This window comes from Solanum lycopersicum, chromosome 10, assembly GCF_036512215.1.
Source record: "Solanum lycopersicum chromosome 10, SLM_r2.1".
Taxonomy (NCBI): domain Eukaryota; kingdom Viridiplantae; phylum Streptophyta; class Magnoliopsida; order Solanales; family Solanaceae; genus Solanum; species Solanum lycopersicum.
Genome location: NC_090809.1, coordinates 4,665,631 through 4,737,719, shown reverse-complemented (window position 1 = coordinate 4,737,719; position 72,089 = coordinate 4,665,631). Strand labels below are relative to the sequence as shown.

Here is a 72,089-nt window from a genome sequence, read left to right as displayed (position 1 = left end):
TAAATTCAGCAGAGGACATTGGGGATGCTCTAATCCTTAGTGTGAACAGCCCGGTTGAATCATGGATTTTGGATTCAAGTGCATCTTTTTATTTGTCTCCAAGCAAGGAGTTGTTCCAAAATTTCAAATCTGGAAATTTTGAAAAAGTATATCTTGCTGACAATAAAGCCTTAGAGATTGAAGGAAAGGGGGATGTTTGCATAAAGACCACCTCGGGAAACCACTGGACATTGGAGGATGTCAGATATATTCCTGGGATCAAGAAAAATCTGATCTCTGTTGGTCAGTTGGATAACATGGGATATGCAGCAGAGTTTGGGAAAAATTCTTGGAAGATCGTGAAAGGTGCTACGGTAGTAGCTCGTGGCACCAAATCTGGAACCTTGTACACCACTACAGGGTGTATAAACATGGTCGTTGTTGCTGAAGGTGCTTCCGGTTCATGTCTGTGGCACAACAGACTTGGACACATGAGTACTAAAGGAATGAAGATGTTGGTTGCAAAAGGAGCATTAGAGGGTCTGAAGTTTGTTGATATGGGTCTTTGCGAGAGCTGTGTTATGGGCAAACAGAAAAGAGTAAGCTTCAAAAAGACTCATAGAGAGCCAACGAAAGTGCGGTTGGAAATGGTCCATACAGATGTTTGGGGACCATCTCCAGTATCATCACTTGGAGGATCTAGATTCTATGTTACCTTCATTGATGATTTCAGCAGGAAGGTATGGGTTTACTTCTTGAAGCATAAGTCAGATATGTTTGCAACTTTCAAGAAGTGAAAAGCTGAAGCTGAGAATCAGACCGGTTTGAAAGTCAAATGCCTAAGGGCTGACAATGGAGGAGAGTATGACAAATCAAAGTTCAAGGCATTCTGTGCAGCTGAGGGAATCAGATTGATGAGAACAATTCAAGGTAAGGCAAGGCAGAATGGAATTGCTGAGAGGATGAACAGAACATTGAATGAGCGTGCAAGGAGTATGAGGTTACATTGTGGGCTGCCCAAAACACTTTGGGTGTATGCTGTGAGCACAGCTGCATACTTGATCAACAGGGGACCATCAGTTCCTTTAGGGTTAAAGATTCCAGAGGGGGTGTGGACAGGAAAAGAACTCAAGTACTCACACTTGAGGACTTTTGGTTGCACTGCTTATGTTCATGTTGATCCATAAAAGAGAGACAAGCTTGATGCCAAGGCTGTGAAGTGTTACTTCATAGGCTATGCTTCTGATTTGTTTGGTTACAGGTTTTGGGATGACAAGAACAGAAAGATCCTGAGACATTGTGACGTTACATTTGATGAGTCTGTCCTGTACAAGGACAGAGAGCAGAATCTAGAGATTACAAAGCAAGTGGGAGTTGAGGTTGAGTTGGAGAAGAGTAACCCCAGAGATGTCGAAGCAAATACTCAACCAACTCCTACTAAAGAATCTGAAGTGGAGCAAGTTACACCTGAGCAGGTGTTAAGGAGATCATCCAGATCCATCAGGGCACCAGATAGGTATTCACCTTCATTACACTATCTATTGTTGACTGATGAGGGGGAACCAGAGTCTTTTGATGTGGCCCTACAAGTGGAGGATTCGATCAAGTGGGAGCAAGCCATGGATGATGAGATGAGGTCACTTGAGAAGAACGACACATGGGTGTTGACTGAGTTACCTGTAGGGAAGAGAGCTTTGCTGAACAAGTGGGTGTTCAGAATCAAGACTGAACCAGATGGCAAAAGAATGTTCAAGGCTCGTTTAGTGGTTAAAGGATATTCACAAAGGAAATGTATTGATTATGCTGAAATATTCTCTCCTGTTGTGAAGTTAACCTCTATTCGAATTTTGTTGAGTATTGTTACATCTGAAAATTTGCATCTAGAGCAAATGGATGTAAAAACAGCATTTTTACATGGAGATCTGGACAAAGAAATCTATATGCAGCAACCGAAAGGATTTGTGGTTCCAGGCAAGGAACACGTGGTGTGCAAGCTCACCAGGAGCTTGTATGGACTAAATCAAGCACCAAGGCAGTGGTACAAGAAGTTTGACTCCTTCATGACCAAGAGTGGATTCTGCAAAGCTGAAAAGGATCTTTGTTGTTACTTCAAAAAATAACACTGATTCATATGTCTTTCTACTCTTGTATGTGGATGATATGTTGATTGAAGGATCTAGTATGAGGGAGATTAACAATCTGAAGACAAAGTTGTCTGCAGCGTTTGGGATGAAAGATTTGAGTTCAGCAAAACAGATTTTGGGGATGAAGATTTCTCGGGATAGATCTGCTGGCACTTTACATCTATCTCAAGAGTTGTACATTGAGAAGGTGCTGAGCAGATTCAGGGTTAATGATGCTAAACCCAGGACTACTCCATTGGCAAATCACTTTAAATTGTCAAAGGAGCAGTCACCCAAGACTGTCGAGGAGCGTGATCACATGGCACTTGTTCCATATGCTTCAGCATTTGGTAGTTTGATGTATGTTATGGTCTGCACTAGACCTGATATAGCACATGCAATGGGAGTTGTTAGCAGGTACATGGCGAACCCTGGGAAAGAGCATTGGGAAGCTGTGAAGTGGCTTCTGAGATATCTGAGAGGTACATCCAGTACTACACTTTGTTTTGACAAAGGCAAGGTGACTCTACAGGGTTTTGTGGATGCTGATCTTGGTGGGGATGTTGACTCGAGCAAGAGTACATCCGGGTACATTTACACCATAGGTGAACAGCAGTGAGTTGGATGTCCAGGCTTCAGAAGTGTGTTTCTCTTTCATCTACTGAAGCTGAGTATGTGGCAATAGCTGAAGCTGGGAAAGAGATGATATGGCTGGCAGATTATCTTGAGGAATTGGGAAAGAAGCAGAGCGAGAAGATTCTTTACTCAGATATACAGAGTGTCATATAGTTGGTGAAAAATCCAGTCTATCATTCGAAGACAAAGCACATCAGAAGGCGATATCATTTCACTCGCAGGGCAGTGGAGGATGGTGATATGTGCTTGGAGAAGATAGAGGGTGCAAAGAACTCGGCAGACATGTTGAAGAAATGTGTTGATGTTGGGAAACTGAGGTTATGTAAAACCTCGGTTGGTCTTCTGTAGTTGTTGCTACAGATGTTGCGGTGCGGTAAAGATGTTGATGATGAAGAGATTTTTTTTTAGAATGTATTTTTTGGATGACTGAGTCAGTCTCCAAGTGGGAGAATTGTTAGGTAGTGGAGCCTGATTAATTTTAGGTTTTCCTATTTATTCTCTATTTTAGGTTTTCCTATTTATTCTCTATTTTAGGTTTTCCTATTTATTCTCTTTAACCAAAAAAAATACTCTGATTTATTAATATAAATATACCTCACCGCCGTGGAAGTTTACTCACGGGGTGTTACCACGAAATATTGAGTTTTCTCTTTCTCTCTCTAGATCTCTCATCTCTTTCTCTTGAAAGTTCTTGTGTTCTTCATTCATCTAGTGTGTGTGCGTGAATTCGATCCCAACAGCACCTCCACCTGCTGAGGCCGACTGCAAATGGCGCGCAGAGATGGAGGCGGCTGACTTTCTCGTCAGAAGAAGATGAAGGCAGAGATGGAGGCACGTCTGGAGATGGAGAAGATGACGGCGGAGAGAGGAGATAGAGAAGTTTGGCGGAGAGGAACTATGAGAGAGAGAGAGAGAGAGGGACGATGAGAGAGAGAGAGAGAGGAACGATGAGAAAGAGAGAGGGAAGAAAGAGATAGATAAATTTGGCTAGGGTTTTCTTTTGTTTAAGTGACCTCATGAGGTCTCTCATTTTTTAAGTCTTTAATTAAATTAAATTATTATTTTTAATTTAACAAGTACAAACCTCGTGAGGTCTCTAATTTTATGAGAATTAGATTAAAAATTTGAAAATTTGAAATAAGCCAGGTATAGGAAAAAATAAATTCATTAAATTAACCTCACGAGATCTCTCCTACATTAAAAAAATTTTAAAAATATTAATTCAAATAGCGACCTCATGAGGTCTCTTATTATAGACCTATTTCTGAGGTCTCCTTTTCTAGGTCTCTTTTTTGCCTTTTTTTTAGTAGTGTAATAGTAAAAAAGAGTAAGGGAAACAAGGCTCAATTATCTATTTAGGGATTGTTTGGTAGGCGGCATTAGAAGAATTAATCCATGAATTATGTAAGGTATTATTTAGTGTCATGTTAGGCAGGAATTTGGGTCTATGTATAACTAATCCATGGATAGTTATATATTCTACATGATATTATAGGATGTGTTACTAAATACCTCTAAATACCTTTCATTTGAAGGTATTAGTAATACATAGGATATAATACCATGGGATAAGCCTATATAAAGATAAAAATATCCCTCAAATTATTTTATTTTTTTTTATTCTATGAATTATATATGTAATAGTAAATTTATTTAAATAAAGTAGCTTACAAATCATTTAGAGAGAGTTGCTTGTTACTATAAATCTAATACAAATAAATACAAATTTGAAATGTGAGTTGTATCTTTGTACATGAAGTTTGTGATATAGATCTAAAATTGAATATATATATATATATATATATATATATATATGCTTGGTTTTCTAATTCTTTGTATTTTAAACAATTTAAAAAATTTACATACATATTAAAATTACAAATTGCAATTTTATGTATACGTAGACAGCTTATTCTTTGCCATTATTGATCTTTTTTCATTTTTAAAAGTAGATGGTTTATCTTTATTAAATTGAAAAATAACATTTTGTGAGTGATCACTTTATTAAGATGATAATTATTTATCCTCAAATAATTCAAATGAAAAATAACAAATAAGACAACTAAATTATTCTTACCATAGCTAATTAGAAGGTTATAAAAAAAATTAATATTGTCCGATAATCATCTTATAATTCAAACCCAAGATAAAGTGGGAAAAATAAACCAAATACTTAATAAAAATAAATTCTGCATTACTAATTCATACATTACTAATTCCTACATTATTAATCTTTATATTATTAAACCCTTCATAATTAATTTTTGTACCAAATTATCCTTTAATTTCTTATTCTAATATGTATCCTTGATAATCTCTCATATGAGGTTTTGTCTTTGATAATCTGAAGAGTATTTTCTCGTTCATGTTTTGTGATTTTTAGTAAATGGGAAGAGAAATTAAAATGGAAATTTGCTTTCTTTTTGCGTCTTTATATGACTTTTGTTTTTACATGATTTAATAATAAATAAAATATTTCACACTAAAACTTCTTATCACTTTCATCACCTCTTCGATAGTTTGCCCCTCAAAACAGATACTTTTAGGTACTATATACTTCTAAAAACTTATATTTAAAAATTAAAATTAAAATTTAAATCAACAATTCACCTTTAAGAGTTATATTTAAATTGACTTAAAATTCGGTCAAATTTACCTTTAAGTCAGTTTTTTTATTTTTTAAAGTGTTTGAAAATATTAAAAATAAGTTTAAAATGACTTAAAATAAATTATGCAGTGTTCGACAAGGTAAAAAATGACTTAAAATAAGTCAGAAATCAAAAGTAGATCACCCTCTACTTTTTTTTTGACTTAAAAATTATTTTATTTTGACTTTTTAATTTTGACTTAAAAGTTATTTTTTGTTAAGTCAATCCAAACAGGCTCTAATGGCTAATTGTCCCAGACAATTCAACTTCCAATACAAATATGTTAAGATGGTTTACCCATAAATGGATGAACCATAATATTATATTAATTTTTCACGCGAACGAATATATGTACTAAATTGTAAGTAGGATTGCTTAAAATCAAATCGAAACTCATAATTCGAATCAAATTTTTTTTTATTGGTTTATGTCACGATCCAAAACGAGTCGTGAGTGGCATCCACACTTAACCTACTAGGTGAGCGAACCAACAAATCTAAACCCCAACATTTACCAATAGTTCAACTATGAATAACAAAAATAATGCGGAAGATCCAAAACTTATTAATGTAACCAATTAATTAAGCTTCTAAAGTTTAACACTTATTATCCCCAAAATCTGGAAGTCATCACATCAAGAACATCTATCCTCAAATTACCAAGTCTAAGAGTATTTAAGAAACCAAAATAAGTAAAAAGATGGTCTGTGTCCGAAATTCAAAGACATCAAGACGTGAATGAGAGAATCCAACACGAGCTAGAAATAATAGCTCACCCTGAACTCTGATGTGCTGGAGACTGACTAGAGCTGAGGACGAGTCGAAGTCGATGGTACACTTGCTGCACTCCACAAAAGAACAAAGAAAAAAATACAAGTAGGGGTCAGTACAATGAATACGTACTAAGTAGGTATTATCGACCAACTCAAAATAGAAATCATTATACATTGAATAATAATATAAAATCAACTACAATACTTAACAGGTGGCAAACAACAAACACATGAACCATTGACAACAACACCATAATAAGTACACCATCAATCACAACATCAAGCACACCTATGAGGACTCATGCTTCCACACCATACTCATTTGGAAAAATAGGTTTTTTGAGAATGAGTATATTAAGTTAATTCAAGATTCCTTTCCTTTAATGTTATTGTGTCGGAACGTGACACTCCGATCAAATTATCTCATTATTTTATTTCATCAAGCCTTTTTTGTTCAAGGCGTCATTTTAATGGAGAGGTTTTAAGATTAGAAATTCAACAGTCTCATAATTTTAGGTCAACCACAAACCACACAGTCAAAACATACAACCACACAATCAAGTACATAGGAGACTTTACAATATCACTCAATCCATATCAATCGCTATTTAGAGTTTATCTATCACATAGAAATAAACCATAACCTACCTCCACCGAAGAACCGAAGTCAAGAAAACTACTTCTCCAATACTTTTCCTTTCCTCAATGTCTCCGAACCTTTCCAATCTATAAAGTATATATGCATAATTTATAAGTTATCGAATCTATAAACACTCATATTATTTTATATCCAGTCTAAACCCAACAACTCACCTAATCTATAATTACTTTTTCTAACGTTCAAACCTAAAGATAAGCCTTAATTCCTCTAATTAGCATAACTTTAATAGAATTTAAATAACACAATATACCTATATTTAATTACCTATCTTAATATATTAAAATATAATTTATAATGTGAGAAGAAAATATTAACATATAAAAATGCAAGCCACTGATTAGAAAACCAATGAGAGACGAACTAACGACAATCCCACCATATTAATAACAAATTAGTAACCATATAGTCACCGTTCAGTTACATACATATATAATAATATATATAATTAACCCTCATTCCTTTTACTTCCTAACTCCCCACTATTCTTTGTCCACAATAAATAAATAAATAAATAAGTAATCATACATTAACCACGACTATAGACAACCCAATTACATGTACACTATTCATATACAGAAAACGTACTCGCAAAAGAAATATACATGATGCTCTGTTGATGTCGCCGTTTCTTTGTCTCAAATCCTTACTCTTTCCCTAGTTTATTTACTATCCTAATTCTTATATAACCAATTATAAAAAGTAGTAAAAGTGACCTACTATTTATTTTAATATTATTTTCTTAACCAATAGCTAAATAAATTAGTAAAATTATCCTCATTAATTTCATAGTTATAATTATGAATAGTCCAAAACATCTATTTAAAATCTATCAAAAAAAATTATTTATGAAATAAAAAGCTCTAGTACTCAAAACGACCAAAAGAGACGTTACAGTTTATCAGTATTGAATTAGTGGTTTAGCGATTTTGATAACGATTTTGATTTTTTTTCCAGATTATCGATTCTTAACTGTTTAATGTTTTTTCTTAACGGGTTAACCTATAATCCGATAGTAAATTAAATTGTTATATATATTGTTAGGATCGAATTCATGCACACTCATTAGATGAATGAAGATCACAAGAACTTTCAAGAGAAAAGAGATGAGAGATCTAGAGAGAGAAAGAGAAAACCCATTATTTCGTGGTAACACCCCGTGAGTAAACTTCCACGGCGGTGAGGTATAGTTATATTAATAAATCAGAGTATTTTTGGTTATAGAGAATAAATAGAAAAGCCTAAAATTTAGGTTGGGGTGCTGCCCCGAACCCCGCCTTCAGATGGAGGGCTCCCACCCACCATAACCCCCTGGCAACCTCACCGCGGAGGTTAAACCGTGTAAACAGTTATATATATTAATCAGGCTCCACTACCTAACTTATATACCAATTTGTATATAAAGTCGCTTACTTAGAGTTCGATTTTCTACTTTTATTTTTGATTATCTCAAACACGTGGTTATTCTACAATGTAAAAGTGTTTGCTTTTGCAGACGTAACTTAGGGTGTGTTTGGTATAAACGAAAATGTTTTCCTGTAAAATAAGTAGATTTATGACTTATATTCTAATGTTTGATTGGCGAGTAGAAAATATTTTTAGGAAATGATTTTTAGTGTTTGATTTATGAATGAAAATAATTTTTGAGAAATATCTTTTATTTTTACTAGAGTAGAAAATAATTTTTGAAATTTAAAGTTGAAAATATTTTTAAAATTAAAATTATTATTTTTTGGGTGGAGGCCTGGTACGGGGGCTGGCCGGGGAGGGGGGAATAACAAAAAATTTGAAGTTGCAAATATTTTTTAAAAACAAAATGAAAACTTATTTTGAGAGGTGGGGTGGGGGTTGAGGGGTCGAGGTAGGGGTGATAAATAAACATTTGAAGTCGAAAATATTTTTAAAAACAAACTTAAATTGATGTTTATTATTATTATTTTTATTTATTTATTTATTTATTTATTTATTTTGGGGGGGGGGGGGGGGGAGGGGAGGACGGGTTTGAGTGAAAAATAAAAAATTGAAGTTGAAAAATATTTTTTTAAAACAAAATTAATTTTTTTGGTTGAGTGGATTGGGGGTGGGGGTGATGGGGTGGTAGAGGGCTTAGGGGTGGGAGGCTAGGGGTAAACAAATAAAAGTTTGAAATTGAAAATATTTTTTATATACAAAAAAATTGAAATTGAAAATTTATTTTGGGAGGTGGGTTTGGGGAGGTCGAGGGTTGGGGTGAAAAATTAAAATTTGAAGTGGAAATTAGTTTTTAAAATATAATTTTGTTTTGGGGTGGGGGTGGGGTGGGGTGGGGGGGGGGCTTTAGGGGTGGGGTTCGAGGGTAGGGACGAAAAAAATAAAATTTTGAAGTTAAAAATATTTTTTTAAAAATAAACTTAACTTTTTTTTGGGAGGGGGGAGGGGTGGGTCGGGTCGAGGGTAGGGGATAAAGAATTGAATTTTTGAAGTTGAATTTCTTTAAAAAAAATAAAAGAGTTTTTTTTTTTGGGAAGGGGGGAGCATTGCCGGGGTGTGGGTAGTGTGGTGGTCTAGGATCGAGGTGAAAAATAAAATTTTAAACTCGAAAGTATTCTAAAAAAAATAAATTTAATTTTTTTTGGAGGGGGGGTAGAGGGATGATCCGGGTCGGGGGAGGACGGAGTGAAAATATAAAATTTTGAAATTGAAAGTATATTTTAGAAATTGATGTTTTTCAAAAAAAAATGTAGTTTGAAATTGGACGAGAGATTTGGAAAATGTTTTCCTTAACTTTTGAATAAAAGTCATTTTCCTTAATTCTGAGGAAAATAAGTTGATCCAGGAAACATTTTTTAAAATTTTTATTCCAACCAAAAATAAGAAAATTGAAAAGCATTTTTTATACCAATCACACCCTTAATATTTGATCTAATTTTGAAAAAAAAAACTCATTTATACCATTCATTAAAAGCGTGACTCATTTATGTCATTACCTATTTGAGAAAAAAGTCATCCATATCATTAACTCCAATTTTGCAAAATTATTTTTTTACCTCGAAAAAACTCAAACAACTTTTAACATTTTCAATCGAGATTTTTGATCAAATGTACTCTTTTTTGCTTCTTCAATTCTTCAAATCACCTCAAATATTTCCAACCTTTTCAATTCTTTAGGAAATGACCTCAAATTTCAAAAGTAACTTCCAAACTTCCATCGACGAAAAATTACACTGGATATATAGAGTAGATTTTCAGTATATATATATACACACCAATTTTGGATCACCTCAATCAAAGAAGATAGATTATCAAGTGATACTGGATTGTGCAACTTGAGTTGCAATTATATGGATGTCATGGTTCAGTTTGAATCATGTATTGCTTACAACTAAAACCAAATCAATTTAGTCAGTTTTTAAAATTTCTAAAATCAAACCAAACCAAATGAAAAAAAATAATTGACAATTTATTTTGGTTTGATTCGAATTTTTATTTTTTTCAGTTTGCAAGTTATAAATTAAATTTGTTGAAAGTATATATCGATAGACGCATACACCTAATCATGAACAATTCATAAGAAATGTATTCAATTAAGCATGACTAGATTCATTATTAGACAAATAAAGTGATTCAATTGAGAGAAAGTGTGACTATTTAATGTGACGTAAGGTAGGTAAAAATAAAGTAATAGATATTGATTGTCTTGGCCTTAGGGTTTAATAATCAAGTTAAAATTTAAGTGTTTGCGCGACTTGAGAAAATGATAAAGTTAAGACTTAAGTTACTAAAAATTTAAACAAAATATTTATTTTTTATTTATGCATAATTATGAAACTTATATATATATAATTTCTCAATTCAATTTGGCTATTTCTGATTTTTTTAGTAAAACCAAAACCAAGCTAAATAATATCAATTTTCAAAATTTAAAATCAAATCACACTAACTATCTGTTTGGTTAGAATTGTAGTTTGAGTTGATTTATCAACCATAATCATGAGCAACCCTATCTACAAATGATATCCCTAGTTTATAGGGAAAAATCTTGAATCTGACTTGTCTTTATTACTCCCTCAATTTTATAAAGAATGATCTGATTTAACTTGACACGAAGTTTAAATAAAGAAATTTTTTGAATCAAGGGAGTATCTCCATGACCCCTCCTTACTTTGGTCAACTTAGTGTATTTTCTACTCATTTAGCCTAGGGATGCCAACTTCTACTTCTAGAAACATTATATCCTTCCCTTTCATATTCCTATTCATAGTTTGAAAAGTCTATAGCAGCCAACCACGCAGACACGGAAGGCGTTCGATCTCCAGAAATTATATTTTTTTTATCATTCAAACGTTCACAACACGCTCGATCTTGTTTAATTATATCTTTTCTTTTATTATTTTTTTTTAAAAAAAATTAAGTCTCTGCTCCAGCGACAGTTACTCAGTTGTTGTTCCAATGGCTTCATTGGATGCTGAAATGGAGAAAATGAAGTTCCGTCAAAACTATCAGAATCACTGGCATACCGATCTTCTCCGTGCTCCGCAGTCCGATCCTCTCTGTACGTCTCATTTTTAACTGTAAAATTTCATTTTTAACTCAATTTGTTATGCTGATCTGCGTTTTTGGCATTTTTACAGTTTGCTGTTTTTCACTTTGGTGGTGAGTTGATTTATATGCATTATCGAACTTTCATGTTATGCTTTTGAATGCTTTAGCCATTGAAATTGTGAAAATTTGATAAAGTTAGTAGTTTCTGTTTTCAAGTGGAAAATGATAATTGGAGCTGAAGTTCCGTTGTATTTAGATATGAATATCAATTGGAGTAGTTTTTTGAATTTTTCTGATTGATTTCCAGTGAAAATTGTTAATCAATTCTATATTCAAAAAGTTTTTCAAAAGTGCCTTTCTTTTTCTTTTTTTTGGTCAAACAGGCACTTAATCTGAACTGGTAATCTGGATTTTAAGTATTTTGACAAATACTGCTCAATGTGTATTTATTTCTAAACAGGATAGTCTTGTAGTTATTGAGAGGGAGAATTTGGTGAACTGTATCATTGTTGTTCATTTTTTGACGGAGTTTAGGTCTCCTGATCTTCTGTATTTTGTTACTCCATATGCAACGATTTTAAAATGCAAGTGATTAACAGTACTTGTCGTGTCTAGAACTCTTTAATATCATTGGAAGTTAAGCTCGTAACACTATTGTGTATTCAGGTTCTAGGCGTAGATTAACCAAAATGATATGCCTATGTAGATGGTTAGTTTTAGAAATAAATGTTCATCATCTATATAATGTTAGCACGATGTAAAGACTAGTAATTTGAATGCTTCTATGATTCAAGTGCTACTATTCAAAATTGCTTATCAGTTTACCTTCGATTTGATTTAGTGGTCCTTGTGCATCGTACATTCTCAGAAAACGAGCTCTATACAATGATATGTCAAGGTAAACATTCTATTTCTCTGTTTAGCTATACAACCAGCTAAATTTGTTGACGAGTCGATTTAATTTAAAGACATTTTTGTGCTTTTAGGTATACATGTTGTGGAGGCTATATGCCTTGTAGTGGCAGATGTGGAGAAAGTCATTGCCCCGAGTTGTGTCTTTGTACAGAGGTTTGGTGTTTTCTGAATTATGCGTATTCAAGATTTTCATGTTAGTGTAGAAATTATGAGCTTTTTCTTTAGTCCTCTTATTTATTTTTACTCAATTTCGTGCTACTCTTTCAGGTCTTTCTTTGCTTTGCTAATTCAGTTGCCTCAACGCGTTTTATGTTGCAAGACGAGTTCAATCTTCAGACAACAAAATGCGATAATTGCATAATTGTAAGTTCAACTCCTACACATTTTCATTTTCGTTGTTATGTTTTTAGTTAATTAATGTGTTTTGCCTTTGGTTGTAGGGATTCATGTTTTGCCTCCAGCAGGTAGCATGTATATTTAGCTGCATTGCTTGTATTACAGGAAATGACGAACTTCAAGAGGCTTCTCGGGTACTGAATTGTTGCTCGGACATGGTTTATTGCACGTAAGGCTATTATTGAAAACTACGATTTAACTTATATATACTGACAACCATAAAAAAGATGTTTTTATTATATCATCCATCTCTATTAACTTTTCCTTTTTCTTGTTGCAGGGTTTGCAGCTGTATGCAGGTATGTGATAACTTGAACATCTGCATTATATAGCATAGAGATTTACCTTAATAAATATCTATGTCCAAAAAAAAACATCTAAGATGACCTTAACATCATGAGTTTCAAAAAACATTTTTTTATAAATTGAAATGAAGAAAGTAATAAAAACTAAAGTTTTAAGTGAACATTCCAACTTTGATAGTACACATCTAGACACTTTAACTTAGTCTCAACTGACAATTAAACACTTCAACTCGTCTCTATTGTGTCTCATGAAATATCTAACGCGGACGTGACACATAAATTTTGAAAGTGTCTAGATGATCATTTTGTAAGTTAGAGTGTTTAATTGACACATTGAAGACGAGTTTGAGCTGTCTAAATATGTATTCTCGAAATTAAAGTGCTTACTTATTAGTTGAGGTCAAGTTTAACTGTCTTGTTTTGTATTATGTCAATCTAAAATATTGTGGTGTTTCCGAATAAATTTGCAAGACACAACACAAGGTTGAAATGAACAAAAGAGATGGAAAGTTTGGTGCAAGGCCAACAACAGCACCACCTATTCAACACATGTCTCGTTTGGATCAGCCTCTTCCTCCAACCATTGCATATGCACCCCAATCATATCCACCCCCACCCCCACCCCAGCAACCCTATGGATACCCACCACCACCACAACAACCCCCTATATACCCTCCACCCAATTATGCACCAAGTGGTGTTGGATATCCTCCACCTGGTTATCCGCGCTGAAATTCGTAAGGCATAATATATAAACGCGTCATTTTACATGGTTTACTTAGTTATACACAGTGATTTTTTTTCAATTTCATTCTTTCTTTTTGTGGAACCTTAGTTGTTGCATTGTAATCCCAAGTGAGGAAATAAAATTTGTCAAATTTTATTATGGCTACCTCTTATAACATGTATTTGTATTATTATTAATCTATGAGGTAGCAGGGCAGAATTAGAGTCCAGATACGAGTACGATCGAATTTAATAATATTTACTTAAATAATATATTTTAATTATAGATTTAAGCCTAACCCTCGCTAGGAAGGTTACGTGACCATCTGAAAAATCAACTCGAAAATGTTGGAATCTGCAACTGAAATTGATAGAAACAAAATGAAGGTTGGCTGCTAAACTAGATGAACATATGTTAGCAACTTCATGTCTCATCTTCTTTGGTCCACACATAAGAAATTCAACATTCTTTTCTCTCAAACAGAATTCATATCACCAATATATTGATTTTACATTCGTTTCAGTCTATTCCATTTTAGTGAGAAATTATACTTTGCAAAAAGGGTAAAAATACTTCTCTCTATATATTTTTTAGAATTCCATTTTTGGTAAGGAACAGGGACGGCAAAATCATATCCAATTCGTTTAAGTTTGGACAGGTTATTGACTCAATTCATTAAAAATTGGGTTGATATGTAATTTAAATTGGCTCATGAAAAACCTTGTCGAAATATTTTTAAATTTTTTTCTCAATTTGATATGTTGTATATATTCATAACAAAGATTTTTTTTTTAATTAAGTACTAAAATAGTTTAAAAGAACAACACAAAAACAACTTAACTTAGTAAGAATTGGTTGGATTGGGTCTTGACCCGTAATGTAATATTATCTAAATCCATTTTGACTCAAGCAAAGTTGAACTGGGTTGGATCTTAACCTAATTATTGTCTTAACCCATTATGATCCATTCAAATTTGACCCAACCCGCCCAAGCCACTCCTATACTAAGGAATCTTTTGTAGAACTATCATTTTATCGTGAGTTTCATATCTCAATCATCCAATATTCTTTTTTACCAATATAATCAATCACTACTTTGTATTAACCACATATTGATGTTGAGTTGGTCGAGTATTTGTTCTTAATCGACAACGTGTGCATATAGGCACCCCAACATCGAGAAATATTTTAATACAGAGGGAATAATAGTTAAGGTATGAGACTTTCAAAAAGAAAAAAAATTTAAATATACTTTTTTACTATATATAAAACTCAAATAATAACCGATTCTATGTTCATCTTCTAAAGATAAAATCTCAACTTGCATACACTTTGTCACATACAACATTGTTGGTCTAACCACCACATTGTTGAGCTTACCTCTAAATTTTGACGACACGTTCTTAGTACGTATTCCAAATATGAGCCTCTTTTTCGTCCATTCCATTTGATCAATATTTAATACGATGTACAATATCCTCATCAATCTACATGTCTCCTTGAAATATGAATCCAAAATACTTGAAGCTACTTGTGCATCGATCTTCACATTCATCTCATGTGTCACATCACTGAACTTGCACTTTAAGTACTCTATTTCAATCCTACTTAACCTAAAACATTTAGACTTAAAATTTGTCTCTAAATTTCTTATAGTTTATCAACACTATGTCATATACAAATATACAAACTATATATAAGTGTAATTTTGGATCTCTTCTCTATTTTTGTTTCTTATTTTTTATATTAATTTTAGTTGAGTTGACAAATAAGTGTAAATGTGTACATTTTTTAAAAAAGTTATGAGTATATCTAACAGAAAGCTCATGACAAGTTTCAAAATAACCCTAAAATAACTAAAATTGGATAAACTTACATATTTAAAATTATGTAAAAGAAAAAAAAATATTTTGGCAAAATACGTCATATAGATTTTTCTTTTCATAAAAATGAAGTTTTTGAAATCAAGATTGTTGGGATATTGGGGGTATAGTGGGATCGAATAAGTATATGCTTGGACGTATAAATTTCAAACATTGAACAAATCTTTCGATATTTTGTAAAATGAAACTAAGTTTAGCTAAGCAATTTTAACTAATTAAGTCGTATCTAGGAATAATGCATGGACTCTCTACTACAATAATTCATGTAATGGTGTCTATAGATCGATTCGAATCAATTATTAAGTAAAATTAAACTTATATTTATTTAATTAAATTTTAAATTGTTAACATCGAATCAATCAAATATAATATAAATCAATCAATTTGTTATGATTTCAAATTGAATTCATTAGGTTAGTAGGTTATTACTAAGGAATAAAAGTTAACACAATTCATTTAAGAAAATGAATTATATTTTTTGTCTATTTGAGGCTAATAATTTTTACTAGATATCGACCCGTGCCAGTACGGGATCTAATATATATTCTCTAACTATTTAGTTTTTTTATGTGATATATGTGAAATCTGACGTCAATCAATTTTTAGCATGTTTTTATATATTAGAGTCAACCAATTTATTTATATTTTTTTTTTATATAGAAATAGAAGTCGTTAATTATTGTGATTTATAGTATTTTTTACATAATTTTGACATATATATATTACTCTTTTTGTGTTGATTTACGTGATACAAATGAAATTTCAAAAGTTGATCAATTTTGTTAGAGATTTTTTTTGATATTCAAGTTATTAATTGGTGTGATTTATAATAATATGTTTTATGTTTCTATCCCAATTTACGTGGTATTGATTAAATTTGAGAGTTAACAAAAAGATTTTTATATATTTTCAAATATTTTAAGCTATTAATTATTATGATTTATAATATTTTATACATAACTTTTTAATATATATGACATGTTTTTATATATCAGAGTCAATCATTATCATGATTGGTAAATATTGTGATTTTTAATACTTTTTACGTAATTTTCACATAATATATATATCACCTAGTTTGTGTTGATTTATCTGATACAAATGAAATTTCAACAGCCAAACTATTTTTTTTTTATAAATTCTTTTGATATTTAAATTATTTATTATCATGATTTACAATATATTTTATGTATCTTATAGTATAACATATCTCTCTCTTCATCTCAATATATGTGGTATAGATGAAATTTTGAAAGTCAACGATTTTTCTTTTATATATTTTTAGATATTTTAAGCTATTAATTATTATTATTTATATTACCTTTAAGCTATTAAATATTATAGTTTTTACATAAATTTTAAATATATATGGAGTAATAAAAGATAATTTTTTTTTTAAAAAAAACAATTAAAATGACAAAAATACCCCTAGCTACATGTAGACATGTCGACACGTCATGCCAGTTTGTAGCCTCTTCTACTTAGTAAAGTAATAGTAAAGTAAAATGCCAAAAACTCTAATTATATTTAACTTGATTCATATGTCGTAAGAAATTCTTAAAAAAAATTTATACGAAATATGAAAAATATTCTCCTATCAAACACACCCTATAATCTTAAATATAATCTATGTATAATACATAATAAAGGAATAATCCATAACTAATCTCTCAATCTAGAAATCTTATAGATACACTTATGCTAAAGTTTTATTATCCTCCTAAACTTATTTTACTAATAATTTTCTATTCTTTTTTGACATACATGACACTATCTTGTGGGTCCACTGCAGGTTGACTTTTTTTTTCAAACTAGTGCCACGTAGGCCAAAAAGGGATAGAAAATTCCTCATAAAATAATTTCAGAGGGTGATAAGATCTTAGTATAGTATAAGTGTGTTTCTGGAATTTCGATAATATGTTAAGGGGGTACTTGTGCATTTTCCCTGTGATAAACATAAAATTAAATTGTCGGAATTCCCGAAGTCTTTGTGTAGAAAAATAAAACAAATCCAACAAACACGGCCTTAAAGTGAAATGACGTCACCAAAATATAAACGGTCGGATTCTTTCCGTCTACAATCTTCTACACGCTTCCTCACGATAACGCAAATTAGAAAATGTGCATAGTACATACAAACTTGACTAATCCTGGCCGTTCATTTATTTGACGATCGAGAATCCAACGGTCAATATCTCACAGTAACTAAAGCCCTCTCGTCTTCAAAACCTAACCATTTATCATTTCTGCAATTCTACTCGTCTGCATATCCAGTTTTCTAGCGGCGATTTTCCGATCATCTCTCTACTGTATAGTCTCTTTCCCTTCTTCTATGTGCATGTTTATGTTTGAATTTATGTATATATTTGTATTTTTTTTTCTGTATTTGTGCTTGTATGTATGTTTTTTTCAAGTTTCGACTCTGAAATGTAATTTTGTGTAAGTTGGCGAAATGATTTAGGTGTTTGCTGTTTGGAAACTGTTTGAATTGTAAGATTTGATTAGCAGGTGAGTGTTTTAGATGTGATTATAGGTGAATTGATGGTTAATTAGGGCAGAATTTGGTTTGTGTGTTTAGATTTATAGGGATACATATATTTTTTATGTATTTGTGTATGTATGTGTTTTTTAGGGTTTGACTCTGTAATGTGACGCTGTGTGAGTCGGAGAAAGGATTAGGTGTTTATTGTTTGGAAAATGTTTGAATTTGTGATATTTGACTATCAGGTGAGTGGTTTATATGTGATTATGGGTTGATTTGGTTGTTAATTTGAGCAGATATTGGTTTCCTTTCGTTGTATGTAGTTAAATTTGCTTGATTTTGGTGCAACTTAGAACATTAGATTTTTTATTCTTCTGCTATGGTATGTGCTTAGGCGAGTAAGGTTCTCAGGTCTCACTTTTTTGTTTGCTTGGTAGTTGGTTGGTTTGTGCTTCCTTGCTTGAGATTTTGGAGAGAGAGAGAGATTATGATAGTGAAATATGAGCTTATTTTGGTTAGTAGTTAGAGAAGACTGATTCTGCTGGAAAAAATTCGAATGAAGTTAGTTTTGGCTACTGCTCTTTTCATTTGGAGAAGTTGTAATGACCGAGGCCTGGTGAGGAGAATATTTTTGCTGTAGTCAAATTGAATTGAGGCATTAAAACAAGTTAAAATGTTTGTTGTTTTTCTAGACTCAATATTTAGCTTATTTTTCATCCCTTTGTATACGGAGTAACAAATGTTTAGGTAATAAGGGCATGTATGTTGTCTTTCTTAATTCTGAGCAATGAGAATATCACAATGACACATCAAGATGGTTACTCATTTCATGGTTGAGTAAAAGGTGTCGGGTGTGGCTTGTTAAAAAAGCAATTTACAAATGGTTTATTCAATGTGTTGCTTGTTGAAAACATTCTCTTTTGTTGGCTTCACATGTTATTTGTTTCCAAAGTTCAAGAAACCTATTTTACGATGTAGGTGTTGCTCAGGTAAACTACATGTAATGTAACTTTTAACATGTATATTAATTGCCTCAATTGTAACTGGTAAAAAGTAGTTGCATTTTGTTTCGTCTCCATTCCACAGGTTTCGTCCTTCTCTGGGTCTCATCTTTATAATATTTGCTGTGCAGTATCTTGATATTCAAATGAGTCGTCCACAGGAACCACACCGCCCTTTTCTCCCATTTGGAAATCCTTTCAAATTTATATTACCTAAGGGCTCGTACTTGTCTCCTAAGCTTCTTGCTCTTTTAAATGCCTTTGAGGAGTCATTGACAGAGAGGGTTAAGAGTCTCAAGCCAGGAGGTAAGGAAGATACCCTCACGTTGGCATGGATGACACAAGCAATAAGTACACTTTGTGCAATTCATACAGACGTGAAAACTTTCATTACTGATCTTGAACTTCCCGTATGTGACTGGGATGAGAAGTGGATAGATGTGTACTTGGACAACAGTGTGAAGTTACTGGACATTTGCATTGCTTTCAGCTCTGATATCTCAAGGCTCAACCAAGGCCACCTTTATCTTCAGTGTGGCTTGCATAACTTGGATGGAACGTCAAACCAGTTCATGAAAGCTCGTTCCTCATTTGACGGATGGAAGCAGCATATCAATTCAAAGAACCCAAGATTAGAGAATTGTTTTGCCATCTTGGACAGCCTCACCGAATCACTGAACCTACCTAAGATCAAGAATTCTGCAAAAGGTAAGGTTCTAATGCGGGCAATGTACGGAGTGAGAGTAGTAACTGTATTTATATTAAGCATGTTTGCTGTCACGTTTTCCGGTTCTACAAAGGAGTTGAAAGACCTGCAGATTCATGAAACTTGCTTGTGGACAGAAGCATTTGTTGATGTTCGCGATTTTATCAGTCAGGAAATCAGGAGTATATATTCAAGTGGAAGGATCACATCACTGAAAGAGCTTGAAGTAGTGGATACAAGTGTGAAGAAGCTCTATCCACTCATACAGGATGGAGTAGATCCTAATGAAGCTGAGCAGTTGCAGCTCTTAACTTCAAATCTGGCTGAAAAGGCGGAAAAACTTTCAGGAGGACTAGATCTGCTAGCAAAGGAAGCAGATAGATTCTTCCATATCCTTTTAACTGGACGCGATTCTCTGCTCTGTAACCTTAGAATTGATAATACTGTTTCTAACCCGGCGGAAGTGAACAACAATGTAGAAAGGAAAGAGGTGAGGTGAACCTTAGATATAAGAGGATTTGTTCTGTGCATACAGGGTGGTGGTGTGTGTTTCAGTTTTAAGGTTGAATTTCATGTGCTGTTAAATACTGAAATATATAGTAATTGTGAAAAGAGTGGTTGTGTATGTTTGGATTGTCATGTTATGTTAATGAAGCATAAAGTGGTTTATCGAGTTGATACATCAATGTCAAAGCTTGGTTGTTTGTGTACGTTCTATTCTTCCAACTAGATTTATGAGATTACAATGTGGTCAATATTGAGGATTCATATAAAGATATAACTAGCCTGGAGTTGGGATTTAGGCATAATTCAACATTAAAAACCTACGAAAAAAATTGAAAATTTGCATAATTATATATCCAAACACAAAATATTGCACTTTAGTATTATACATAGCTGATTATCATTTTTTAATAGTATTCATGCATACAATATTTCACTTATTATAACTAATGTATCAATCTTGTATAAAAATGTATAAGAAGTGTTTAGCATACTTTTAAGGCTTATTTAGTCGGAGAACAATGCCATGTAACCCTCAATGTAGAATAAAAAACAACATGAAAGTTTCAGGATAAATTTGTTTCATGATTTTATCCCAGCCAAACATGGGATAAACATATCCTAAATTTAATTTCGAGATTAGTATCCCTTATCTGTCGTATCAAACAAGCATTTACATTATTGTATAAAATTGTGCAAACACTGAACTTTTTTCCTGTAAAAGTTGAACTCACAAAACTACACTCTAAAATAGGTCAAAACATCCCCAAGTAGCTTCAATATTTAACAACTTCAAAATAACAATCCCAACGAACATCAGTCATCAACTTATCAAAAACGTTAACAAATCACAGAACTCAGTGTACAATCAATGATGATCAATACAAGTATCACTCTCGATCATTTTCTAAGTATCTAAAAATACAAAAAAACAAAATCTCAAACCACAATTTCAACCATGATTTTTCACGTTGTCAATTCCAAATAGGTTTTCCAATTTCCTCAACTTTTGGTCAAACCAACTCTCTTCATAAACCAATTAATGACAATGGAGTTTGAGGCACATATCATATAACAATGGCAGATGTATTGGAAATTACTCTTAAGTATCGAAGAAAATGAATTAAGGAGGTTGTACCACTTGGAACATAGGGATATTCAATCCCCAGCATCTCTTCTTCACTGCAGGTTAGGGATAAAATCCTTCTTTGTTTTTTTTGCAAGATACATACAAAATGGACTATTTCGGATAAGATTGAAAATATGGACACAATTTGGTTATAAGGTTGGGCCGCTATAGAACGCGAAAGTTCCAAGAAAAATTCGCAGATTCAAGTACTACGTAGCTCAATAGTAGAATCTTATGACAAAGTTATGAACTTCAAGCGAAACTTCCAATGGAACAGCACAAAAATCCTCAAACTCCACCTCCATGACTGAATAAAGCCCTTCCTCTGAGACCCTGCACAAAGTTAGTGATACACAACTTAAGGAAAACATGCAAGAAAATAAATGGACAAGCATGACGAATTCAGTCCAAACTGCTTTAAAAGCAGTACTTAGACAAGAACGAGAATGTTATAACCCCACATTTACAACATTGACTGTTCGGGGTTACATTTTATTGTGGTAAACATATTCAAAGTAAAGAATTTAAAAAAGAGAAGGTATCACTATGTTTTAGACATTTAAATTTCGAGGTCTTATGTTCCTTTTCTAGCGGTTACCGTAACACGTAACACTCCAAAGTCCCCCACACGGTCTATTGGCATCCTGGCAAAGGTATTGTTATCAGGAAAAGTCAAGGCCAAGCTTTCAAGCATACAAACAAGCAATTGAGCAAACAATACAAAAATATGACCATAATACCTCCAAAAATGAACTTAATTGAAGAAGTTATTCAAACCCCACCCCCTACCCCGGTTCAAGTCCTATCAATTGGCTTTCTAAAGTATCAAGGATTTATTTTCACGGAAGTGTCTAGGTTGAATATAGCTCCTCTAATGTTTAAGATACAACAACAACAACATACCCAATGAAATCCCACTCAGTGGGGTCTGGGGAGGATAGAGTGTCCGCACACTTTATCAAAATATTACACGAAAACTGTCTAGCTACACAAGCTTGCAAAATAAAGTAAATGACCATCTAAACAAGTTCTTTGATGCAATACAAAAAACAAACTTAAAAACTTTTCCGGGTAGAGATATTCACAAGCTAAAGTCACTCATTACTTAAAACTGTTTAACAATGTGTTGAGCAGATGAAAAAGACAAATCAAGGAAATCTAACCACTAGACTAAGACATCTTTGTTCCAATTCACTGACTCCAAGGATCAGCCAGTGTGCCCCCATGCTGCTTGACTATTCGAACTGCTTGCAGAAGAATATCCTGTTGGGCAGAAAACAGTTTGTCCTTGCTCTAAAATACAAAAAAGACGGCAATTAGCTGAATGAAAGAAACCCATTAACAAGACCATTGAACAGTTGACTGAAGGGTAACATTGGAAGCAAAAACTGATGATGATCACTAATATAATTGCACATGGAAAATGTCAGATACACAGCGCGCACAACTACTTACAGACTCAACGCTAAAGATCACGTCAGCATTTGTTCCAAATATCTTGTTCTGTATCAACCATAAGGCAGACCTCAAGATAAAAGAACATGCTTTTTTTTGTGTTATGGGATCAACTTTTGAGGTGCCAATTATAAGGCCAAAATTTGGAAAAATAAATGCAGAGGCTGTGTAACCTAGATAAGTTCTTCTAGATAATTAAATCTACTATAATCATTTTTTCCCTAAGAAGTTGAAAAAAAAAATTCTAAAACATATTACTTCCAGTTATTCTCTATGCTGGAAGCCATTTCCAAGCTCAAAATAAGAAAATGTCTACATCATTGTTCTTTTCTCAAGGATCCGATGATGTTTGAAGGGAAACTGTATCTTGTAAGAATTCTATTTTACACCAAAATGAAAAGTAAAAGATAAAATTTTCTGGATAGAACTACTTCTTTGAAAACATCTCAAGCTTCCTCCCTTCCTTATTGTCCACCAGAATTTTTTTCCACCATTTCTTCTGCCTTCCGACCCATGTTGTTCCTGCATTTAAGTGTTCTTGAGTAGCCTTTGGCATGACCCATTCGATCTCTTTCACGCAAAAACATAAATTCCAATACTTTCTGAATCCTTCCATATAGATAACATCTTGAGCACAACTGTCCCTGCTTGCATATGGTGGACCATTTGGAAGGAGAGAACTATAGAGCTTTTGAAGACGAATATAATTTTGTGGAGAAAATCAAGATGAATTGCATATTTTTGGTGTAAAGAAAGCTATGCCGAGGATGCTGAATCACTAGCCTAAGCTTGGTTTTGGGATTTTGTGAAGTCTTTTGCACTGTTATGATGTAACTTTTATATACATATATAGACGTTACCAGTTCCAAAAAAGGTTATCATGTGTCAAGCATGCTTTCTTACCAACTATCCCTGTAAAGGAAGCCACCTTGTATGGTATTTTTACTTTACAATTATGTTCCCAAGGCCAAATATTTGTATGTTGTCCGGTGCCATTTAAAGCAACGTAGGTTAATTTAATTGTGTAAGTTCTTCTTGTGTGCTGCTTCCAAAACAATCTATCTTCATTTGTTGTGATTCCTTGACATTGCTCCAGGACCTTCAAAAGTTCAGCTGTCCTATTGACCTCCCAATCATTTAAGAATCTTTTAAGATTGACATTCCACCCCTGTGGTTTCCAAACTACCTGAATTGTTGCATCAGGTGTCTGATCAGACTAAATATGCCAGGGAAGTGTTCTTTTAAAGCTTGGGAACCAATCCAGTCATCCTTCCAGAAGAATATTTTCTGCCTGTTTCCAACTTTGTAACTGAAATTGCCAAGCAAGGATCACAGTTCCCTGGTGGATTTCCAGACACTAACTCGAAAAGGAGAGTTAGCCAAGTAACCATTTTAGAACACCATTGTCTGTCATTCTCGTATTTAACATAAATCATCTATCTCCACAAAGCTTGCTCCTCAAAATTGTGTCTCCACAGCAATTTCATAAGTAAACATATTGTGCTGCCTGAAGTTTCTTATGCCTAATCCCCCTTCCCTCTGACTGGTAGAACAATTCCATCTTGCTAGAAGTAACTTCTCCTTCCCTTGCCAGATAATTTCTTCTCAATGCATCCAATCTCTTTTTCACTTTTTTTGAACACCCAATCTCTTTTCCATTTTAACAAGGAAAAAGGAGACAACATGTAAGTGGGCAAATAATATATACCTCCAATTATTCATTTTAAACTTATCAACAATTGTCTCTATTTCTGCCTACATTTTCAACTTGTTTTCCAGTATAGTTCCATTTATTTTGTTATTTTCATTTTTTTCTTGAAAAGGGGGCTAGGGTGGGTTCTGTATAGGTTTTGGCAGAAACCACCATAGCTGAACTTGCACCAATCAAAATCCGAAGAACACTTGCTATCAGAAGATCAAGGATCTATCCACCTAAACAGATATTATCAAGTTCTGGTTGTTGTTCGAGTATTACATGCTATACTGAAAATTATCTAAACACATGATAAATTGATTTATATTATGCTAGTTGTTACAGTAGACATAAAGCTCAAGAACATATATCAGATGAATTTCACAATGATAGTAGGAAAGACTGAAAAAGAGAAGGCATACCGCATATCTTAAGTTGCACCCAAGAGTTAGCTCTGCAAATGATTTTTCAATTTTAGACAAGTAGCAGTATGGTGCCTCCTTTTCCAAGAAAACATTTGGATTAGATTTAAGCATGCTCTTTACATCATCTGATATCTGGACAATAATATCAAAATCTTCAATTTGGAAAGGAACTGTAGTGACCATGGCACGCCATTGAGCACGTGATTTATTCACAATCACCTGAAGTTTGCACAACCATTCTGTCAATTCTCCTCCTTTTTCTTGTTTCTTTTTATTTACTATTATTCTTTAGGGTCCGGAGTGGGAAGAGGAGGAAACTTCAAAAAAGTAGAAAATATCAGAGATAAAAGACTAGAGCTATTAGAGACCTATAGATTAAGAATCTATAATATGATTATTTTCACTTCCACAAAATATAGAGATGAATCAAACTTTCAGCGCCGTCACAAAAAACTTATAAAATGCTCTCTCTAAGTGATCCACTGTAGTGTCCATCCTCAGAAAAGTACGTACATAGATAAGACTTTGAAAAGAAGTACACACATAATGGAAGTTGATTACATGTAAATTGAATTTTAAACACATGGCTAAGATTTATTTATTTTTTTATGATAAGGAAAACCCGCAGCCGCTATCCTTTGGATACACACAGGGTAAAAACCCTGCTGCTATGCAATAGCTCACAAACCACTTAGGAGAGGTAACCCACACTAGGCAAGCCCGGTGCGACTAGCTCGACCCAAAAAGCAAACCCCTTGCTTTCACTAGCAAGGGTTTTTGAACTTGAGACCTCCAACATGGAAGTCCCAAGCCCAAACCACTGGAATGATGGAATATAATAATTGAGTACTAACAGGAGGAACATATTGATCCTTAACAACTGCACCTGAGTCATTAGTCGAGGGGGCATGGAATTCACAAGGATGTAACCTCTCTTTCATACGACTGAAATGCTGAAGGTACTGAAGTTCTTTCACGGTACTAGGAATGTTGAGAATGATAATTAGACCAACTATGTTGTATGGAATGGAGTGTTGGCCAAACAAGAACACTCACGTTCTGAAGATTAACGTTGTGAAAATGAGGATGTTGAGGTGGATGCACGGGTACTAGGAGAGATAGGATGTTGCGGTGGATGCACGGGTAATAGGAGAGATAGGATTAGGAAAGAAGATATATGAAACAAGGTGGGAGGGCCTTGGTGGAAGACAAGATGTGAGAAGTGAGGTTGAGATGGTTCGAGCATGCCAATAGGAGATGCATGGATTCCCTAGTGTGGAGGTGTGAGAAGTTCGCTATGGATGGTTTCAGGAAAGGTAGATGTAGGACGAAGAAGTATTGGGGAGAGGTAATTAGTCAGGAGATGACGCAATTGCAAGCCACCTTACAGAGGACATCACCCTAAATAGGCGGTCATGGAGGACACGGATTAGGGTAGAAAGTTCTTAGGTAGTAAACTGTTGTCTTGCTTCTACTTCCGTACTTGTAGTCATAGTATTTATCATGTACTTTCTTGTCCTTCGATTTCTGTAACTATCCACTGTCTTTTGTACTTCGATTAGCACATTATTCCATTGTATTTATTGTTACTTTTTTCCAGAAATGCTTTCTTAGTATTGCCATGATTTCTTCACTTCAGTTATTTCTTTTTTGATATGTATTTCCTTGAATGTCTGCTGGAAACAGCATCTCTGACCCAGTGTTATCAAAAGGTGCGCTTTTAAGCGCGCTTAAGCCCTGAAGTGAGGCTCAAAACATGTTGAGCATTTCACCTCCCTTTATGTGCGCTTTAGTGTCGTCATCAAGGTTCTAAGGCAAACATTTCCTTGCCAATGAGCCTCTTATAAAGAACTTGAAGCTAAATAATTGATATTTCACTTTGTCATAATTTTTTTCAATTTTTTTGGTCATATATTTGTCATTTCATGTTTATAATTATTAGACTTAGACTAAACATATATATTTTATTCTTTTCTCCCTTTGCGCCTTTTTTCGTTAAAGCCCACATTTTATTTGCGCTTTGCGCTTAAAGTCCCCACAGACCTTAGAGCCTTTTTGCGCTTTTCGCCTTTGATAACACTGCTCTAACCCCCAAGGTAGGGGTAAGGTCTTCATATACTTTATCCTCCCAGACCTCACTTGTGGGATTACATTGGCTATGCTGTTGTTGTTGATTTGATGTTGTACTAGGAATGTTGAGGATTTAGTTATATGTAACAGTGGAAGCAATAAGAGGTTCTCAGTCCGCTTTGCATCTGTATGCTTACAGAAGGTGCTCGCACTTCAGACTGGCCATGAAAATTTATCTGGAAACTAAAAGCCCTCTTTCGAGGTCACATGTTTTTCTTCATTAGTTGTCAGGAAAACTTGTCTGACTCGTGAAGTTTTACGGAGAATTGGGATCCAACTGACTTCCAGATGTTTTTGTAAGAGGAGAAGGAAGAAAGCAATAGCCATCTCTTCTTGCACTGCAATAAGACTAACTGATATATGTTACCATTATCCAAAAAAAAAGAAAAGAAACTGATATACTATGGTAGTTGTTCCATAACTTAACACGGATTCAGTGGGTCATTTCAAAGAACACCAAGGAACTTCTATGGCGCTGGATCAATATGAAAACAAGGAACAGATAGATGTTCTGGAGGAGAATGGCCCAAACATGTATTTGGTGTACAGCGTTAGGAGAGAACCAGTAGACATTTTGAGGGTAAAAGTGGTTGCAAACGAAAAATTAAGCTGAACTGTTTCTTGTCTTTTCAATTCTAATGTAAAGAGAACTATATAGATGATGAAGAATAACTGGTGAATCTTTGATTCCTGGTAAGATACAATGCTTCGATAATCGGTTAGTATCTGATTACCAATACCGATTTGGTGCTGACGAATACAATGTTACCTTTTCAAAAAAAAAAAAATTACACTAGAAGATATTTGCACTGATGTAAGTATAAATTTTTGGTGGGGAACTACACTTTGATGTAGTATACCTGTGGATATATAGAAGTAAATGTTACCTTTCTCATTTTAAAAAAAAGGAGGAACATGATGCAGATGTTATAAATTACTTGGCTAAATACCTAGATAGTCCCTTAAACATGGCATAATTTGTTAGATAGACATCTCAAATCGACAACAATGTGTCTTTAACACGGGGTCAGCAAACACAAAGCGTGAAAATTACATGCTTGTGAAAATTAAACTTTAACAGGGTTTGATTCTTTTTTCATTTCAAAATAGCATGATATATGAGTTTCTTGATGCATATTAAAACTGTGTTTGGGCATGTATAAGCTAGATTGCTATTTTAAAGTATCTCACATTGGCCAAAAAAGGACTTAGCTATGTATATTTTATATTGTTTTGTGATATTTCACCAGTTATTATATTCTGCTTGTCTATTTAGCAGTTCTTAGCAGTTGATAATAGTAGACCTTTTTTGTGATCTGTTGATGATAAGCATGCCCATTCAGTGGTATATCTGGTATTTCTGATTTAGTAGTTGTAATACTTGTTTGTGGTTTTCCCTCTATTACTTGGGGTTAGACGTTGGGATAATTATCTCGCACTGCTTCTTTAGCTAGGTGTGTTATGCCACTAACAGATAGCGACTCGACAATACTGAACACTTACCGGGTAAGACGAGTAGTCGATGCACCACATCAGGTGGTTCGACAGGCAGCAAACACACCGAAGACAGGTAGGACATGTGGGCTAACGAATCCAACGCTTCATTGAGAAGCAACACCTAGATGTTTATTTGTTTGATACAGTTTCAACAGCTTGACCTTATCTGGGCGTCTTATCCTATACTGTGAGATTAGTTGCTTACTTGTATAATCTGTTATATTGTTGAAGCTGTATATGCTATTATGTACTACAGTTTCTAAGCTTGTCCCAACTTCCAGGGGTAAGACTGGGGTGGGTTAAGGATCTTACTATGTCCTTTTTTTTGTTTTTCTACGCAAGAACTAAGCTGACCTTAGGCGGGCACCCCTCCAAAGTGCTATGGAGGTCACCAACCTATGCCATGGGCCTTAATGGTCATCCATTGACTATGTCCACGTAAGTATCTTACTAGGTCATTTTGACTCACCATTTAGTGCTCTATGCAGATACTATTGAGGGTGTATAGTTGTTGACTGCTAAGTTGCTTGTCCTGTTCAGATGACCATCCACCCATCTGAAGCAATGCGTTGTCAGCTTGTATCTATTTACTGTCTTTCTTTTATGTCATATCGAGTTGCATCTCTTATTGTTGAATCTCATAACCTTAGTGACTCCCTGACTTAAGAGATATTTGGGAACACTTTTACATTTAGTGTTTAGCATGTTTCCATGTATTCTAGCAATTCATAGCATAGCGCCATAGCCTAATACGCCTGGTGCAGGTAGTAGCTCATTAAATACTAGTCACAGCCTAAATGCTAGATTTGGGTCGTGACAGGAATTCAACAAGGAAGACCGAGGCCAATTAACCTCCTGAAAAACTCTTGGCTAGATCATTTTCCTCAAGGGGCTAACTAGAAGGGCATTTTTGTAATTTTGTCTCCTGGCTGTCATAACTATAAGTCATCATTTTCTTTGTGTTATATCTTTTAGAATGAATTTGAATGAAGAAAACCTTCTGGGAGCTTAGATTATCTCAGTTCTTAGCAACTTTAGTCACTTTCGTTCAGCTAAGATGTTTGAAGAATTATTCCTCTTCTAGCTTAGTATTTATTTTTCTTTCTTTAGGTATTTTAATGTTAGAATTCCAATATTCAAGTTGTCTTTTGGTTCTCCTCTTTTTTTATCTTTTAACTTTTGAATCTGCTTCAGCTTATGTGAGCCGCCTAGGTCAAAAAGAGGTGTCTATCTGGATCTATCTGGTATCTAACTAGCTAGGTTAGAGACTTAGAGTGACTAGCTCCAGTAACTAACTAATAGTCTTCTAGGATAGAGTGACTAGCTCCAGTAACTTACTAATAGCCTTCTAGGTTAGAGTTACTAGCTCCGGTAACCAACCAAGAGTTTTGTTTGGCCAAGTTACTAAAATCAGCAAATTTTAGAAAATGTTTTTCGAAAATATTTTTGGTGAGAGTAGTTTCTGTTTGGCCAATAAATTTAAAAGCACTTTTGAGCAGCGATAACTGTTTGGCCAAATTTTTTGAAGTGCTTTTAGTAAATGTGTGTGTTTCAGAAAGTGCTTTTTAGGGAAAACTGCTTTTTTTATCATATGATAAATGGTTTCTGCTACTCCCCAGAAGCAATTATTTCCTCCCAAAAGCTCTAACCAAACACCTTACTTTCTTAAAATAAGCATCTTTGGCCTCCTAAACACTTAGCCAAACAGGATATAACTAGTAGCACGTTTGGACAAGCTTCTAAAACCAACTTATTTTGAAATATACCTCCCAAAAAATACGTTTGCCGAGAAACAGTTTGCATTTGGCCAACAAATTTAAAAAGCATTTTGAACAGCAATTAGTGTTTGGCCAAAGCTTATTAAAAGCTTCTAAGTGTGTTTTTCTCAAAATTGCTTATAGAGGAAGCTACTTTTTTTAGCTTTTGATAAACAACTTCTGCTACACCCCACTTTTTACCAAAAGCACTTATTTTCATCCAGAAGTTTGCCAAACACCCCACTTTTTAAAAATAAGCACTTTCAGCTCCTAAAGACTTGGTCAAACATGCTATTAAGTTAGAGTGCCTAGCTATCAAATTGTGCCAAGTTTGAGGTGCTATTTATGTATTTAGCCAAATTATCTTCTAGATACCAAAAGCAAAACTTGAACTTGACCAGTTGAAACATGAGTTCCATGTAACCTTCTTTTAATTATAATATAATAACAAGTAATGGGTCAAACATAAAGAAATAGGAAGGAGAAGATCATTTGGGACGAAAGAGGAATAGAAAAAATAATTCCAAAGCAGTCTCAAAATAATCAAGAGGAAGCTAGTTTTTTTGTACTAATGTTAGAGAATATTCTTAGTAGCTAGTTATAAGTTCAGTTTATTAAAACTAGAGAAAATACCTTTTAAGGGAACTAAAGATATAATCGTGCACAGATATCCGGACATTTCTGCACCTTATGGAACAAAGAAGGAACAGCTTTAAGTCATCTTAACCTCTATATGCAATAGGCTAGTAGCTAGTGCTTAGGTGTAGCAACTCAAGAACATGCAAGTTAATGCTGCGTAGAGATCTAAGGTAAAAAGTCTACCAAAAGTGATAACATCCCCAAAAGAATGACCAAGAGTAGCTGGAACTCATCAGCTCCTTAGCTTTTATAAGTTTATTGTATTTACTGAGCTGACAGTTCCCTTCCTTTGGTAACTTTGCGTCTACTGGATGCCTTAACGATATCTCAGTTGCTTCATCAAAAGAATAGTTAAGAAAAACTCACTTGACTGGAAAATAGTGAATTTGGGACAATAACAGGGAATTTTTCTGCAGTCAACAATGATGTAGTAGTGAGCCCCATTTCAACCACTTGACCTTCCACTGATCCAGCCTGCAAAAGTAGTTTCTGTTAAACAACTCATAGAATAAATTAAATGTCATGTCGTCAGAAAAAGAGGATTCGAGTTCCGATAGGTAGGAACACAATTATAGTTTGTTGTTGGTGCAAATATACTTGTTATTCTTGATCAGATATCATTTTATTTTTAAACCAGATTTCAAGCATAATTAAATATCATTTTATTTTCCATCAACCCCACTAAGGCACGTATACATTAGAACTGACTGAACCTTTGAAATAATTGTCCATTCAAGTTCAGATTTCAGACAGCAAGCAGGATTTAGTTCGAAGCTTAGGGCATAAATGTACTTCTTCCTTGCCTGCCTCACCCACTCCAATGTAATGCCTTGTGTCACAGTCCATCCATATGAATGTTTCTAAATGTAAGTCCTTGCACCACAGTTCATCTGTGTCCTTGCGTCGTAGTCCATCCATGTGAATGTTGCTACACAAAAGTATTTACACTAAAGCCAATGTAACTTGCAGTACTACCTATACTCTAGAATATATCACTCACTAAAGCAATAGTTCCACAAACTAGGGATGGACACTGAAATTCCAGTTGTCCACTCAATTTGTCAGGATCATGCTCAACACCAGTCGCAAGTCTTCATATATTTAACACTCCATTCCTTGTCTTCTTCAGTCTCCCTTTCCCTTTAACTACGTCATTATTACAATATCATGCTAATAGATGTAGCTCTAAGACTTGAATAAATAGTTTATATGCCTGGTCAAAGGTGCTAAGTAAATCTCTTTTTACTTTCTGAGAAAGTAGAATGTGCAAAGTTAGTATTCAAATAGTGTTTTCATTATCCACCATTCTGTCTTACTCTCAACAATCCAAAAGTTTTTTAGTAATTGTTAATATACTAAATAAAGGCCAGTCATGTATTTCTAATTTTTGCATAAATCGAGTCATGTATTTCTAATTTTTGCATAAATCGTGCTCAATCCTTAGATACTCGCAACAGCAACAAAAGGAGAAAGAAATATCATTGACACTAAGAAGATTTTAGACATACTTTTATCGTGTCACCAACTGAAAACGGTTGTGAAAGCTGTACGGAGAGCCCACTAAGAACATTTCCAAGGATGTCTCTAGCAGCAAAAGCAGTAGCCACTCCTACAGTATTTATAAAAAGGGCAAAAGTGAAGAGTGAATTGGAACACAACAAGGGATAATTAAAATAAGTTTTATAATTTTTCAATTAATCATTATCCACATTGCATCTTCATATACACCTACATACCAGCACAAACTAATATGCTCCCTATCAGTATCATTGCTGACATGATTGCTATTTGCTACTATTTATGTTTTTTCTTTCTTTTTTGGATAAGTAGAGAACTGGGTAAATCAACCGAAGTGGGTAACCATAACTGGATGGGTCTGGTATATCTCTGACTCCTCATGGCCCTACAGAACCCACCATTTTGCTGAACAAATTATTTCAAAATTTATGCCCATTTTCACATGCCCGCCAATAAGCAAATCTGTCCACTGTTGTATATCACACTGTTTGTTCCCATTCCTACTCTGGGAAGTCAAGATTGTCCAAGTTGATACGTCATCAGTAGAATGTAAAACAACATGTTTAACATGTGTTCTTATGTAGAATGATGGGGAAACTTTTCTCCACACAATGCTAGAAGATACGTCAAAATATAACTCACAGCTGTTCCACACACACACACAGGAAATAAGTAAATAAATAGAAGCAACAATAATGACTACAACCGGAGACACCAAAGCAAAAATGCTGGATGATAAAACTTAAAGCACTGAAAAGGATAACAAAGTTAAAGAACTTTGGACTACTGTGAATAAACTGAGCGGAGAAGAAAATGAGGACAAGGAGTAGTTAGACCTTCAAGAATTACACTATGGCATTTGGTCTTGAAAACTGTGAGCATTTGAAAAAGTAGTTTTCTTTTACGAAGTGAAAAATGATATTTGAAAATTGGTAGAGTTGTGTTTGGCCATGAATACAAGTAGGAGTTGTTTTTGAATTCTTGTGAATAATTTGGAGTTAAAAAAATGAACATCTTTTTGGTGTTCTCCAAAAAAAACTTATCATAAATAATCGCTAACAAGAATTAGGTTCTTTTTACGAACTTGATGTCGATAAACCTGCGAATCTATAAATTCATTTTGGCCAATTGAACCTTCTCAAATTCTTTCTTTTTAAGAACCAAAAGGATTTGTGTTAAAATAACAGATGCCACGAAGAACAAAAGTCCTTGAACACGTAATGGATCTTGAAGTACTAATTCTGCATCTCCCTAACCAAAATTTTCAGGAATTTAACTTCAAATTGAATTCCTGAATTTTCCAAAGTTTTATGGCCAAACATGTTTCCAGAGTTAAACTCCAGAACAAAGTAAAAGAATTCATGGCCAAACTCCCTAAATTTAAAAACATGTGCAACAACACATACCCAGTGAAATCCCACAAGTGAGGTGCGGGGAGAATAGAATGTACGCAAATCTTACAACTACCTCATGAAGGTAGAGAGGCTTCTTTTGAAAGACCCTTGGGTCAAGTGACACAAACCCGATATAAGGAAGAAGACAATGAAGAGAACCAAACCCAGGAACAGTGAAAAAGTAGCCAAAACAGCAATAAATTCATGTGATAATCAAAATACCATAAACAACATACTACGATAATTATTATTAAAAACATTGATAAAAATAGAAAACAAGAACTACAATAATACAAGTTGCCATCGCAAACACCATCCACCCTAAGCAAGACAATCCTAGGTACACTACCTACTACCCTTCTACCCTAATACGTGTCTTCCACATCTTCCTATCTAGGATCACGGTGACACAATCAAATATAGCAGCCGTCAAATTTGCTAGTAATTATGCATGCCTTATGTCAAGCTAAAGAAATACATTAGTAAGATTCCATGGTTAGAGTTAGTGCCAGCAAAATGAGCCCATTTTTTGGTGACCCGCCCAATCCGCCCATATTTTAATGGATTAGGTGAGTGATTTTTCGCATGGGTAAAACATGGGTTGATACCCATACTCGAACCATAAGTAAAATATGAATTAGCCAAATGGATTAAGCGTCTAACTTTTATTCACTCAAAATTCATTCTTCACTAAAAATAGTGTAACTTCTCTTCCTTTTTATGTTATTCTATAGAACTAACTATTCTTCTTTCTAATCAAAAAGGTGAAGTCTTTGATCCTCTAAAAATATATAATTCAAATGTACATTGCTTTTGTTAATTATAATTACATTTTTTATATTTATTTAATTTTATATTGGATAATCAATAATAGTGTAAAATAAGCAAATCATGTATTAGTATTGACATTGCTTAAAGTGCATTAAGCATGTTTTAGTCCTAAAATGCAAATATTCATTTACTTTGATATTAAATATATTTTCATCTTGTTATTACATAAATTTATTTTATATTGAAAAGTTATAGGATTTATTTTTTTTCATGATACAATAAAATTAAATGAAGCATGTTCAACATTTTTATCTAAAAAAACTAAAATATCTTCTCCATATTGAATTCTTAAGTAAAGTACTATCAACCCATTTATTACCCAATCAATTTTTACTCATATCAAATATGGGCGGGTTGAATTATTACCCATTTTCAACCCGCCCACGTTTGACCAAACCCGCCCATTTGCCACCACTAGTTAGAGTGTAACTGAAACTATGTGCAATAAATGGGTGGGTCCTTCACCCATCCAGACTTATGCGGATCATGTTCATGGGCTAATTTTGCCTCCCCTCGATTCAAATCTTTATCAAACTAAGGTGACCTTTTGTTTGTAGGAAACTTTCCACCTAATAGATAAGAAGACAGGTGGGAACCAATCTGAGAAATTTCACCTCCAATTCCACCAACGGTCAAAATAGATTGGACAGCTACTCCACAAGCTTCAGCTAAAGTCATTAGCCCAAGGATGAAGAGGCCAACCGAAGAGAATCTGTCCAAAGTCAACAACCGATCACGGTCACCTACTTCAAGACTCTTTACAGCCAAAGCTCTGCTGATCACATTTGTTTTCCATCGTTGTAGAAACCAGACAAATGAAAGAATAGCAGCACCTCTCCAAGTCTGGAGAAGATATTGTGATGCAATAGTGCTAGGTGCCACCATCACTGCACTGCACATAGATATACATCAACTATGAAGACATAACCAATAGAAAATCAAACCGAAATAATATGGGATAAACAGGTTAGAAATATATTACTGACATCTGTGAAAATGCCATGAAAGTGATTAAATATCGAACTGGATCCTCCATAGCACCCCAAATACTTCTCTCATAAGACACCTGCCCCCATATCGAGCTTCCAGGCAACAAAGCAGCTGGTCCTTGCATAGAATACTTGTGAAATCTCCTCAAAAGTCTTGGAAGCACCACCCAAGCCATTAAGGTACCAGTTAAAGTGCCAGCAACAGGAACAATTACATCTCTCAGATAAGGGTGTGCATTAAGCACTTGTTCAACATAAGGAGTCATTTCCGAAGATGCCTCTTTCACTTTTTCCCCAGTAGAAGTCACAGCATCTGTGGCAGTTCGCCAAGCTTCCTTAATATTTCCAACCCATTCACTTCCACTTACACCGCCTGTATCCATATCAGACCCACTTGCACCAGTTGAAACTTCTGAACCTTTAGGACTATCTCCTTTACTACTAAAAGACGACGAATACCATCGATAATTCCAAATGGGGCTAGTTACAACAATTGATTTACTTCCCCACAGACTTTTATTATCAGATCTCCCACTGAGATATGAGGTAACATGAATTGTCCCACTAGCAGAGTGTATCTCCCTTGTATTAAAACATTTTGGGTCAGCATAATTTTTTGAATAGGTGGGTTCTCTAGAATGAAGATTACCATTTATGCAAGCATATGAAGGTCTGACATCAATCTGATTTGCTAATTTATAAGAGAAATTAAGGGTTCTCTTCAAAGTTGAAAGCCTAATAGCAGCCATCAATGTGTAGAGTTTGACCAAGAAATGTATATCTCAAACGAAATTCTGTTAACTTCAAGCTACAATGCTCATCTTCGATCTGCAACAAGTATTGAGCCAAAAATTAGAAATGGGTAACAATACATGAATCTTCAAAAAATTCAAAACAAATACTAAAAAGGATCACTTCTACTTGTCTGTTAGGTGAAAGAGAATGAGAAAGTTGACTGAGCAGTAGGAAGAAAAATGAAAATTAAGATCCATATATGTGTACATATATGCATTATATATATGTATACACTAGCTATAGTAAACACTAAAAAGGCTTGACGGAGAAGTATATCACATTTCAAATTAGATCAGGCACACCTACGAACACACCATATCAACATGATACATATTATCTTTTAAGTTTAGGGTTGACAGGCTGGGGAAATTAATATGCCCTCAATTCTTGTAGTACCAATCAATTCATGAGAACAATATCAAGACAAAGCCAATCTATACTATCAACAAAGTCAGGTTTTATATAGAGTTAAGGCAAGCTTGCCCCAACTGCAAGGTGCATTTCATTTCATTCACCTCACTCATTTTTAAGTAATAGATCAATTCTAGTTACCTTCTAACATGGTCAAAATTTACATTCTATTGGTGTATATACCGCAAAATGTAATAAATTATAGCTGCAAATAAAATGAATAAAAAATATATTCAGATTGCGGGGTAGATATCACGCCCTCTTTAAGGATATTCAAGCCAGTTGTGCTATAATCTACCCCGATCCAACAATATAACTCTTGATTTCTTCCCTCAAATATACAACATCCCAGCAATATTGTATAATTCAAACAACTCCATATTAGTAGAAGAGTCCAAAGCTCCATCATTAGAACACTTTTCTTCAATATAAATGTACTCTCATTTCTATAGTAAATTAGTTGAAGACTTAGAATAATTTTTTTATCTCAACTCTCTCTTTCACTCCACTAACCTCACTACACACTACAATATTTTCTCATACTTCTCATCTTTTTCATTATATATATATCCTTGTACTCAAAACAAAGTAAGATCACCATTGTTTATAGGTAGGGAATTCCTCCTTGCAATGAATAGGAGGAATTTGGGTAATAATATAGGTAAATGAATAGAGGAATTATGTCTAGGAGGTTACATGAGTTACAAAGCATAATGAGGTAGAATAATGGCCAAATAACAAGTTAGAGGTTATAGGAGTTACATAAGAACTTATTGTCATATTCCACCACTAACTCATATATTAATATTATTATTACAATACTAAAATGTATTTTGCTCCAACACATGCCAATAAGAATGAGAAAGCAACATCACGTTATATTATGTAAGTACATTTATCATTAGAAAAAGCAAAGAAATATCAACCTATAACGTGAGCCCAAACACCATGGCAGTAGCAACTCACCTAAAGTTGGGAACCTAAAGTAAAATACTTGGCAGGCACTAAGAGTTTATCAATACATGTGAAGTGAGGTAAAGAATTTGATCCCATCTTTTTTCACTCAACCTTATGTATCTAGTTTGCTTGTTCAAGATTATATTATCTGCAATTTGCACTGTGTCCTCTTTAACCATGTAAAAATTTGTCATTTTACATGGCATAATCGGCTGTACAAAGGTCAGTTGATTTAGGCATAATATCAAACAACCTCAAGGCATGAATGAGCAAAGCTGATTACTAACATCCATGTGATTCCAACAAGAAACTATTCAAAAAAAAACCTAAAAATTACCACCTACCCATAAAATCTGATTAACAATAATAACTACTCCAATATAAAAAAGAGCAAAAATTCAGAAAAACTCAGAAAAACTCACCAGAAATTATGAAAATAAAGCACGCATCAGAGACACTTGGAACTCAAATTGAGAAGTTCAAAAAAAAAATTAAAAAAAATGAAATACAACAACTACAGATGCATGAGTCTGCCAAATTTACCAATACACCAAACAAGATGAGAAAAAATAAACTGAAAAGTGAACTCACCAGAAAGTGCAATCAATGCAAGCAGCAACTGTGAAGCAGCCAAATTAACGCAGAATCAGAACAAGCCAACTGCAGGAAAGAAACAGTATAAGCCGAGAAGTGTGACAGAGAGTAAGCAATTTGGTTCGTTTATAGAGCGCAAAGTCAACAGTAGCGATGAAGACGCAATTTAACAATTCACCATTAAAGGAGCAAAGCTTAGTAAAGGAAAAATACAGTGTAACTTGCTCGGCAAGATTTGGATTTGTTCAGGCAGGCACCGAATCAAAATGAAAATGGAAAAACAAGGAACGAGGGAAGCATGAGCTTTTTTTTTCTTTTTCTTTTTCTTTCAATAGAAAAACTAAAAATTCATTGTAAAGAAAAACTTGTCTTTTAATTTCAAAAAAGTGGTGGGATAAACATCCTTTTGGATTATTTTTTTCGCAAAATAAAATTTAATAAATGCCTTTATAGATAATTTTAAATTTTAAATTTTAGATATATGTAATATTTCTCAAAAATATATAAGTAATAAACATATAACTAATATTGCAAAAAAACTTGACATATATTTTTTGAGCTAATAATATTTAATTTAATTTATTATAAAGACTAAAGGTACACCTTTTGTAAAACTATTGTGGACTGCACCTATAAAAAAAAGTATCAATTCTAACTAAAAGGATTGAATGGTATGTGATATGAAATAACAAGTTATAATAGTACTAAAGCAAACAAATTAGGACAAAATTATGACATAGATTCAAAAATAAAAAATAATGCGTATATTCTATCAAATTTCAATATAACATAAATAAGTTTCAAAATAACTTGGTTAATAAACATATAACTAATATTGCCAAAAAATAATTATATATATATATATATATATATATATATATATATATATATATATATATATATATATATATATATATTTGAGCTAATAATGTTTTAATTTAATTGATTTAAAAACTAAAGATACATTTTTTGTAAAAAATATTGTAGATTGTTTGTGTTCTGGGTGTTTGGTTACCTCTTCTAGGTTTTTTTAAGCTATTGCATAGGAGAGGATTTTTATTCTATACGCACTCAAAGAGTAGCGACTGCAAATTTTCTTCGTCATAAAAATAAATATAAATATTGTAGATTGCACGTATAAAAAAATTCAAGTCTAATAAAAAACATTGAATGGTGTACAATATAACATAACAAGTTAATAGTAATAGAGCAAACAAATTAGGAAAACATTACATAATTCAGAAATAAAATAAAAATAATATTTTTTATATTCTTATATCAAATTTCAAACATAAATTAAGTAAGCATAATTTAAAGAAAAAGAACATGTCTATTAGTTCATTCAATTACAAAATTTTACTTCAACTCAAAAAATAGAATAAGATAATGCAATTATAAGCTATCAAGATGTACTCAATTTTATTGTCAATCACTGTCATACAGAGGTTGAATTTTTGTTGTTAAGTTAACGTTGATCATTATTTTAAGATAAATCTATTTATTAACAGTAATAATGAGGAACTATTTGATCACATTAGGTTTTTATAAAATGATAAAATTTCTTGTATGCTCTCTTGAGTCTCCAGTTTAGTCCTACATATAGATGTTAGTGTTTGCAATAAATTTAAAGCACATGCAAAATAAATAAATTATACAAATAAAATATGAAGAAACATAATTTTATTAATCAAGATAGATTGCGACTACAATTTTGTTGATCCCTTAATTCTACTCTCTTAAGATTTATTCATGATTCGAGGGTCGTTAGTGGCGTATTTCTCGAACTAGAATGATTTAGATTTGACCTCTCTATATGAATAATTCATCAATTTGTGGAGTATTCGAGATCTTGATCTCTTTATGGAATTTTCGAGATGCTTTTTAAGAGAATTTAGTACCCTTTGTTTAGGCATTAATTAGGATTTAGGGTTGAATAGTGAATCCTAATTTGAGTTTATCACAGTTTGTAGAGTCCCAATTCAAATTGAACACGTCTTGTAGAGTCCCACAAAATTTCAATGTCTACAAATGCCCCCTGCTTCAAGGTTTGTTGAAGTGTATACTTGATAAAACTCAAAGACGAGGCTTGAAGTTCTCATTCCTCCACCTTTGCAGCTTCAGATTTTCAGATTTGATTTAAGAGATAAGAGATGAAGGGCAGATTTGGTCCCACTGGGTGTACCAATTTTGTTTGCAACAAATTTTAAAGTGATAAAAAATAAATTGCAATCACAAATAAAAATATGAAGAAATATGATTTTACTGATCGAGATAGATTGCGGGTTCAGTTCTGTTGATCCTAGATTGCGGGTTCAGTTCTGTTGATCCCTTGATTCTACTCTTCTAGTATTTATCCATGATTCGAGGGCCGTTAGTGGCGTATTTCTCGAACTTGGATGATTTAGATTTGACCTCTCTATATGAATAATCCATCAATTTGCAGAGTATTTGAGATCTTGATCTCTTTATGGAATTTCCGAGATGTCTTTTAAGACAATTTAGTACCCTTTATATAGGCATAAACTAGTGTTTAGGGTTGAGTAGCCTCCAAGAATCCTTATTTGAGTTGAACACAATTTGTAGTGTCTCACTCGAATCCAACGCATCTAGTAGAGTCTCACAAAATTTCAATGTCTATAGTTAGTTCAGAGATTTGCATTTTTTTGGGGGGGGGGGGGATTGTTTGAACTAACAAACTATTAATTCAAATTAAATATTATAGCTATTCTTTTTTTTTGCCATTCAATTCGGTACACAATCAGCCATTTCGGTACAAAATGTATAAAAAGTGTTTGTGTTTGTATAAAGCGAGAGAAAAGTATATATACAAATACAAATACATATATTTTCGTCCTACATAATTATAATTATAATTATACAAATACAAATCTTATTATACAAATTACACCGTATAAATAAATCTACACAAAATTGAATATTTGTAGCGAATCATACAAATCAAAAGCTCCATAGCAAACATTAAATTTGTTATGGAGCGCAACTATACAAACTATAGCTATAACATACAAATATAATTTTTGTATTTGTTATAGCAGAAAGTTGTTGTTTTCAAATGAGTGCATTTAGTAAGAGGTCATTTATGCAGCTTGAGAAATTCTTATTTTGTACATCTATACTCAGAGCATTGACCTATTACATAAGCTATTAAAACACATCACCAATTTTGATTTTCTTTATCGATCTCATTTTTATCCAATTGGCAAACATATTACCCTTTGATCATTTGAGAGATATGGGGTGTGTGTGAGAGTGTTAATCCGTTTCCAAATGCCCTATTCTTTGCTGCAATACAAAAAAATGAACTTTTCTGGGTAGAAATATTCACAAGCTAATGTTTCACTCATTACATAAAAATGTACAACAATGTGTTGATCAGATGGAAAAAAGACATACCAAGGAAAGCTAACCTCAAGACTTAAGACAACTTCGTTCGAATACAAATCACTGACTCCAAGGATCAACCAGTGTGCCTCCATGCTGCTTGACTATTCGAACGGATTGCAGAAGAATATCCTGATGTGCTGAAAACAATTTGTCCTTGCTCTAAAAATATAGAAAAGATTGTGATTAGCTGAAAGAAGAGAAACCCATAAACAAGATCATTGAACAATTGACAGAAGAGTAACATTGGAAGAAAAAATTGATCACCGATACAATTGCACATCGAAATTGTGAGATACACAGCGAACACACAGACTCAACACTAAGATCACATCAACATTTGTTACAAATATCTTGTTGTGTATTAATTACAGAAACCATAAGGCAGACCTCAGGATAAAAGGACTGGCTTTTTTTGTTGTGATCAACTTTTGAGGTGCCAATTATAAGGTCCAAACTTGAAAAAATAACGAAATGCAGAGTCCGTGTAACTTAGTTAGGTTCTTCTAGATGATTAAATCTACTGTAAACATTTTTTTATAAGAAGTTCTAGAAATGTTTCTAAAACATATTACCTCCAGTTATTCTCATCTTCTTTTTTACGTAACAATATTATATATCTTCAGCACAAAGGCTATGCTGGAAGCTATCTGCAAGTTTAAAAAAAGAAAATAAATATACATCATTGTTCTTCTTTCAAGGATCCAATGATGTCTAAAGGGACACATCTTGTAAAAATTGTTCTGTACACCAAAAATGAAAGTAAAAGATCAAATTTCTGGATAGAACTACTTCTTTTAAAACATCTCAAGTTCCTTCCCTTCCTTATCGTACACCAGATTTTTTTTCACCATTTCTTTTGCCTCACAGTCCCTCCCATCCCATGTTGTTCCAGCATTTTTAAAGCATTTTCCAGTAGCTTTTAGCATAACCCATTCAATATCTTTCATGCATATACACAAATCCAAAACTTTCTGAATCCTTCCATAAAGATAACATCTTGAGCACAACTACGTCTACATTCCCTCATCCTCAGGTAATCACATGTCAGGCATACCTCCTTAACAACTATCCATGTAAAGGAAGCCACCTTGTATGGTATATATACTTTACAAATATGTTTTCAAGGCCAAACTTTTATGTGTTGTCCGGTGCCATTTAAAGCAACGTAGGTTAAATTAATTGTGTAAATTTCTCGTGTGCTGCTTCAAAACAATCTATCTTCATTTCTTGTGGTTCCTTGAGGTTGCTCCTAAACCTAGAAAAGTTTATTTGTCTTATTGACCTCCCAATTCACTTAAGAATCTTCTAAGATTGACATTCCCCCCTGTGGTTCCGAAACTTCTTGAATTGTTGCATTAGGTATCTAAGTCAGACTGAATATGTCAGTGAAGATTTCTTTTAAAGGTTGGGAACCAATCTAGATATCCTTCGAGAAGGATGTTTTCTCCCCATTTCCAACTTTGTAGCTGAAATTATTTGCAAGCAAGGGCCACAGTCTCCTGATGGATTTCCAGACACTAACTCAAAAAGGAGATGTAACCATTTTAGAACACCATTGTCCCTCATTCCTATATTTAACATAAATCATCTATCGCCACAAAGCTTGCTCCTCCAAAAACTGTGTCTCCACAGAAAATTCATAAGTAAACTTATATTATGCTGCCTCAAGTTTCTTATGCGTAATCTCCCTTCCCTCTGACAGGTAGTAACAATTCCATTTTGCTAGAAGTAATTTCTCCTTCCCTTACCAGATAATTTATTCTCAATGCATCCAATCTCGTTTCCACTTTTTCTTTTTGATGACTTAATCTCTTTTCCACTTTAACAAGGAAAAAGGAAGCAACATGTAAGTGGGCAAAGAATAAATACCTCCAATTGTTCATTTAAACTTGTCAATAATTGTCTCTATTTCTGCCTACATTTTTTTAACTTGTTTATCCATTAAAGTTTCTTTTATTTTGTTATTTTAATTATTTTTTTCCTGAGAAGGAGGCCTTGGGTGGGTTCTATATAGGTTTTGGCAGAAACCATCATAACTGAACTTGCACCAATCAAAATTTTAAGAACGCTTGCTATCAGCATCATACACATGATAAATTGATTTATAGTGTGCTGGTTGTTAAAGTAGACATAAAGCTCAAGCAATATATATCAAATGAATTTCACAATGATAGTAGAAACGACTGAAAAGGAGAAGCATACCGCATATCTTAAGTTGCACCCAAGAGTTAGCTCTGCATATGTTTTTTCAATTTTAGACAAGTAGCAGTATGGTGCCTCCTTTTCCAAGAAAACATTTGGATTAGATTTGAGCATGCTCTTCACATCATCTGATATCTTGATAATCATATTAAAGTCTTCAATTTGGAAAGGAACTGTAGTGACCATGGCACGCCATTGAGCACGTGATTTATTCACAATCACCTGAAGTTTGTGCAACCAATCAATCAAATTCTCCTCCTCTTTTATATTGTTTCTTTTTGTTTTACTTTTATTTTTCAGGGTCTGGCGGGGAACAGAGAATCATTAAAAAAGTAAGAAATATCGGAGCATAAAATCCCTCTTTCAAAGTCATAATTTTAGACAAGTAGCAGTATGGTGCCTTTTTTTTCTTCTGTTGCTTACAGAATGTGCTCACATAGAAAAGTTATGGGATGATTTAAAGTTTTTAACCAAGCAATGCAGATACAAAGCAGGTAATAACATTCAAATTAAATTTTGGAAGGACAAAATCGACAGGGAACACTACTCTCCAAAGTGAATCCCTTCTCTCATCTCAATAGCCTCTGACCATACTTTACTATCTCCCAGAACAGGGAAAATAATGCATGGGCACCATTGTTAAGAAGGAATTTCCAATTTTGGGAACTAAACAGTTTGCTAAAACTACTATCCAAATTGGAGGGCCGCTCTTCAGATGATCACAGCCAAGACGGAATCAAATGGTATAGAAAGACAGATGGACAATACCAGTTTTTAGCAGCGGACTCTTAACCAATCATCTCACTTTCTTAAAATAAGCATTTTTTGCCTCCTAAAAGCTTGGCTAAACAAGATATACCTATTAGCAGGTTTTGGAAGAGCTTCTAAAATCAACTTATTTTGAAATGTACTTGTCAAAAAAAAATACTTTTGGCGAGAAACAATATGTATTTGGCCAATAAATTTAAATAGCACTTTTGAGTAGCAATAAGTGTTTGGCTAAGCTTTTAAAAAGTGCTACTAAGTGTATTTTCTCAAAATTGCTTACAGGGGAAGCTACTTTTTTTAGCTTATGATAAACAATTTCTGCTACTCCCTAAAAGCACTTAATTTCTCCTAATGGTTTGGTAAAACACCACACCTTTTTAAAACAAATAAGCACTTTCAGCCTCCTAACCACTTATAGACTATATTCTTAGTAGCTTGTTATAACTTCACTTTAGTAAAACTAGAGAAAACACCGTTTAAGGGAACTAAGATATAATCGTAAACTGATATCTGGACAGTTCTACCCCTTATTGAATGAAGAAGGCACATCTTTAAGTCATCTAAAGCTTCTATATGCAGTAGGCTAGTAGCTAGTACTTAGGTGTAGCAACTCACGACCATGAAAGTTAATACTGGGTAGAGATTTCAGGTAAAAATATTTCCAAAAGTGATAACTTCCCCAAACAATGACGAAGATTAGATGGAACAAAACAGCTCCTTAGCTTTATAAGTTTATTGTGTTTACTTAGCTGACAGTTTTATACACAATTAAGGAGTTAGAGTTAGATTTTGCCTTCCAGAAAGTAGTTAATTCTATTAGAAAGATTAGTGAATCAATAGTTGTACATTTCAGTCATTTAATTACTATATAGCTTGTAATCAGCTCATTATACAATCATACATGGAAATATAGAATTTTTCTCTCTTCCTAAACTCTCTTCTTCTCTCTTAATTGTTCTTCTTCAACTGTCTCCTCGAGGTTACTACTTACTCCTGAAACAGTAACTCAATTCTCGAATTCATTGAGAATTCCTGCAATCGAGTAACATTAGTATCAGAGTCAGTCTATCCTTAGATTTTACTGGCGAAAGGAACAAGGTCTACCGATAATTTCCAATAGAAATGGGGGAATTGAAGGAAATGATACAAAATTTGGCAGAGAAAATGGAGACTTTGGCATGGGAAGTTACAAATGTGAAGAGATTGGATCAAGTGATCATGGAATTATAGGAACATTTGGTCAACTATCGAGAATCTAGGAGGGAATAACTTCCTATGGAACAGGATGGTCCTTAGAATGCAAGGAATTCTGAAGAGCGAATTCACAATTCTAAAGGGAGAATTCACAGACCCATGAATCCTACCAGTTACAACACCCATCATTCAAACTTCTCAAGATGGTCCAAAAAGGAATTCCTTAGGTTTACAGGAAAAGACTTAAGATCGTGGTTGTTCAAGATTGAACAATTCTTTTCCATGGAGAACGTAGTTGCAAATGAAAAGGTAACAATAGATGCAATGCAAAGCAATGCAACTGGAAGGAGAAGTCATCCAATGGCATCTGTCTTTCATGAGATACAAATAGTACTTACAGCCAGCTACTTGGAATGAGCATGTGATGGCTATGGTTGAGAGATTTGGGTATAGATTTTGATGATCCCATGGAGGAAATCAAGAAAGAAAAAATAAATGGGGAGTGTTAAGGAATATCAGTCGGTGTTTAATGTGACTAGGGTGATTTGTCACAAGGGAATGCAATCAGTTGCTTTATTGGAGGGTTCAAACATGAGTTGAACATTGTTGTGAAGATCACTAGCCCCACCTCATTATCACAGGTCTAAAGAACTGCAAGAATGCACGAGGCTTATTTAGTTGTTGTTAGATAACCAGCGCACAAACAACACCACATGAATTCAAGCCAGATGAATTCAAGGAGGTTTATGGATCAGAAATCTACCCATGCTAAGTCTATCTTACCTACACCTGGGGCTAATTTTTCTAGAGGAGTGACTAGAAAGACACTGAGCCCGGAGGAAATCAATGAAAATTGAAAAGAGGTCAAAGGGCCTTTGTTACTTCTGTTGTGAGAAGTACATGTCTGGACAGAAGTGTAAAAATTCCAAACATTTATACCTGTTAGAGTTAGAAGAAACTGATGAACTACATGATCCAGTGGAGGAATAAGAAGTGTAGATACTGAAAGAAGTGCTTAACCATCTAGAACTAACTCAACCAATAGAGCACATGGAGATATCTATGCATGCCTTGAATGGCTCTTTCGGGTATACAACATTGAAAGTTACAAAGTACCATTCAAAAAAGGGATTGCATATACTCATAGGACTGATCAGAAGGCCTTGAAGTTTCTAATGGAGCAGAAGTTACACACAAACTCACAACTCTCATGGTTAACTAAGTTGGCGCCCTTTGATTACACTATTGAGTACAAAAGAGGGATTGAGAACAAAGTGGCAGATGCACTTTCAAGAGTCACCTGGGCTCACATCAAGATCCCAAATAACTCATAGAAGAATTACAGGCAAACCCTGATACTCATAGGTAGTTCACTTAGATGCAAGGTCAAGTGAGCAGAAAGAGAAAACTTGTCATTGGAAAAGTGCGGAGTTTAAAGACTGACATTTTGAATTTATGGCATGCTAGTCCACATGGGGGTCATTTAGGTGTTGAAGCTACTCTCCAAAGACTATTGACATTGTTCTATTGGAAGAATATGAGAGAGAGGAGGTGAAGGATTTTATACAGAAGTGTGATGTGTTCCAGCGAAACAAACCTACTACAACCGTTGCCTATTCCTAATGTAGTTTGGTCTCAAATAAGCATGGATTTAGTTGATGGTCGGCTGAGTCACATGGTTAATAATTAATCTTGGTGGTAGTGGATAGACTCAACAAATATGGTCCTTTTCTTCCACTCAAACACCCTTATACAGCTCAATTTGTTGAAAAGCTGTTTCTGGACACATTTATTAGGCTACATGGGTTTCCTAATGCTATTACTAGTGATATAAATGTTGTTTTCTTAAGTTCCTTTAGGCCAGAACTTTTCACATAGCAAGGGGTTCCCTTGCATACTTCTTCAGCATATCACCCTTAGACTGATGGACAAACTGAGGTACTCAACAGATGCCTAGAGACCTACTTGAGGTGTTATTGCAATGATAATGCTTCCAACTGGTTTTCTTTCTTAGCGATGGCTGAGTATTAGTATAAAACTTGTCATCATTCAGCAATCCAGACAACTCCTTATGAAGCTCTATATGGTATACCTCCCCCATTGCACCTCCCTTGTCTACCAGGTGAACCAGGTTCTTCTGAAGTTGATGGTACATTGGTGAATAGAGAGCTTAAACTTCAACTCCAGAAGCATCACTTGAGGAGAGCTTAGCTAAGAAAGAAACAACAGGCCAACTCTCATAGAAGTGATAAACATTTTGATGTAGGGGATTGGGTGTACTACAAATTTTAGCACCTTACAAGCAAGCCATAATTTCTAACCCTTCTTCCCACAAGTTGGTAATGCTAAGTATTATGGCCCATTTCAGATCATTAGGAGAGTTGGTCCGGTAGCTTACACTTCTCTTGTTGCCAACTTCTGTCAAAACACATCCTACTGTTAATGTGTCGTCATTAAAAAGATGCTATGAAGTGCCTTCTCAGATATTTCATCCTACTACTATTGATTTGTTCAATCCTTTCCTGACCCTGAGATGGTGTTTGCAACTGTTTTGAAGACAAGATTCCCTTGTTTGATCCTTGAGAACGAGGATCTTTTATTAGAAGGGAGTACTGATACACAAAGAAGGAGTTAGAGTTTGATTTTTCCTTCCAAAATGTAGTTAATTCTATTAGACAACTACAGTGAAAGTAGTTAGGCAGAGATAACTGAAATCTGTCAGATTAGTGAATCAATAGTTGTACATTTTAGTCATTCAATTACTAGAGAGCTTGTAATCAACTCACTGTACAATCATATATGAAAATACAGAATTGCTCTCTAAATTCTTCTTCTTATTCAATTGTCTTCTCGAGGTTAATCGAGAAACAGCAATTCGATCCTTGAATTCATTGAGAATTCAAGCAATCGAGTAACACAATTCCCCTCCTGTTGTAACTTTGCATCTATAGGATGCCTTAATAATATCTCAGTTGTTTCATCAAAAAAGGAATAGTTAAGAAAACTCACCTGACTGGAAAATAGTGAATTTGGGACAATAACAGGGAATTTTTCTGCAGTCAACAATGATGTATTAGTAAGCCCTATTTCAACCACTTGACCTTCCACTGATCCAGCCTGCAAAAGTAGTTTTTGTTAAACAACTCATAGAATAAATTAAATGTCATGTTGTAAAAAAAACGAGTTCTGTAGATTAGGAACACAATTATAATTTGTTGTTGATACAAATATTCTTGTTATTCTCAATTAGGTACCGTTTTATTGTTAAACCAGATTTCAGGTCATAATTGTGAGAAATGTAGGAGAATAATATTATTGAATTGTTGTTGTTTACATTATTACACAAAGACCCTATTTATAGACATTATAATACAATCCTTTACCAAATAGGATACTATTTACTATTCCTATTCCTATGACTATTCCTATTCTTATTTCTATTCTAAGTAGGATTGTATATACCTATCCCTATTCTAACACTCCCCTCAAGCTATCATTATATACCTAACCTGTTACAAATGTAATTTAATACGGGGCTGATTAGGGCTTGGTGAGATATAAATTGATCACTTGACTTCACAAAATTGATAGTCAATCTCAATATGCTTAGTCTTCACATGAAATACTGGATTTGATGCATAATACCGATAAAACACAAAGTGATAAATTACAGTGAACTTCATAAACCAAGCTTGCATAAACTATTTCAAACCATAGAGTGACTGACTTACACAATCGACATACGAGACTACTAAGCTCCCCCTGAGCAACAAAATTAGGTGGTTGCTCCATCACAATGCAACGGTCGCTTGAAAGTTCTCAAAAATCTATTATAAGATATATAAATCATGTTGGAATCAATGGACGTGTCAATATTAAACAAGAAAGTCACCGAAAAAATTGGCCAAAAAATGCTCATATGCCAGAGTATTAGATTTGATGCTAAAGGTGGTCACAATGCAATCTAAGAAATAAAATTATATGGGTAGGGTCGAAATGATGGCACGACCCAATTGGAAGATAAGAATTATATAAGAAAGGTCGGATTGATGACATGATCCTATTGAAAAAGAGAAATAATATTTGTAGGGTCGGAATGATGGCACAACCCAACTGAAAAAGAGATTATATGGGTAAGGTCGGAATGATGGCACAAACCTTCACAAATAAGATTTGAGGAGTCACCGAAAAGACGAATGGGACTATGCAAATCAAATTTGGGGAGTCACCGAAAAGAGACACGGTGCTATGCAACTCAGATAGGATAAAGTAGTTTGGTAAAATCTACAATACTATGCAAATAAGATATGAGAAGTAGCCCTGAGATGCAAGGTAGTCCCCAGAAGTATAGCACGGTGCTACACAAATTAAATATGAAAAATTAGTCACCAGAAAGATGGCACGGTGTTAAACAAATACCGACGGATATGGGGTTGACACAAAACATCCCTAGAAAGTCATCAGATATTGACGCACCATGACCTGTCTGACTGAGTTTTCTTCCCCTGAATATGGGTTCATGCATATATCATTGATGTCACTTTTGTTAACATAATTTTTGGCCAGACGAGCGGCATATATAGGTAATAGCCATCCACCGGCAGTGGAAGCTCTTTGATTATTTACCAAGATCATAAAGGCTTTGATACCAAGTGAGAAATATAGGAGAATAATATTATTTTATTGTTGTCTACATTATTACACAAAGACCCTATTTATAGACATTACAATAGAGTCCTTAACCGAATAGGATACTATTTACTTTTTCTATTTGTAAGACTATTCTTAATCTTATTCGTATTCTTACTTCTATCCTAAGTAGGATTGTATATATCTATTCCTCGAGTTGTACCCCTCCAAGACTAGCTCTTCTCCATTAGGGAAACGAAATCTCACAACCCTATTACGACAATTTATGCAAGCATAACAACTATGAAGCCAGTCCATGCCAAGAATAACATCAAAATCATGCATTGGTAACTCAACCAAGTCTGTACACATAGTCTTACCACATACAATTATTGGGCAATCTTTGTATACTCTATCAGATCTTACATTTTCTCCTAAATGTGTACTAACCACTATAGGTTCATGTAGAACTTCTAGAAATATCTCAAAAGTGAGAGCAAGCAAAGGAGTTACAAAGGAAAGCGTAACTCTTGGATTAAGTAAATCATAATATTCAAGATCATATTCATTCATACATATACATTAATGACGAAGGTACTTAAGCCTACTAATTCAAGGATTCATATTCACATTCTTCATGTATCATGTAATGGAGATAGGTCTACCTAAAAAAGACACTTCATTATCATCTTTTCACATGAACATTATCATTCATGCAGCACACAGGGTCAACTAAGTATACTTGCAAGCCACCCTACTCAGTTCTACAGAATCATCAACATAACTCATCATACTGTTCATATAGTCAACTAAGAAGATTCGCACTTCAACATTAAGTATACACATAGGAAGTGAGTGAAAGATGTGACTCGGTGAAATTATTAATGTGAATGAAAGAGAAAAGAAAAGTAAAAGAAAAGAAAGAATGCAGAAAAGAAAGAAAAGAGTTTCAAAAAATTGAAAAAAAAATATGAGTCATATCCAAAAAGAAGGGAGCAGTGAAAAGATGAAAAGCAAAGTAATGAAAAGAGTTAGGAAGCTTACCGAAGATGAGAAGGAGGGCAAAAAGTCGCTAAAAATATACCCAAATGTACCAGACCTGACCCAAACCCTACATTACAAGCCAAGAAAGTCCTACAATGATCGTACAGTCTAGTGTGGTGAACCTAAGTAGTGTTCATCGACGACACCCTCATTGACGGGACGTTTGTCAACAAACGGAGCATCATTTGGTTCAGTCGATTGACACTGCCAAGGCAGTGTCTCAACAGCCCTTGGGCCCTTCGTGTGGGCCCTTTTACGGGGCCCTTGAGAAGTCATACCCAGACGTTTCCAATGTAAATATGCACATTGAAAATTAAAGGACCTTCCATGCAAGTTTCACCAAAAATGTACACATAAAACACGTCCAAACATGCTAGGCCTCATCAAGACATACTTAAACGTCTCAAGGGCTAACTTTCGAGCGTCTTAGACGTTCTTGGATGTTTGAACTCAAAACTTTATAAAACTTCTAATGCTTATAAAAATTATTATAACTCATTTTAAGACTTCACAAGCTCATGATATACAAATATAACCACATATAGACACATGAGACACATAGGTGACTAGTCGTCGAACGTCTTGGTCGTCCCTTGACGTTTCACTTCCAAATAACCTCAAACTTTACACACTGTCTCAAAACCATATTATAAGCCATTTTAGGATCGTAGACCCTTATGACTAACATGTTAGGCTCTAGACGCCCTTACTCATTTTGGGGGTCTTACAATATCCCCCACTTGGGAACATTTATCCTCGAATGACACTTATAACACTTTTATTACAACTAGGACTTCAATGCATCATAGAGCAGTTCATCACATTAATAACATCTTCATATAGAAGTTAATGCACCAATATTACAAGGAACACACTTCAAATCATTTAGCACTCAATGCATTCAAGCAAGCAAAACTTTCATTCGCTCACTCTTTAATGCATCAAATACAAAGACTCTTTTCATATTTATAGGAGGAACATACTTCTCCTAGTTAACACATGGTCATTACATTTGAATTAATTAAAGAGCTCATCATGTAAGGTCACACATAGGCAGATTTCAAGAGTACTCAAAAAGTCATTTAAGCACTTATACTTCAATGCACATAGACTTGAGTTAATTAGATTGACAATGGATTTTTTTTAGTTAGACCTAGTGATATGATGGTCATACTCAAAAATACCATGCTTAGTTGTGTACATGGAGGAATGTCCTTCTCCTTAACACACTTACATGTCTCATGAGTTCATACCAAAGCAAATCCACAAAAGTCATATTTATTGTAACATGAGAAATTTCTCACTTTTAAACCAAGGCATGCTCATGTTTTCTTCCTTGTGAAGTTTGAATGGTAGGTCACACCAAGCACATCACCACAAATAGGAAGCCTTTTCACAAAATGTCAATTTCTAACATAGCAATAGCCTTTACAGTAAGAATTATTCATGGAAAGTCTCACAATTCAAAGGCACAAATAAGGACAATAGACATGCCTTCACTTTTCAAAAGTGGACCTATAATCATGTTTTACAAATCATAAAAGTCACATATATTTCAAGAGACTCAACATATTTCATTTTAAAGAGTCTCAATTACTCATTATAAGACTAAACCTTACATACCAAAAGTGACATCAAACATGCTTCTTACCTTTAACTCATGAAGTTAAATGCACAATTATCATATCAAGATGCACAATCAACATGAGAAAACCATGAAGTTAATCAAAAAAATTTCCTTCATGCTCTTTGGAATCTTCACAATATTTTAAGGTAATGTGAATCAATTCATACCAAACATATAAAGGTTATGAAATTCATACTTTATGCAAAACTTTTGTCATGAACAAGCTTACTAAGAATTCATTAGATTCAAGCTCAAGTAAGAATAGAAGGACAAGGTGGAAAATATCTACAACCGTAATACTCCATCACCATCCCCCACATAGGGTAGACCCAATTAAGAGCAACTTAACGCAACCTTAAGAGGATCTTAACTTAACACCCTTCATTTTCATCACCTAAAAATGATTACCACTTTAGAATGGATTACAGTAAGTTAATATAGGAACACCAGGGTATTCTTAACCTTGTCATTTTTGGCAAGTTATCCCCCGATTATCAAGTTAGGTGATATTATTTAACCAAATAATTTCTTCAACAATACAATAGACACCAATGTCATACATCATTAGGGGAAAACAACAAGGAGACTTATCCATAAGGACTCTTTCTTTTCTTTCAACATTAAAGTAAGGTAACTTCTAGGCCAATCAAACTTACATCATCACCCTGCAATGATAAGAATACTACACTCAATTCTAGGGGAAACATTAATGCCACAACATCAAGGGACTCACAAAATAATAAGAAGTTAGAAACAAATCTACGTCTTAGCTAGAACTTGCCCAGTTATACCTGCAAAGGGAATTTGTGTTAGAATACTAGGAAATAATCATAGGCCCTCGTTCGAATTAGCAAATATCTAGACTAAAATAAAGTTAATCAAACGAAAGCTTTTATCCCTTTTGATCCAAATCTATTGAGCCTATAATAGACCAATTTGTTTTCTTACCAACTCACATTCCTTGGGTTTAAATTTTTTGGCCCCGGTCCCTCCTTGGACATGTGCACCTTGAGTTAGGCCAAAAGCCTAAGTTGATCCTATTCTTACAATAATTAAATATCATTTTATTTTCCATCAATACTATTAAGGCACGTATACATCAGAAATGTACCTTTGAAATAATTGTCCATTCAAGTTCAGATAGCAAGCAGGATTTGGTTTAAAGCTTAGAGCATAAATGTACTACTTCATTGCCTGCTTCACCCACAACAATGTAATGCCTTGTGCCGCAGTCCATCTATGTGATTGTTTCTAAATGTAAGTCGTTGAGTCATAGTCCATTTGTGTCCCTGCATCTTAGTCCATCCGTGTCCTTGCATCTTAGTCCATCCGTGTGAATGTTGCTACACAACAGTATTTACACTGAAGCCAATGTAACTTGTCGTACTAACTATACTCTAGAATATGTCAATCAGTAAAACAATAATTTCAAAAATTGAGGATGGACACTGAAATTCCAATTTTCCACTCAACTTGTCTGTACCATGCTCAACACCAGTCGCCTTCATATATTTGACACTCCATTCCATATCTTCTTCAATCTCCCTTTCCCTTAACTACGTCAACTTGAACAGCTCGTTGACTGCCAGCTAGAGAAGGTACAGAAAATTGGTGCACAGTTTCCAACCGCGTTAGAAAAGTCAGACTTTTCCAACCAATGGCATGAGTTTAAGGAAAGGGACTTGTTTATACAATGTCATCTTTCTAAACATGGCTCTTTAGTTTTTACAACTTGAAAAATTACATTCAAGAACTCTTGCAAAGGCTAAAGAAAATCAAAGAGAAGAATCATTCAAGAACAACCTAAACTCAGGCGTATATTGTGTAGTTGTTTGAGAATATATTCTTTCGGTCTTACATTATAAACTGATCCTAAATCTATAAAGGAACCAGTGTGGTTTGTGTTGAAATTCTAAGTTGTCTAGAGTGATAGCTTAGTGGGTAGAATAACTTCTATTTAAGCTCATCAAGCAATAGAGTTATTGCTTGTTGGTGAGATTAACTTTTTTTTCTCATATTTGTGTAACCGGTTTTACTTTTGCTTGCGAAGATTAGTGAAACGGTTGTGAAAATCCTGTGAGACAGGTCGTGGTTTTACTCCCTTGAGCAAGGAGGTTTCCACGTAAAACTCCTCTGTTGTTAAACTGCATTTACTTTCTGTTATATATTTGTTTGTGTGTCAAGGGACCTGGTCCATTGACTGATAGTGAACGCACAGATTCTAACACTTTTTTTTCTCGAGAAAGTAGAATGTGCAAAGTCAGTTTTCAAACAGTATTTCAGTATCCACTATTCTGCCTTGATCTAAACAATCCAAAAGTATCTTCAATATGCTAATAAAGGATAGTCATGCATTTCTAATTCTTTGCATAAAATCGTGCCAAATCATTAGATACTCTCAAGAAAAACAAAAGGAGAAAGAAATTTCAGTAACAATTAAGAAGACTGTTGACATACTTCTATCGTGTCACCAACTGAAAAAGGTCGTGAAAGCTGTACGGAGAGCCCACTAAGAACATTGCCAAGGATGTCTCTAGTAGCAAAAGCAGTAGCCACCCCTGCGGTATTTATAAAAAAGGCAAAGAGTGAATAGGAACACAAACGAGGGATAATTAAAATAACTTTTATAATTTCCCAATCAATAATTGTCCACATTGCACCTTCATATAAACAATATACCAGCACAAACTAATATAATTTGTATCAGTATCATTGTTGACATGATTGCTATTTGCTGCATGTTACCAATTTTAAAAAAATGGTTGCTATTTGCATTAATGTTTTTTCTTTCTTTCTTTTTTGGACAAGTAGAAAACTGATAAGATTAACCAAAATGGGTAACCATGACTGGATGGGTCTGGTAAATATCTATGGCTCCACAAGGCCCTACAGAACCCAACATTAGCCTGAATAAAATTATTTCAAAATTTATGCACATTCACATGCCCGCCAATAAGCAAATCTGTCACTGTTGTATATCACTGGTTTGGTCCCATTCCTACGCTGGGAAGTCAAGATTCTCCAAGTTAATACGTCCTCAGTAGAATGTAAAAACAACATGATTAACAAGTGTTCTTATGTAGAATGATGGAGAAACTTTTCTCCACACAATGCTAGAGTATACGTCAAAAGATAACTCACAGCAGTTCCACACACAGAGGAAAAAAGTAAATTAATAAAAATGACAATAACTACTACAACCGGAGACACCAAAGGAAAAATGCTTGATTGTAAAACTTTAAGCACTAAAAAGGATAACAATGTTAAAGAACTTTGGACTACTATGAATAAAATGAGCGGAAAGGAAAATGAGGACAAGGAACAGTTAGACCTTCTATGGATTACACTATGGCGTTTGGTCTTGAAAATTTTGAGTATTTCAAAGTAGTTTTTGTTTACAATGTGAAAAATGATATTTGAAAAGTGGAGGAGTTGTGTTTAGCCATGAATACAAGTTGGAGTTGTTTTTGCATTTTTATTAATAATTTGGAGTAAAAAAACTGAAAAACTTTTTGGTGTTCTCCAAATTCCTGAATCCTGATTTTCCAAAAAATCTACGCTCAAACTTGTTTTTCGGAGTTCAACACCAAATCAAAGTAAAAATTATGCTAAACACCCTAAATTCAAAAGATGTGCAACAACAACAACATACCCAATGAAATCCCCCAAAAGTGAGGTGTGAGGAGGATAAAATGTACTTAGACCTTACCACTACCTCACAAAGGTAAAGAGGTTGATTTCGAAAGAACCTTGGCTCAAGTGCAACAAAACCCGGCACAAAAAAAAAAGAAGAAGAATCAAAACAAGGAACAGTGCAAAAGTAGCAAAAACAACAATAAATTTATGTAATAATCGAAGTACCATAAACAACATACTAGAATAGGTTATTATTAAAAAAAAATGATGAAAAAAAAGAATTACAATAATACAACTAATACCATCCCAAACACCAGTTACCCCAAGTAAGACAATAGGAAAGTCTTTTCTATCCTAATATGTGTCCTTCACACCTACCTATCTAGGGTCATGGTAACAGAACCAAATACAGCAACCGTCAAATTTGATAGTGATTATGTGTGTCTTCCGTCAAGCTAAAGAACTTACACTAGTAAGATTCCATGGTTAGACAGTACCTGAAAAAATCCATTTGCAATAAATGGGAGGTGTCATTCACCCATTCAGACTTGCGCGGATCATGTTTATGGGTTAATTTTTCCTCCCCTAGATTCAAATATTTATCAAACTAAGGTGACCTTTTGTTTGTAGGAACATTTCCAGCGAATAGATGATAGAACAAGGCAGGTGCAAACCAAGCTAAGAAATCTCACCTCCAACTCCACCAACGGTCAAAATAGATTGTACAGCTACTCCACAAACTTCAGCTAAAGTCATTAACCCAAGGATGTAGAGGCCAATGGAAGAGATTCTGTCCAAAGTCGACAACTGATCACGATCACCTACTTCAAGACCCTTGACATCCAAAGCTCTGCTGATCACATTTGTTTTCCATCGTTGTAGAAACCAGATAAATGAAAGAATAGAACCAGCTCTCCAAGTCGGGAGAAGGCATTGTGACGCAATAGTGCTTGGTGCCACCATCACAGCACTGCACATAGATATACTTCCAACTATAAAGACAAAACCGATAGAATATCAAACCAAAATAATATGGGATAAACAATGTAAGAAATATATTACTAACATTTGTGAAAATGCCATGAAAGTGATTAAATATCGAACCGGATCCTCCATAGCACCCCAAATACTTTTCTCATAAGAAAACTTCCCCCATATCGAGTTTCCATGCAGCAAAACAGCTGATCCTTGCATCGCATACTCATGAAATCTCCTCAAAAGTCTTGGAAGCACCACCCAAGCTATTAAGGTACCACCAACAGGAACAATTACATCTCTTAGATAAGGGTGTGCATCAAGCACATTTTCAACATAAGGAGTCATTTTCGAAGATGCCTCTTTCACTTTTCCCCCCGTAGAAGTCACAGCATCTACGGCAGTTCGCCAAGCTTCCTTAATATTTCCAACCCACTCACTTCCACTTACACCACCTGTATCCATAACAAACCCACTTGCACTTGCACCAGTTGAAACTTCTGAACCTTTAGGAGTATATCTGTTACTACTAACAGACGACGAATACCATTGATTATTCCAAATGGGGCTAGTCACAAAAATTGATTTACTTCCCCTCAAACTTTTATTATCAGTGAGATATGAGGTAACATGACTGGTCACACTAGCAGAGTGTATACCCCTTATTTTAAAACATTTTGGGGCAGCATAATTTTTTGAATATGTGGGTTCTCTAAATTGTAGATTACCATTAATGCAAGCATATGAAGGTCTGACATCAATCTGATTTGCTAATTCAAAAGAGGAATTAAGGGGTCTCTTCAAAGTTGAAAAGTTGATAGCAGCCATCAATGTGTAGATTTTGGACAAGAAATGTGTATCTCAAATGAAATTATGCTAACTTCAACCAACCAACAATGCTCATCTTCAATCTGCAACAAGTATTGAGCCAAAAGTTACAAATGGATAACAATAAATAAATCTTTAAAAAATTCAAAACAAATACTAAAAAGGATCACTTCTGCTTGTTTGGTGAAAGAGAATGAGAAAGTTAACTGAACATATATGCATTTTATATATGTAAACACTAGCAATGGTAAAGACTAAAAAGGCTTGACCCAGAATATATCACATTTCAAAATAGATCAGGCACACCTACTAACACACCATATCAGCATGATACCTATTACCTATTAAGTTTAGGACTGACCACCAACATGGGTTGTGGTGCACTGGTAGAAATGTTTCACCCTTGACCAGAACTCTCGGGTTCGAGCCTGGATATGGAGAAAATCCCGTTGGGACCGCCACCCTCGAATGGGCCCTGCAGTACGATTTGGATTTAGTCGGAACTCCAATATGGTGCTCCGAACACCGGGTGGGAAACCAAAAAAAAAACGATTAGGGCTGATCGGTTGGGAAAATTAATATGCCCTCAATTCGTGTGGTACCAATCAATTCAGGAGAACAATATCAAGATAAAGCCAACATATGCTATCAACAAAGTCAGTTTTTAAATAGAATTAAGGCAAGCTTGCCCCATCTGCAAGAAGGGGCGGAGGCAGTGTATAACGGCGAAAAAATATTACTATTTATACATGGTTAAAAATTACTTAGGTATATATAATAGGTGTTGAATCCACTCCCATGTTTACTTCTCAAATTTTGAACCCCTCATTAAAAATTTTCGCTCCGCCACCATTAGTGCAAGGTGCATTTCATTTCACTCACCTCATCATTTTAAGTAATACATCAATTCTGGTTACGGTTTAACATGGTCAGAATTTATATGTTATTGGTGTATATACCACAAAATTTCAGAAAAACTCACCAGGAATTATGAAATATAGCATGCAATAGAGACACTTGGAACTCAAATTGAAAAGTTTGAACAAAATAAAAAATGAAAAACATCAACTAAAGATGCATCAATACACCAAACAAGATGAGAAACAAATTTCAAAGTGAACTCACCATAAAGAGCACAAATTCACCATTAAAGGAATTGTAGAAGCAGAGAAGTTAGAGCGCGAAGTAAACAGAAGGTGCCTTTGTAAATATTGTTAAATTAGATATTAAAACATATATACATTTCTGGAAAACAAGTTAACAGCCTAAAAGCTGATCAAACTGATTTAAAAGCTGGTTTTTGACTTATTTAGCTGTTTGGCAATACTCAAAACAGTTTATTTTAAGTTAAAAAAACTTATTTTTAGCCAAAAGTTAAAAGTTGGGGCAGGGATGCTTTTTTTTTTTTAGCTTATAAGCTGTTTTAAGTTGACCACATTTTTATCTTTTTGTGCTTAATATTTTTATACAATCTTCAAATTACCCATATAACCCTAACATTTCTTTCTTCCATTTTTCCCTTTTCACGTTTGACATAACAACTTCAGCACTTTTATCCAAACGCATAACTGCTTATTTTAAAAATAAGTTTCAGCACTTTTAAAAGTATTTTTTTAAAGCTATTTTTATTTAGTCCATCCAAACGGGCCCTAAGTTGTTATTTCCTTTTATTTTAATAGTATAAACATAAATATATGTAACTAATATTGTAAAAAAAAAAGGACACGTTTTTCATATTAATAATATTTTAAATTAATTAGTTATAAAAAATAAAATACACATATTGTAAGAAGATTGTGGACTACATATTCAATTAAAAAAATATCAATTCTTATTAAAAAATGGCTGGCATGCAATATATGAAAACCTTAAGCCCGCCTACCTAGCGCCACCAGAAATTAGGATTCTCTTTTAATTTATTTTATTATTAAAATTAGTCTTTTACTTTCGTGAAAAATTGTGACTCTTATAAAAAGTCATGTCTTTAACGAAGAGGTGTGACTTTGATGAAAAGGCGTGACTTTAATGAAAAGTTGTGACTCTTAGAAAAAGTTGTAAGTTTAATGAAGAATTGCGACTACTATGAAAAGTTGTGACTTATATGAAAAATTGTGATTTTGATGAAAAGGTGCGACTTTTATGAAAAGTTGTAATTTTTATGAAAGGTTGTGACCTTTTTTACGGGTTATAACCTTTCTGATGAAGCACAATAAACATTTTTTTACACTACCCTTTGTTGTCTATAAATAGAGGGATTTTCTCTCATTATAAAACTACAAAAATTCTAAACCTCTTAGTCTTTCTTCTCTATCTCCTCTTCCTCATTCACAATTAAATGTTTGTGTACTTTGCTCCTGTTGAATGTCTCACTAAGACAATTGCTTATGTTACAAATCTTGGTATGTCTTTTAACAATCATTAATTTATGCTTATCTTATTAAGGATAAGTGATAAGATGTAATAATTTTCATTTTTCTTTACATTATTAATGTTTGTTATTACGTAATCTTGCATGTAAGATAATATAGTGTTTTAGTGATAATTCTGAATATACTTTAAGTTATAATTTATAAATTTTGTGATATTTAATTCCCACGCGAAGTGCGTGTAATTTTACTAGTAAGCTAATAATGCTAAAGTAAATAAATTGGATAAAAATATCATATAAATTCAAAAAAGAAATAATACTTTCGGATAAAATTCCAACATAACATAAATATAAATAAACTTAAAATGTTAAAAAAAAATAGTTTTAGATCAAATTCCAACCTAACATAAAATAAGTTCCAACAAAATTTAAATTACACATAATTCAAGTGAAAAGGAACATAATCTATAAGTTCATTCAACAATAAAATTCTACTTACATAAAAAAGAATAGAATAAAATAATGCAATTATGTTAAATTAAGCCATAATACCTAGAGCTTTGTCATCTCATGTTACTTTCAAGATGTACTCAATTTCATTGTCAATCACAATCACACAGAGGTAAAGCTTTGTTGTTGAGTTAATAGTGGTCCTTTTTCATGATAACTCTATTTATGGACAATAATAAGATATCGAGTGATCATATTAGATTTTTATAAAATGATAAAATTTTCTTTTTAGGCTCTCTCTTGTGCCTCCAATTTAATCATTCATATAGATGTTCAAGATATGCTTCTTTTGAACCCTCTCTTTCGTCATAACATAGAAGTATCTAATATTAATGTCACGCTCCTAACTAAAAAGGTGTGGACATCGAGAATTTATACAAGCACACTCTAATTATATAGACTCTAAATATATTATAGCTCCACACTACAAGAAAAGAATATTTTTGTAGTGACGAAATCGTCACAAGAAGTCAAAATATCACCATGAATAACCTGTTGTGGTGACTCATGGGTCGTTGGGTAAACTAAGTGGTTGATACTTTTCTGTGGCAACAACACTAGTCACCACTAAAGGTTTAGTTTTTGTGGCGGCTAACGCTGCCACAAAATATATAAAAATTGTCACAAAAATTATTCACCCTTAGTAACTTGAACTTACAACCTTTAAGGTTAGAAGTGAGGGGTGTTTACCATCTAAGCAACTTAATCTCTTGTTTGCAATTATTTGTTTTATTTTTAACTTCACTTTTTTCATATTTAACTTCTATAGAAATAATATGTTATATTGTCATTTATGCACTACACAAATGCAGGAAATTTACTATTCACATTTCATTAAATATAAATTAGATTTGATGTTTGTTAATAATTGTCAAGAGTTTGCACAAAAAAATTCTCAATATATTTGTCGTATACGTTGTGGTACTTGACATGAGGTCAAAAATATATATTTTAATTATTATTTATCTCATGTTCAAAATGTTAATATGTTTTTCTTGCACACTCAGAACTTAAGCAATGAATTGAATGCAAAGGTTGCTGAGTTTGATGTTCAACAATCCAATTATGAGTTTTGTGATACTGAAAAGACGCTCAGAAGTCAAATTGAGGATCTAAAATGGAAAGAGATACAATGCAATCAGACTTTTCACGAAGATGCAACATTTGAAAAGAGTATAAGACTGAGCATGTTGCAATTGGTGTAAGTTTTGACGAGGGACGTATTGAACCCCATTCAAATCACTTTTCATCATTATGTTTAGAGTTAATGTACCATTCGAGTCATCTAAACTAATGGAGAACTGAATAAATAATGAACAAGGTCCCTACATCCGAAGGTTTTCTAGTCTACGTAGACAAACAAACATTCCTAAACATAAGGGTCAAGAAGTGCAAGATGCGACATATATTATTTGGTTCTTTTATCGTTATACCACTAGTTACCCTTGAAAGGAGTAGAAAAATAGAGCGGTACAATTCATAAGTTTAAAGTGGAAAGAAAAATGGTGAACTTACTTGTGTCGTGTCGTGACGTTAAATTAGACGCTTATTGGGAGGTAACCCAATTTATAGTGTAAATTCTTATTGATGCATCCAATTGCACATGCAAATGTTTGTGGTCGCAGGTAATATAGTGACTCTAAAAGAACCGGATTATCAAACCCAAAAGACTTGTCAACTAACTCTTTACTAAATTATATTAATTCTAATTATTTATTTAAGGGAGAATTTCAAAAGATGAATACATAAACTAAAATAAAATACTAAAAATCAATTAACAAGAAAAGATAGATATTCACACGATCAATAAATAAATCGATCTAGGATTATGATTTAATTAATAATCATCCTTAGCATCAATTTCATCAACTTATTTGATTATCTAGTTATTGATTCACGGGGTTGATAATATAGTCATGGTCTCCCGACCTCTAACCATCTACCACAATTGACTTTTCGTATTTGAGTCAAGCAAGCAGGTGCCTAGGTATATCCCAATCCTAGACACAAATCAATTCAAGTGACATGCAAGAAAAGATCACGTTCCTTATATTCCACGTTCTATCCCTCTATTTTTCTCCCGAAATTAAAAGTGGACAATATATTTTTTCTAATGGTGATCAAGCATCAAAATAGTAATCACAAGAATATAAGAACAATTAATATGATAAACAAATCATGTCGAATCAAAATTACTAAACAATCATATTGTAATAAAATATAATCCAACGAACGAGAAATTCAACTCCATATAAAAATAGAGCAATTACAACGAATCACTCAAAAAAAGATGTAAAATAAAATAAAAGAGAAAGAATAACATATTAAATCAAGTTATTTTCTACATCATATCCTCCTTCTCTCAATAATTATTCTTATGAATTATTTATAGATATAGGAAATTTCAAATAAAATTGAATCCGAAATAAATTAGAAATCCAAAACCTAAAAGAATCCCGCGTGAAACTTTCGCCTCGAACGCCCAGAACTGGACTTCTTGAAATGCTACCACGTGGCACAACTCTAAGTGACACTTTTCTTCAATTTCGGCCAACTTTTCATATATATAAGTATTAATATAGTATTTTATTTAATTTATTAAGTTGTATGCTTGATTTTCTTAGTTGAAAATCTTTTATTTTTATTTTTTTAATTTTAAACTTTTTTATTTTTTCAACAATTTAACTCTTTAAGTAAATACTATTTAGCACAATTCATAAATAAGTTATTTTTATATTTTTATTTTAATATTTTGTGCTTGATTATTATGAGATAAATCTATTGTTTAATCTTAAAATCAAGAGAGAAGGAGCTAGATAGATCAAAAAATATAGAGAACTTGATCGATTCATTAAGTTTAGGTGATTTTTGTGTTCAGGAGTGACGCTCGGATGAATAACTTGTTTGGTTACAATACAAGATGAAATATAAATGCTCGCCAGTTAGGCTTGTTTATCCTCATTCAACGATGTAGTTAGACAACTAGCTGGAGTAGATGACTAGATGTCGAGACACCCGACTCATACAATTGACCCTGTAAAGTAGTAACTTGACAACTAAAAATAATTCGAAGTCAAAAATATAATATATGAAATCCATTGCATGTTGCAACCCTAGAATCTTTTAACTATTGTTATAAGTAATCTTATTATTTTATTCTTATATTCTTTTCTTTTGACACTCTTAAATAAATAATTAGATTAGTATAATTTAGTAAAAAATAGTTAATTGACAAGTCCTTTAAGTTCGATAATCTGATTCTTTTTAAAATCACTATATTACCTGCGCGATTACGTACACTTGCGTGTGCAGTTGAAAGCAACAGTATTGAAATTACTAAATAGTTGAAAGACGATTTCTTTATATATATATATATATATATATATATATTCATATTTTTCCTAAGTAATATTTTACATGATGACCTACTGTAAGCGATGAATTTCTTAGTCTGAGAAAGGTCTATCTTTACATATATATATATATATATATATATAAATATATATATATAAATATATATATTCATATAATATCTTTAATCTTGTTTGATCGTTTAATTATGTATTATTTCTATCTTAGGCCAACAAATAATGATTGTCAAGAGTGTAATTTGTATACGTATTTCTTAATGGAAGGGAGGAATGAAAGAGATAAGTGGAGAGGGAGAACAAAAAGAAAGATAGGTAGTTAAAAGTAGGGAGAATGAAATTTTTGGTTTTTAAATTTTGCTTCTAATGACATTTTTTTTAAAAATTATATATATATATATATATATATATATATATATATATATATATATATATATATCTTTATTCATTTTTCATTGGGAAAATGCACAAGTATCCCCTCAACCTATGCCCGAAATTCCAGAGACACACTTATACTATACTAAGGTCCTATTACCCCCCTGAACTTACTTTATAAGTAATTTTCTACCCCTTTTTAGCTTACGTGGCACTAGTTTGAAAAAAAAGTCAATCATCATTGGGCCCACAAGATAGTGTCACGTAAGCTAAAAAGGGGTAAAAAATTATTAATAAAATAAGTTCAGGAGGGTAATAGGACCTTAATATAGTATAAGTGTGTCTCTGAGATTTCGAGCATAAGTTGAGGGGGTACTTGGACATTATCCTTTTTTCATTTGACACATTATTAACATGTAGTTTCACACATTTAATTTTGTCAGTCAATGTACTGAAGAAAATAATTATTAGTTAAGCTCATTAAATTTAAGAAATTCTAAGATATTTGTTTAGTTTTTTTATATAATGGGTGTGAGTGATAAAATTTAGGTGAAACGTATAAATGATTTATTAGAGCATATATACCTTGATCGAGTTACATTTGTACCTATTAAATATTTCAACTTCTTTCATTGTATGTCTGTTAGATTACTCATGACTAGCTAATAAAAAAATATAAAATTTATATTTTACGCTTAATAATATCGTAAACTGACAAATAATACATACGATTTTATAATCTCTACTAAGGGTTTGGTGCCTTCAATTCCTTCCCAACCCCATTGTCAACCCCATACACAAGCCACCATCTCCCTAGTCACATTCCCTAAAGGTATCTTTGAAGCTAACTATAAAATTGTATAAACGAATAAAAGTAAAATGACTCTCTCCCTCGTATTCACAATATGAAGGACTCCTAAATAAGTGAGTATAGTTTGAGTCAACTTGACCAACTTTTGTTGTTTGATTTTAATTTTTGAATTATGAAATTGAACTTAATTTTATTTTAAAAATTTTTAATTTTAGATTGACTATTAAATTTAGTATTAACGATTTTAAAATATTTAGTCCCATCCATATTATATGTGTCTAATACTAATAAGTTCAATTTCAAAAGGTGTAGGGAAAATGCACAAGTATCCCCTCAACCTATGCCTGAAATCCTAGAGACACATTTATACTATATTAAGGTCCTATTACCCCTGAACTTATTTTATAAGTAATTTTCTACCCCTTTTGGGGCTACGTGACACAAACTTGAAAAAAAAAGTCACCCAGCGCTGGGCCCATAAGATAGTGTCACGTAGGCCGAAAGGGGGTACAAAATTATTTACAAAATAAGTTCAGGAGGTAATAAGGTCTTAGTATAGTATAAGGTGTCTCTGAGATTTCGGGCATATGTTAATGGATTACTTGTGGATTACCCCAAAAGGTGTAATAGATCTACAATTTTATCCATTGTAGTACTAAGTTTTGAAAATTTCATACATGGCAAATTTAATTGATTAAATAACATTATATGGGTATAGTCTACCTAATTATATTCTATGAGTATAGTTTAGTTATTTAGGTATCTTCAATTTTGTATATAACGTTTCTTTTTTTTTATATTTATACAATTCTCTTTTAGAAAAAGTGATTTGTAACTGAAGCGTTAAATAAGCTAACAATAAATTTAGATAATGCCACAATTTAAGGTAAACGTTCAAATTCATTTTTTTTTTCAAAAAATAAGAAGTATACAACAATTGAAAGACAAGATAAACTTGTTTCTGCGCTTTGACGAAGCAGCAGTTCATCTTTTTTTTTGTTTTTCTGTATATTCGAATACAGGTAGTGGTTCATTTGATGAAAATTCATATTTATTATTGCAATAATTATACAATGTTCTATTGGATTTATAAATTTGGATATATGTGTGTTCCTTAGTTGTTGAGAATTGTATATGTCCATAACGTAAGTGTATATAATTTTTTTTGGAGTGTTTTTCTTTTGAAAACTGGTTTCAATGTTTATCGTAAATGGCAGTATGTTGTAGCAGTAATTTCAATTTGTAGTTGTTTATTAAGTTTTTTTTTGTATACAAAGGTCGTGTTATTTAATTGTATACAAGTATAAAATTTTAGTTTTGTATCTATTTGCATTACCTGTGATATAATTGTGTAGTATACGTTCTGTGATTTTTAATTTTGCATATACAAATACTGAAGTAATGTATATGTTGAAAAAATATAAAAAAATTAAGATGAAAACCCATAGGATACAATTATATAATTTTTTTAAAGTATTATTTGTATATTAGAAAGAAGATCAGTGTAAACATAAGTTTGTCATTATTTATTAATCTAATTGTATAAAAGTGTTGTATTAATTGTATATATGATTTCTGTGAGTGATTTGAAAGCTTTAAAAGCTTTCACCAATACAAAAGTGTTGTACTAATTTGCTTTAAAAGCTTCAATCAATCGACCTTTAGTGACAAGAGAATTTTCTGAAAAATACTCAGCGATAATTCTATTGAGTTATTCAGTATCAAAGCAGAAGTGAGCAACATTATCAGAACAATTCAAACCAGAAATTATTGCAAACTCCCTGATTGTGAACCGAAGCGTTGTGCCATTTATATAAAAAAGTATTGCGTTGACAGAACTACCTTCCAACTCCCTCAACATAAAGCATCTAAATAATTGTGTTTGCACATGACATAGTCTCATTGTTGTCAACTGTGCAAAACACGATGATGTAAATATACGATTATATTGATTTGAAGGTAGTTTATTCTAAAGCTCATTCAATGTATTGATTTGTGTATAACATTGCATGTGAATTGTCCTTTTTTCACGGTTCTTGCAAATAAATCTGACTAACTAAAAAAACAGGGAAAAGCTACATTATTTCAATCAAGAGCTACATATAAATACATTTTTTGTATACATAACAAAGAAAAAGTTGTGTTTCTTTTGTGTGTGTGTGTGTGTGTGTGTGTGTATATATATATATATATATATATATATATATATATATATTAAACTTACTTTTTTTGTATATTAGTATATGTACATGAATATGGTACTTAAACATGTCAATATATACAACTTTCTAAATGACTTTGTATATACTACAGTAATATATAAACTTAATACATAGTTAACTTCAATAATTTGTATATAACTACTAAAATATACAAATTATAATCATATATGAAATTTTCTCATCTCTATAACTAAATACAATTACTTTTTGTATATGTATACAAAAACAAATATAATATGGAGACTTTAATATGCAATCCACTACTATCCCTATTAAAACTTAGTATATTATTCAATATATATAACTTAAAATGTGTATAAATTAATCAAATCTACAGACACGTACAATAATGTCACGACCCAAATCGAGCCGTGACTGGCACCCACATTTATCCTCCTATGTGAGCGAACCAACCAGTCTAAACCCCATCATTTCAAACATAATGAACTAGATACATTGCGGAAGACTTAAAAACTCATTAACAAAATAAATCAAATAACTTCTAAAAACTCAAACCTTTATTATTCCCAAAATCTGGGAGTCATCATCACAAGAACATCTATCCTCAAATTACTAATCTAAGAGTATCTAAGAAGCTAAAATACATAAAAAGCTAGTCCATGCCGGAACTTCAAGGCATCAAGACATGAAAAAGAAGATCCAGTCCAAGCTAGAAGCGTTAGCTCACCCTGAAATCCGATGTAATGAAGACTAGCTAGAGTTGCGGTTGAGTTGAAGACGACGGCACGTTTGCTGCACTCCACAAATAACAAGGAAAGAAACATACAAGTAGGGGTCAGTACAAAACACGGGTACTGAGTAGATATCATCGACCAACTCAAAATAGATAACAATATATATCAGATCATATCATAAATCAACTACAATACTCAATCTGTAGCCACAACATGTACAAGAATCTTTGATAAATAATGTCAAGTACACTCATGAGAACTCAAGCCTCCATATCATACTCATTTGGGAATTAGGTTCATTAGGTTGAGTATATTAACATCTTTCAAGATTCATCACCTTTATTCTTGTGTCGATACGTGACACTCCGCTCCCCTACTACTATGTGTCGGAACGTGACACTCCGATCCCCTAGTTCTACGTGTCGGTTTGTGACACCCGATCCCCTAATTCTACGTGTCGGTTCGTGACACCCGATCCCTAATTCTACGTGTCGATTCGTGACACCCGATCCCCTAATTCTACGTATCGGTTCGTGACACTCGATCCCCTAATTCTACATGTCGGTTTATGACACCCGATCCCCTAATTCTACGTGTCGGTTCGTGACACCCGATCCCCTAATTCTACGTGTCGGTTCGTGACACCCGATCCCCTAATTCTACGTGTCGGTTCGTGACACCCGATCCCCTAATTCTCATTCTATTAATTCATCAAGCCTTCTTTTATACCAAGGCATCATCAATCTCATTACTCTAGTTCATCAAGCCTTCTTTTATACCAAGGCATCATCAATCTCATTACTTTAGTTCATCAAGCCTTCTTTTATACCAAGACATCATCATTACCAAGGGGTTTTCAAGATTTGGGATTCAATAGCTTCATCATGTTTATTTCATCACAATTATATAATCACATTCATGCAAGCATACAATTAAGCATATAGAAGACTTTACAGTACAACCCAACACATATCATTCGCTATTAAGAGTTAACTACGAATAGTATAAAAACCATAACCTACCTCTACCGAAGATTAGTAATCAAGCAAACAAGTTCCCAAAGCTTTGTTCTTCTTCTCGTTTGATCCCCTCTCTCTCTCTTTCTATTCTTTTCTTTTTCTTATTCAAACCCTCTTTCTTTTACCCTAATTAGCATATAATTAAGTATAAAAGATGGTGAATTAACCCATTAATTAATTCAAGGTTATCTCTTTTAACCCTCAAGTAGTTAAATTATTAACATTAACCCACTAAATTTATAATTATAGCAGGAATAGTCCAAAACGTCCCTTAAAACATTTAAAGAAATCCTACCCCGCCTGGGATTACGCAGCCTGTGACGGGTCGTCGTGCCTGCGACGGTCCGTCCTGCTGCTCCGTCACAGAGTTCAGAGACTCCATTCCATTAAAGGGTCTGTGACGGTCCGTTGTGCCCACGACGGTCCGTCCTGCCATTCCGTTACGAAGTTCAGAGAGTCGATTTCAGTACCCAATTTTCAGAATTCTAAGTATTTTGGAACGAGACACCCTCGACAGTCCGTCGTGCCCATGACGGTCCGTCGTGGGTTCCGTCGTCTCAGCCAGTTTTTCCAGAAATAAAATCTGCTGTTAAAAACGACTAAACAGGTCGTTACAATAGATACCAATTTACCCATCGTTCGTCATCGAACGATCATAAGAAGAATAACAAGGGTGAAAAGGAGTACCTGAATCTATAAGCAGGTGTGGGTATCTTTCTCGCATATCAGCCTCCTTCTCCCAAGTGGCTTCTTCGACTGGTCGATTCTTCCATTGAACTTTGATGGATGCAATATCCCTTGACCTCAGCTTGCGGACTTCTCTATCTAAAATAGCAACAGGTTCCTCCTCATAGGACAAATTCTCATCAAGCAAAACTGAATCCCAACGGATAATGTAGTTTCCATCCCCATGGTATCTTTTCAACATAGACACATGAAACACCGGATGCACTCCTGACAGTCCTGGGGGCAAGGCTAATTCATAAGCCACCTCCCCTACTCGCTTAAGTACTTCAAATGGTCTAATATACCTTGGGCTTAGCTTACCTCTTTTTCTAAACCGCATCACCCCCTTCATGGGAGAAACCTTCAACAAGACTTGCTCACCCTCCATAAACTCCATGTCTCTAACCTTTCGATCCGCATATTCTTTCTGCCTGCTTTGAGCCGCTAAAAGCTTTTCTTGAATAGATTTCACTTTCTCCAATGAATCCCTCAAAAGGTCAGTTGCCCAAGGTCTAACCTCAAATGCATCAAACTAACCAATGGGAGACCTACATCTCTTCCCATACAATGCTTCGAATGGAACCATATCAATACTTGAGTGATAACTATTGTTGTATGAGAACTCTGCTAAGGGTAAGAAGTTATCCCAATGACCACCAAAGTCTATCACACATGCACGAAACATATCCTTCAACACTTGAATCGTTCGCTCAGACTGACCATCGGTCTGAGGATGGAACGCAGTACTAAGGTCCAACCTAGTACCCAATTCCGCATGCAATGTTTTCCAAAACTTGGAGGTAAACTGCGTACCTCTATCTGCTATGATGGAGAGTGGAACCCCATGCAATCGAACAACTTCCGCTATGTAAAGTTTGGCTAACTTCTCTGCATTGTAAGTCACCTTGACCGGAATGAAGTGAGCAGACTTAGTTAACCTATCAACAATCACCCAAATGGAGTCATACTTACTCATTGTCTTTGGAAGACCAACCACGAAGTCCATTGCAATTTTCTCCCACTTCCATTCAGGAATGGGCATTCTCTGAAGTGTTCCTCTAGGCCTCTGGTGTTCATACTTTACTTGCTGACAATTTGGACATTTGGCAACAAAATGAACAATGTCGCGCTTCATTCTACTCCACCAAAAATGTTGCTTTAGGTCACGGTACATCTTGGTTGCACCAGGATGTATAGAATATCCAGAACTATGAGCC

The 72,089-nt window shown here is 33.8% G+C and overlaps 4 protein-coding genes and 1 pseudogene across 14 annotated transcripts; 2 read left to right on the top strand and 3 right to left on the bottom strand.

The window, feature by feature from the left end:
- Window positions 1-11,078: 11,078 nt before the first annotated feature.
- Window positions 11,079-13,839, top strand: LOC101255928 (uncharacterized). The gene is made up of 8 exons (XM_004248007.5): window positions 11,079-11,347; window positions 11,427-11,448; window positions 12,179-12,235; window positions 12,324-12,405; window positions 12,520-12,615; window positions 12,693-12,817; window positions 12,929-12,947; window positions 13,425-13,839. Exons 1-8 carry the CDS (start codon window positions 11,245-11,247, stop codon window positions 13,683-13,685), a joined length of 765 nt encoding a protein of 254 aa, XP_004248055.1. The 5' UTR covers window positions 11,079-11,244; the 3' UTR covers window positions 13,686-13,839.
- Window positions 13,840-17,735: 3,896 nt separating this feature from the next.
- Window positions 17,736-20,432, top strand: LOC101256224 (protein BPS1, chloroplastic). Its single transcript, XM_004248008.5, has 2 exons — window positions 17,736-17,872; window positions 19,178-20,432. The coding sequence occupies exon 2, from the start codon at window positions 19,193-19,195 to the stop codon at window positions 20,249-20,251; it is 1,059 nt and encodes a 352-aa protein (XP_004248056.1). The 5' UTR covers window positions 17,736-17,872; window positions 19,178-19,192; the 3' UTR covers window positions 20,252-20,432.
- A 575-nt stretch (window positions 20,433-21,007) lies between these two features.
- LOC101256526 (mechanosensitive ion channel protein 1, mitochondrial-like) lies at window positions 21,008-38,892 on the bottom strand. Of its 2 annotated transcripts, none has more exons than XM_004248009.4 (9): window positions 38,684-38,892; window positions 38,468-38,536; window positions 35,711-36,541; window positions 35,339-35,616; window positions 32,490-32,590; window positions 31,348-31,455; window positions 24,956-25,177; window positions 22,549-22,678; window positions 21,008-21,718 (listed from the first exon to the last, which is right to left on the bottom strand). In XM_004248009.4, exons 3-8 carry the CDS (start codon window positions 36,460-36,462, stop codon window positions 22,577-22,579), a joined length of 1,563 nt encoding a protein of 520 aa, XP_004248057.1. In that variant the 5' UTR covers window positions 36,463-36,541; window positions 38,468-38,536; window positions 38,684-38,892; the 3' UTR covers window positions 21,008-21,718; window positions 22,549-22,576. The 2 variants fall into 2 exon arrangements, with proteins under 2 accessions (XP_004248057.1, XP_010326984.1); XM_010328682.3 differs by having other exon boundaries at window positions 38,649-38,850.
- On the bottom strand, window positions 28,933-29,031 carry U1.1ps (U-snRNA pseudogene; annotated as a pseudogene).
- Window positions 38,893-41,250: 2,358 nt separating the features above from the next.
- Window positions 41,251-60,040, bottom strand: LOC101256811 (mechanosensitive ion channel protein 1, mitochondrial). 10 transcript variants are annotated; one of them, XR_011212053.1, is made up of 9 exons: window positions 59,904-60,026; window positions 58,042-58,861; window positions 57,668-57,945; window positions 55,797-55,897; window positions 49,049-49,156; window positions 44,078-44,299; window positions 42,448-42,522; window positions 41,885-42,034; window positions 41,251-41,773 (listed from the first exon to the last, which is right to left on the bottom strand). XR_011212053.1 is itself a non-coding variant. In XM_069290340.1 (9 exons), the coding sequence occupies exons 3-8, from the start codon at window positions 58,776-58,778 to the stop codon at window positions 41,933-41,935; spliced, it is 1,548 nt and encodes a 515-aa protein (XP_069146441.1). In that variant the 5' UTR covers window positions 58,779-58,861; window positions 59,120-59,253; window positions 59,904-59,987; the 3' UTR covers window positions 41,251-41,773; window positions 41,899-41,932. The 10 variants fall into 10 exon arrangements, 8 of the variants coding, with proteins under 8 accessions (XP_069146441.1, XP_010326982.1, XP_010326983.1 ...); XR_011212054.1 differs by having other exon boundaries at window positions 41,899-42,034; XM_069290340.1 differs by lacking the exon at window positions 42,448-42,522 and adding an exon at window positions 59,120-59,253 and having other exon boundaries at window positions 41,899-42,034; window positions 59,904-59,987.
- Window positions 60,041-72,089: the final 12,049 nt, after the last annotated feature.

Coding starts and splice junctions, on each gene's coding strand:
- LOC101256811 (XM_010328679.3), bottom strand. CDS start 58,778: ATGGCTGCTATCAACTTTTCAACTTTGAAGAGACCCCTTAATTCCTCT. Junction 57,946..58,041: donor TTCATGGCATTTTCACAAAT/GTTAGTAATATA, acceptor ATCTATGTGCAG/TGCTGTGATGGTGGCACCAA. Junction 49,157..55,796: donor CAGTTGGTGACACGATAGAA/GTATGTCAACAG, acceptor CTACTTTTGCAG/GCTGGATCAGTGGAAGGTCA.
- LOC101256224 (XM_004248008.5), top strand. CDS start 19,193: ATGAGTCGTCCACAGGAACCACACCGCCCTTTTCTCCCATTTGGAAAT.
- LOC101255928 (XM_004248007.5), top strand. CDS start 11,245: ATGGCTTCATTGGATGCTGAAATGGAGAAAATGAAGTTCCGTCAAAAC. Junction 11,348..11,426: donor TCCGCAGTCCGATCCTCTCT/GTACGTCTCATT, acceptor GCATTTTTACAG/TTTGCTGTTTTTCACTTTGG. Junction 12,236..12,323: donor CTATACAATGATATGTCAAG/GTAAACATTCTA, acceptor TTGTGCTTTTAG/GTATACATGTTGTGGAGGCT.
- LOC101256526 (XM_004248009.4), bottom strand. CDS start 36,462: ATGGCTGCTATTAGGCTTTCAACTTTGAAGAGAACCCTTAATTTCTCT. Junction 35,617..35,710: donor TTCATGGCATTTTCACAGAT/GTCAGTAATATA, acceptor ATCTATGTGCAG/TGCAGTGATGGTGGCACCTA. Junction 32,591..35,338: donor GACCGTTGGTGGAATTGGAG/GTGAAATTTCTC, acceptor TAAATACTGTAG/GAGTGGCTACTGCTTTTGCT.